At 44.1% G+C, this 70,640-nt stretch overlaps 3 protein-coding genes and 1 pseudogene across 4 annotated transcripts; 2 read left to right on the plus strand and 2 right to left on the minus strand.

Moving 5' to 3' along the window:
* Positions 1 to 2,932: 2,932 nt before the first annotated feature.
* Positions 2,933 to 4,504, minus strand: LOC307246790 (E3 ubiquitin-protein ligase TRIM21-like; annotated as a pseudogene). Its single transcript has one exon. The product of its transcript is annotated as an E3 ubiquitin-protein ligase TRIM21-like (transcript).
* Positions 4,505 to 30,389: 25,885 nt separating this feature from the next.
* On the plus strand, positions 30,390 to 32,609 carry LOC307246438 (amine sulfotransferase-like; the record flags this gene model as incomplete). Its single annotated transcript, XM_080022347.1, has 5 exons — positions 30,390 to 30,590; positions 30,681 to 30,807; positions 31,757 to 31,851; positions 31,967 to 32,141; positions 32,482 to 32,609. 5 exons carry the CDS (start codon positions 30,390 to 30,392, stop codon positions 32,607 to 32,609), a joined length of 726 nt encoding a protein of 241 aa, XP_079878473.1.
* Positions 32,610 to 35,446: 2,837 nt separating this feature from the next.
* LOC307246788 (E3 ubiquitin-protein ligase TRIM21-like) lies at positions 35,447 to 39,158 on the minus strand. Its single transcript, XM_080022808.1, has 2 exons — positions 39,087 to 39,158; positions 35,447 to 37,356 (listed from the first exon to the last, which is right to left on the minus strand). Exon 2 carries the CDS (start codon positions 37,352 to 37,354, stop codon positions 35,732 to 35,734), a length of 1,623 nt encoding a protein of 540 aa, XP_079878934.1. The 5' UTR covers positions 37,355 to 37,356; positions 39,087 to 39,158; the 3' UTR covers positions 35,447 to 35,731.
* Positions 37,860 to 56,849, plus strand: LOC307246439 (amine sulfotransferase-like; the record flags this gene model as incomplete). Its single annotated transcript, XM_080022348.1, has 9 exons — positions 37,860 to 37,882; positions 39,398 to 39,426; positions 40,018 to 40,270; positions 40,645 to 40,735; positions 54,604 to 54,792; positions 54,887 to 55,013; positions 56,039 to 56,133; positions 56,249 to 56,423; positions 56,722 to 56,849. The coding sequence occupies 9 exons, from the start codon at positions 37,860 to 37,862 to the stop codon at positions 56,847 to 56,849; spliced, it is 1,110 nt and encodes a 369-aa protein (XP_079878474.1).
* Between the last annotated feature and the right edge of the window lie 13,791 nt (positions 56,850 to 70,640).

A 70,640-nucleotide genomic window follows, 5' to 3' on the forward strand; every position in this document is an offset into this window, starting at 1 on the left:
TCCATCTTGTTTTCCAGGGACTGGTCATTGGCAAGAAGGATGCTTGGCAGAGGCGGACGGTAAGGTTGCGTCCCTATTCTGATGCGAATGCCACCTAGTATACTGTGGTGCTTCTTCCAGTGGCGCACCCATGGAACCATGACTGCATTATTGTTGTTATTTTCTTTGAGAGTGTTAAATCGTAATCCCGTAAAATCTCCACCAGCCACTCTGGATCAGCGGATAAAATGTTCCAAGGTTGTTCATTCGGGTAATTATTTTAATCCAGGAGTACATCAGGGTCGTAGGAGATCACTGCCGATGAGTGTTTGACGGACATGGCGATGTAAGACGAAAAACTATTAAAATGTGCGTAATCGACATGGAGCGTTCGTGCAAGCGACTACAAGGGGCAGTGCCAAGTGCTGCTTGTGCCCTTTGTCTAATTGTGTTTATCCTTTTTTAAATTGTTTCACATTTATCCTTATTTATAGGATGTGTTAGTCATTATGTTCACACAATGAATTTTGTTTTTGTCATTATGAAGTGATAACCATTGCTTAATATTCATAGCATTATGTATTTGAGAAATCTCTCCATGTTCATTTACTGTATAAGACAATAGCCCTTTTTGCATTATCTTTTTTGTATCTCATGTAGCTTTAAAAACACATTGTCTTTGTTTTTAATGATTCACTCAGAGCTCACATTGAAGAGACACTGTTCAAGATAATACTGCATTGTAAAGACCAGACCATCTAGCTACTGGGGTTGCACAAGCAAGCGTATCATCAGTGCCGGTCCCAAACCCGGATTAATAGAGGGTTACGTCAGGAAGGGCATCCGGCGTAAAAAACATGCCAAATCAAACATGCGGACAACAAATCTCTGATTTCCATTTCTAACCGTCGAGGCCTGGGTTAACAATGACTGCCACTGGTGCTGTTAGCCAACAACAGGGTGCCAGTGGACATTGTGCTACTATCGGGCAGAGAAGAAGAAGAGGGGGAAGGCGTGTCCGGAGACGGCAGGAGAGGAAATGGGTAGGAGAGTAGAGTTGAGAGTAAGAACTTTGAACGTTGGCACAATGAAGAGTAAAGAGAGAGAGCTGGCTGACCTGATGGAGAGAAGGAAGGTAGATGTACTATGTGTACAAGAGACCAAGTGAAAGTGGAGTAAGGCCAGGAGTATCAGAGCCGGGTACAAACTGTTCTACCGTAGAGTGGATGGCAGGAGAAATGGGGTAGGGATAGTCTTGAAGGAAGAATATGTCAAGAGTGTTTTGGAGGTGACAAGAGTGTTGGACAGAGTGATGAGCATAAAGCTGGAAATTGATGGGATGATAATGAATGTGGTCAGTGCATATGCTCTCCAAGTTGGGTTGTGAGTACTTTGAGGAGTTCATGAATAAAGAAAATGAGAGGAAGAGAAGAGTGGATGATGTGGGGATAGTGGATCAAGAAGTGCAGCAAATTAGCAAGGATGAGGTGAGAACCGCATTAAAGAAGATGAAGAGTGGAAAGGCAGTTGGCCCAGATGACAAACCTGTGGAAGCATGGAAATTATTAGGTGAGATGGCAGTGGCGTTCTTAACAAAAGTGTTTAACACAATCCTGGAAAGGGAGGGATGCTGGAGGAGTGGAGAAGAAGTGTTCTGGTACCCATCTTCAAGAATAAGGGAGACGTACAGGGCTTTAGTAACTACAGGGGAATAAAGTTGATCAGCCACAGCATGAAGCTCTGGGAGGTGGAGGCTAGGTTAAGAGGAGAGGTGGGGATCAGCGAGCAGCAGTATGATTTCATGCCAGGAAAGAGTACTACCGATGCAATGTTTGCTTTAAGAATGCTGATGGAAAAGAACAGGGAAGGCCAGAGGGAGTTGCACTGCGTCCTTGTGGATTTAGAGAAAGCGTATGATAGGGTGCCGAGAGAGGTAGTGTGGTACTGCATGAGGAAGTCGGGGGTGGCAGAGAATTACGTAATAGTGGTACAGGATTTGTATGAGGGCAGTCAGACAGTAGTAAGGTGTGCAGTAGGTGTGACAAAGGCATTCAAAGTGGATTGAATGCAAGGAGTGAAGGTGGAGAAGGCGGATCAGTTCAAGTGCTTAGGGTTGACCATCCAAAGCAGCGGAGAGTGCAGGAGAGAGGTGGAGAAGAGTGTACAGGCAGGGTGGAGTGGGTAGAGAAGAGTGCCCGGAGTGATCTGTGACGGAAGGGTTCCTGCAAGAGTGAAGGGGAAGGTCTACAGGACGGTAGTGACACCAGCCATGTTGTACGGTTTAGAGACGGTGGCTCTGACAAAAAGGCATGTGGCTAAACTGGAGGTGGCAGAGTTGAGTATGTTGAGATTTTTATTGGGAGTGACAAGGATTGACAGGATTAAAATTGAGTATATTTGGGGGACAGCTCAGGTTGGACAGTTTGGTGGAAAAGTGAGAGAGGCCAGATTGAGATGGTTTGGAAACGTGTGTAGGAGAGATGAGAGTTACATTGGGAGAAGGATGCTGAGGATGGAGCTGCCAGGCAAGAGGAAAAGAGGAAGGCCAAAAAGAAGGTTTATGGATGTGGTGAGGGAGGACATGCAGGCGGTTGGTGTAAGGGAGGAAGATGCGCAGAACAGAAAGTATTGGAGGCAGATGATCCGCTGTGGCGACCCCTTACGGGAGCAGCCAAAAGAAAGAGAAAGAACATTCTATTCACTAACTGCATTACGTTTTAGGAATGAGTTAGTTTAGTTAGTTCGCTAGGTAGGAATAAGGTTAGCTATTATGTTCAGTTTAGTAACTATTGTGCATAATCTCCGGGTGTGTTGCAACGACATTTCACTGCATATGTGTAGGAAAGTAAAAGTATTAAAACATGGAGGAGAAATGGAATATTAAATGTAATATAATATGAATAATTTTCTCCAGTGACTACAAATCATCTCCCAGAAAACTTAAACTAAAATGTTAATGTGTTTGATTGACAGGTGAGATGATCAGGGGGGTGGAGTTTTTACCACCATCATTTAGACATGGACTGAAATATGGGTAGAGTAGTTCCTAAAATGCACAACCAGTAAAAGAGTAGATATGAACCCTAGACTCCACATCATAGAAGGACACCAGACCCTCATCATAATCCACAAACACCCCCACCTTCTGGGGCTTGGCTCTCAGAGTGAGAGGGAGACTTGGACCAGAAAGAGCCTTGTACTCATTTCCATTTCTCATCCAAATGATCCAGCAGCCATTTTCAGGACTCACTTTGATGTCACCTTCCGGTTGATGGACTCTCTGGCCACTCCTAAATCCCATTCATTCTTCCCTTTAACTTAAACCTGAAAGTAAAATCTTCCAAAGGAGAAGCTCTGCTTGGTTAAGACATCAACACATTTAAAAAAAACTCTCAGGGTTGTCTGGGTCTTCCTTCTTATGCCTCCACAATAAACTTGTTTTCCATCTTCAGAGAGGATGAGGTTGGGATTTGCTATATCAGGATCCAGAGTCAGATCTATTTCATGTTGCTGGAGGCTCTTCAGTTCAGCTTCATGCAGCTTTTCATCTCCATGTTCAGTGTCTCCTCCAGTGGATCCAGGGCTCTCCTCAGGGTCCCTGCATACGACGGACGACTGAGCTCCACCTTTGTCCAGTCCCTGGTGGGTGGAGAAGCGTTCAGGGATTGGAAGCTCTGGAGGAGATGGAGGTGATCCTCAGTGGGTGAGAGCTGCTCCAGCTCTGATCTCCTCTTGGTAATTTTTTCCATTTCCTGTTCTAACTCTCAGATGGATTTCTGTTTCTCTTGGATCTTCTCACTGTGCTCAGCCTGACACTTTCGATGCTGAGCACCAAAGGCTTCCTCTCTGTTGGCGTCTTCTCTACTGAGCTTCACTGAGAGTTTTATGTCCTCCATCTTTCGTTGTCTCTCCTGGATCATCTGCTCAACTTCAGACTCTGTCTTCCCCAGCTGAGCCTTCTTCGCTCCATATTCCTCCTCCACAGGAACAACCAGATGGAACTTGGGGTCCGACTCTGTGCACAACTGACAAACACAGGTGTGCTCTGTCTTGCAGAACAGCTCCAGAGGTCGACGGTGCTTCTTACACACCCTGTGCTCCAGATTGTGCACAGTGTGGATCAGCTTATGTCTTCTCAGGCCTGGTACTGTGTGATGGGGCTCAAGGTGGGTGTCACAGTATGAGACTGCACACTCTAGGCAGGACTTCAGGGCCTTCTGCTTGGTCCCGGTGCAGACATCGCCGCAACTTCTCCAGATTCAACACACTCAACTCTCACTTGTTGAGACTTTTTGAACTGAGCAGCCATCTCGGACATGAAGGTATTGACCTGTAATTTAAGTCTAGTGGGAAAAAGCCATTTACACACAAAACATAGGTACTGGACATCACCAGCCCAGTGTGTTGTAATACAGGCTTTGCAGATGTTGCGTCCATATGGTATGGTTACTGGACTGGTGAACACATCCAGACAGATGGAACATGAGAAATTCTCTTCTGACAGGAGACTGCTGGGGTGGGCCATTCCTACAGAGAGAGAAAAAAATATTTAACTCTAAAAACATCAAAGTGTCTCATTGTGATGAAAACATTCATGTTCTTGTCACAAATGACTGAAAGTGTTTAAAAAGTCATTCCTTGTAGTTCAACACCATAATCTATTATAATATAGCTTCATAAATTTTTATTTCGGTTCCAAATGGGAGCAGATATATGGCAGCTTATTAAATGAGGATATTTTCTGTTGTATTCATATTACTTTTGTAGTCAGTCTATTTGATTATTTCCTGGGATAAAATGTTCCGGTAAGGCTGTTTAAGTATAATGGAACAGCATTATTATTTTTTTATTATTATTTATTTTTTACTCTTAAAGTAATCTTGATTTAACAATGAAAGAGGTAGATGTTGATATACAGTATACAACTTAGCAAGTAGTTTAACAAAGAGGAATAATTATTTTGTTTTGTACACTAGAGAGGTAATGGATTGTCTACATTCGCTTACTAAAAATTTAAACACTGAAATAATTGTGAAATATGTTAACCGTTTAAATGGCTTTTAAATTGCGCCTTCAAAATTTTAAGACAAAAGTTTAATCTTGAAAATGTAGTGTGGATCGATTAATGTTGTAGTTGTGAATTGATGAATTAACCGACCCGTCTATTCAGGGTTTTATTTCTACAGTTTTAAGCAGGAATCCATTGGCTGCAGTTTGACCAGTGTAGATGTGAATGTGTCTGATGGCGAAGACTTGATGGACTGACAACAGGATTGATCGAAGAGAATTGCTCTACAATTGAGTAAGGCCATAACATGTCCAGCATTCAAAGGTCCTTGTATATTATTGCTATTATTGCTATTTGTATTTAACTGATTTGCTAATTTGATTATTTATAGGCCAAACTGGAATTATTTTGAGATGAAATGCATGCAAGTATATAAATGGAAAGACCTTGATTGAATTTAGCTCTATACCCCACATTGAGCTCCATCATTAAAACGTATTAAAGCATCAGATATTATAGAGTGCCCTATAGAACCAGAATCATTTTCATTTGCTTGGATTTAAATCTAAGAAAAACAACATTCTAGTAAGAATTTTGGCAAATTTAAATTAAATAATTTTCCAAATCTTAGGAAAAGGTTTGAATAGTTACTAAGTGATATTAAGTAGAAATAGAATTAGGCTCAGATTATAGACAGAATGGATTGATAAATTGATGTGCAAATATGTTAAGATGGATGTTCCAGGTGGTCTGGAATATATGTGACAAATAAAAAAAAAAATCTTGAATCTTGGTCTCAATTTAAACACTGTCATTATATTGTTTAAGGCTTCTTTGAGCAAGCAAAAAGCAGGCAATTTGCTCTCACAACCAAGCATGATATTTAACAATCTGTGCTATACGTTCATTCACTACATTGTTATCACAGGCAGGCAGGTCACTAATGGCACACACACTCTCACTCCTGGTGTAAGAATGTTAACACATAAAAGTAATAACAATCTATCATAACCCAACTAACACATGTAACAAGGCTAACTAACACCAACAACAGCATAACAATTAACATTACATAAAAGAATCCCCTTCCCTGACAACCCGAAAAACACAAAAACAAAGCATGCTAGGAAATCTCTGCCCCCCTCTATTCCCCAACACGCTACAACATATATATTTTTAAATAAAGGTGTTAAGTTGATTGGAAATGCCATATTACCTCTCAAATTTTCTTTAATCTGACTGCAGAATGATGTGACTGATAGTTGAACACTCCCTGGCCAGAAGGTAAGACTAGCAGTTAAAAGCTTAGCACATAATATATATGATTTTTAGGAGTTGGTATGTAAGTTGACTGTGAGATAATGGATAGTTGATCAAATGTTATTGATTAACGCCAGTTAGGCTTCTATTAGATTGATGAGTGCTGAGATCTCAGGCTTATTGTTTGCAGTTATTAATTGTACCTTTAAGGGTATAAGTAAGAATTATTAAAAAAAAAATAGGAATATAGTATTGAACACTACATTTTCAAATGTTTTAGTCGGTGAATCACATTTCTTTTCCTTACCCTCTCTAGTTGCTTAACTTGTTGTTGTAGTTATGTGGAGCCTCCAGTAATATTGCTTGTGCCACATTACGGAAATTTATTTTGACTGATTTTTATTTTATTAATGGCAACACACTAATTTGAATATTGATGATTTATTGATCTGCTTCAGTCTTGGATACACAGGACTTCCTAAAATACCTAGAACAAGATGGTCACAGTCCCCCTCCCCCTCTTTTAACACCAGCTGAAAATAATATTCATGTCATGACATTTATTTTATTTTTATTTTTTCTCCTCGGGTCGCACCCTGGCATGCCCTTTCTTGGCTGTTGTGGTTCTTGTTGTTTTTGGATTGTGGAATGAGGCAATGCTTGCCCAGCCATTAGACGAGAGAACATTTTGTTGCTTTTCATCCAAGCTTTTGCACCAGTTCCATGTTGCGTTTGGTGGATAACTTTAACTGTGGATGAGGGGGATGGTTTTATGTTAGCTGTGTTGCTGCAATCTTATGGAGAGGGATTACATCTTGTTGCATACTATGCTCTGAAACTTGGTGCCTTTATCTTGCTACAAAGCAAACCGGCTCATTTCTCTCAGACAACACCTCTGCATCATCAACATGTGCAACTTTCACCTGGCAACTCCAACGTCTCTTCTTCCATCTTTTGGACATTCACATGATTGCTTGACAGCAATAGCCGTTGTGGCTTTGCCCCGCCCAGATCTTGCTACTGAAGTTCTTAAAAATTTCAACTACGATGTTTTAAACTCATGAGTACAACAAAAAAGGAGGGTTTTTTTGTTTGGTTTGACTGTCCGTCATCTGTTTTTTTTCTTTGTTTAAAACAGTGTTTGTCTATCTTTGTGCAACCCGTTGTGTTTGTGAGCCGTATCTCTTCTGCTAACTTTTCATTGTTTTAGTTGTTTGACAAATGGTAGGTACCATTTGATAGTTAGAGAATTAAGTAGTCATAATGATTGTGCTTAGAACAATGCAGGAACCTCATGATGGACTTATCAAGCTGAAGCTTTGTCTTGGTTAAAATATTGTTTAGTGATTGTCATGATTTTCTTAATGGTATCCCAGTAAAGGTAAGCTCAACTAAGTTTCATTCCTGCCATTAGTTATGACGGGAATGCAAGGACGATCACATGGTGCGACAGGACTGTCCTAGCATGAAGTGCTGACCGAGAGACCAGTGCAGTCAGGTCTGTCTTCTTTTGACAAAAACCACATACAATATGAATTACATCACGTAAACCAGTAGTTTTCAGATTGTCCAGTTAAGTATTTATTATTTTTAGATTTTCCTTTTAATGGATTGTGTGGATGGGATGACGTTTAGGCAACATTCGAGAAATAGGTTCTAGGAAAATTTTAAAATACCTTGCAGGATTTATACACTGTCGGTTATTTTGCAGCCTCATCGATATTCTATGGACATTATCTCCTACATATTAGACATTGTGATAATTTATTGTTGTTACACTAGGGTGCGCCTGAATCCATAGTCGGCTATTCAACATGTGTGTCTCTCACCCAAGTGTTCAAGTCTATGTGCCCAGGTCAAAGCAGCCCCATCCATCCCACTTGAAAGACCACTACACGACCTCCGACCAGGTGACTGGGTGGTGATTCACGACTTCAGGATAAAAAGCTGGAACTCTGCCAGATTCCTGGGACCGTTCCAGATCCTCCTCACCACCGCAGCAGCAATTAAGGTGGCAGAATGACCAACGTGGGTACATGCATCTCATTGCAAGAAAGTCTGCAACCTTTCAGAGGACCAGATAAACGACAACAACGGAGAATCATGGGACTTTAGATCATGATCCTAAAGGAATATGTGCTCGTAACCTCTGTCTCCGCGAAGAGGATATGCAACTACGGATGATGCCCAGTCAACAGGAAAAGATTGGTCACGTCTGTGTGATCATCCTTCTTATTATCATTGCCATCTTCCTGTTGATCATCCAACCCTGGAACAATGTTCCACAGCGAGACTTAAAAATAGCCGCTCCCCCACCCCACTCTCACTCACACCAGATCCAGAAAAAGAGCCCCAAGTGAGAAATGAACGTTCTGTCACTAACATAGTCCACATATGGTTAAATGCTGACTCCACTGGACATTCATTACAACAAAATATGTGGTGGAGATTTTTGAATCATTCAGTTAAAGAAGAGTATGGTGTGGATCATTCATGTTATGTATGTATGAAAAAACCTCACTCAGTGCAAGCACCATTCCTCCTCTCACCTATATCAACGTCATGGAAAGTATGTTAATGTTTAGCAAGGCCTACAAATTTTCCAACCTAAACTAATATGACTAAACTAATATTTATGATCCTATTGAGAGAGATACCCATTTACTTGGCTAAGAAATGCACTTGGATCATGGAGATCTACGTCCATAAAAATCTTGATACTGCAGTGATAATGTGTTTGATACTATCTTACTGTCTAACATGGACAATACCTACCCTTTGTAAAATGATCACTGATATGATGGTGGGACAATTTGTCTCCATACCGCTAGATCATTGGAAACCATCTCATGATGTTTACGGAGATGTTGAGACATTGACATGTTGAAATGTGAAGATGTTTGTCTAATTATGTTTATCCTTACTTATAGGATGTGTTAGTCATTATGTTCAGACAATGAATTTTGTTGTTGTCATTATTAAGTGATAACCATTGATGAATCTGAATAGCATTATGTATTAGTTGAATTTCTCTATGTTCATTTTATTTATTTCATAATGTGATTCATGATTTTTTGTTTTCTAGTTAGAATTGTAAAAAGGCTTCACACAGGACTTTTTCCTCTTTGCAACTGGATATTTTTCTCTTATTTCTTGTGTGTTGTCATAGTATAGTGTAGATAACACTTCATGGTCTTTTACTCTTCTCTAGTCAAATGTGAGAAGAGCAGTTTGGCCAGTTTGAGGTGAAGGTATCCTTGAATTCTGTCTGGGATATTTGGTTCTGAGTTTCTATAGTTCGATTTAGTATCAGATGTGTGTTTTCCCAGTAAATTCCAGTAAGATAGAATTGAAGGATATCTCTGCAGTATAATTGTATTGTATTCAATTTTTATTCCATTTTCTGATCCCTTTGCCTAAATTATACGACATTTTTGCATTATTGCATTTTTCTTGAGGTGTTGTTCCAGGAGGAACGAAATGAGGGAAAATGCGTAGATGCATAATGCAAAATGCATATGATCAACTATTTGAATGAGGACAATAGCCTTTTGTATGTTATGTGGTTTTCAAATATTGCCTCTGGATTTTTAAGGGGCCACCCAGAGTTTATGTAAAGAGACTGCTTTTTCTCTACGATGTCAATTGTAATATTGAAGAACCGGATCACTTTTCATCCTCATTCAACCTTGTATGGAGAAAAGGATAATCCCAAGGGGGGCTTGAAAGAGCATTGTAAGGGATAGTAGGATTGTACATGTGACTGGAGTTTGATTGTACCTGTGAAATCACTGTTTGAGGGTAACACCCAGGGATACAATTGAGGGGCACAGTCTTGTAAATGACATCTGAACAAAGGCACTCAACCCCTCTTTAGTATAAAGCTGTCTTGGTCAGTAGTAGGGGTCGACTGATCAGAACACTGGTTTGGAGCAGCTCTGAATTTTTCTCGTTATTCTGCAGAATGAATATCTTTAATTCTCTCAGTTTAGTTTTTTGTAGCTGGTAGATTAACCTCACCAACCACGCAGGAAAATTTCTCCCACAGTGTGTGTGTGTGTGTGTGTGTGTGTGTTTGTGTACAGTGCATACAGTGTATAAGCTGGTGATCTGTATGTAATATGTGGCATTTACCTGCCAGGTGTGATGTATGTAGTCTGTAGAGATATGTCCGATGATGTAAATATCACATTTCCTTCCACTTTTTTGTTAAATAGTTTTTACAGTATGAGAGCACCTCTACAAGCTGCCACAGCGAATCATCACGCACTTGCAGCAGGAAAAAAACAAAAAACAATGCATATCTCCTGGCAATTAGAAAGGCGCTAATCATCTAAAATCAGTGGGTTTACCCGACTTTAAATAACCCCGGGAGACCTTATTTTGGTGTAAAAACAGTATTCCTTTCACTTTTGGTGTTCTCCGACAGCAGCCGTAGTTTCTGTAACTTCCTTTTTATTAACCTGTTTCCTATTTCTATCACTGCTCCCCCTTTGTAGATAGGGAAGGTTAAAGGGACTTGGTGAGATCCTACTTGGGATCCCGCCGCCCCTGCACCCGTCGCGCCCGCTGACGACCCCTCCACGTCACCGTGAGCCATGCAACACTCACATTTCCCTACCAACCCTGAATGCACTTCCCCAGCCTCTCTCATCCACGTGTCAAACCCTCAACGCAGATCTACCATTGTTTTTTAGTTATGGAGACCATATCCTTGTTTTTCAATTTTTTTCAATCACTTCCCAGCTTGCGAAATGGTCAAAACCATGCATATTGTTGATGCTGACTCCTAGCAGGGATGTGGGGGCTAGTATCAGTCCATTAGGGGCCCTCCACAGGCCAATATCCGCATGCCTGGAAGCTCTGTTTTTCTACATATTGTGTTCATAAATGCCCGCTTTCAGCTGTATTCTTATGTCATCTAAATTTTGTGACGCTACAGGCATGATCAACGGCGCTTGAATTCCTGCTGCAAATTTCGAAGCTTGTTTCTCCACCTCATCAGCTGCGCTATTTCCAGTGATTTTTTGATCATTTCCTTTTTTATGTGCTTGATTATTGCCACTCGTTTTTGTAACAGTAATGCTGTCATTAACTCAAAAATTTAACTGTGATGTAAGATGGGTGTACCATCACTTTTCTTAAATCCTCTGTTTCCAATACTGCCCCAAACAACTGACAAACGCCATGCACATATGCAGAATCTAAATTGATATTCACTATTCCCTCGCCCTCTCTACATGCTGCTTTTAAGGCTTTTAATTCCGCAAGCTGCGCTGAGCATGGTTGTGGACAGGCCTCACTTTGAATTTGAATAAACTGCTGGTTTGCTTGGTGCCATACCACAGCCAAACCTGCATGGTTGCCAATGTGATTTTGAAGCGTGATCTGTCCACAAACAGCTCATCGTCAGCATCTACTATATATTTTGTGTGTGTGTTTGAGCACACGTGACATCATGTATTGGTCTGGTAGTTTACGTGCTTGTTTAGGTAATTGGTTGCAGCTGTGGGTAAATTTTCTGGTAAGCAGTTAATGTGAGTGTGTCCATTCTGGGACATACGCCATGGGGATATTTGCTTTTACTGTGTGTTTTCCCATGACTACTTTTTATTAGTTGTCATTGTGTAATAAGGGTCTGGCGTTACGGTTACAAGACTGTGTTCATTCTCTGCGGTGGACCTAGGGAGCGTATGTGTTGGCTGTGCTTAAAGCAGCGTTCCCCCTTTGGGTACGTTTGGACTACTAGTGTTGTGGTGAAAGTGGCTAGTAGCAGTCACCTCGGGGGCACTTCCTTGGTTTTTATGGGGTTGTCAGTTTGACTGGTCGCTTCTCAAGGCCACAGGGTTTCAGTGGATAAATACTCTGGCTAGGTATTGTTTAAAAAAATATGATACCAGTACCAATACCAGTACCCTTAAAGTTATACCGATACCAATAAGGTACTTCATTCAATACCTTTGTTTTTCTACTATACCCATCATGTGAATGGTAGCATTTACTTGCGTAAACTACCACCACTCCTGCCCATCCAAATGATTTTACATGTAAACATTTTGAAAGTGTTCAATTATTTTAATAATTTTTTAATTACTGTATTCAGGAGTCTCTCCCCACATGTACAGGAATGTGGACGATTCTGCAACGATGCAGTGACAGAACATAATTGGCAGATTGGAAATATAATTAGGCCTAGATGAAAAAATATGTATTCCCGGACCCGACCATTAAATTCTACTTAACAAATTTCATTGTGATTAAAATAACAGCCTCCACAAAAATATAATTATCTCCATCATGTTTGGGAAGCTCTGTGGACGTGGGTGATCAGGTGCTGGACCGGCCAATCAGAAGCCACGCTGCAGGATGTCCTGAGAGACGTCGACTGGGCCATGTTTTGCTCCGCCCCCCTTGATGTCAGAGAGTTTATGGACGTGTTGACAAACTTCATTGCTAAGCTCGTGGAAGATGTGGTTACAGTGCAATAATGTGGGTTGACAAATCCATACAGGACGCACAAAACGCGCACACCGCTGCTTACGCCGCTTGGCTCATATTGAGGACCATGGATGATTACAAAGCGGCGTCTAACCAAGTGAGGAGGGCTGTGAGAGTGGAGTCTCAGTTCCAGCTGTCTGACACCTGACACGTGGCAGGGATTACGGTCTACAGAGGCAGAGCTACCAACACGATCAATGCTGATGGTTTCACATTTGCCCCCTGGTTAGCACAACAGAACCGAGGTCCCCCGCTGGATGTGAGCGCCCCAAGACAGTTGAACACCAGGAATGCAGCTGATCCAGACGGCATACCCGGACATGTTCTGAAGACCTGTGCGGACCTGCTTGCCCCTGTGTTCACCATCATATTGAACCTCTCCCCGGGGCATGCCTTGGTGCTGATGGTTAAGTAAGCTTAGACTGGACGGCTGGACTGAGGTGACAAAGACCGTGGTTAGAGGATGAGTATTCATTAAGTACTGGTACAAAGTTTTAAGAACATGCACCAGGGGTCTGTTCTAGAATAGACCCCTGTGTCATGATCTCTGCCTTCTTCTACTTCCCCTCCCTCTCCTTACCTGTCCCATTAGTCCAACTCCATTCACCTGCGCACACAGCTGTTCCCGATCTGTAATCTAACCCCTATATATGCCTCTCTCACCAGTCACCCATTGCCAGTTTGTCTTTGATGCTTGCACCAGACTCTCCAGCGTTCTCCGGGCTGAGTACCTGCTACCGACTCTGCCTCGCTCCGACCACGTATCCTGCATACCACTCCGCCTGTGTTCTGTCTGCACTCCTTGTTATCGAACCTGCCTGTCCCCGACGATGTATCCTGCCTGCTCCCTGCCTGTCTTCCGTCTGCTCTACAAATAAAAGACATTACCAAATAACCCTGCCTGTCTTTGTGCTGCAATTGGGTCCTAACCACACCCGTTACACCCTGATCTCTGGGGCCGGCTGGTTATATAGCTTCTGTGGTATCCTCTATGGGCAGATGTTGTGTTTTTTGTTTTTTTACACCGTGGTGCGCCAACATGGCAAGGGTTTGAACGGCTGGCTGACCACACATATAAATAATAATTAATAATAATTATGATAATAATGCTAAGGATTGTTTCGGACGCAGGAGGTATAGCGTTCTTCTCCCTAGCTACTGGTTGGCTGACGAGCCTGTGCGCTGATCCCTTCTGCAAGACAGACAAACATTAACAAAGCTCCCTGCCTCAAGTCAGACCAATTCCGAGCTGCGCGGGCACTGATTAGGCTTATTCGAGGCAGCTGGGCGGCCACGGTAAAGGGAACCGTGCTGTCGTTCGCAGCCAGTGCTTGAACACGGCCCTTGGTCCACCACATACCCCGACCGCCCAACTTATGCCGGGGACCCGTCCAGCCGACAGCTGACTCGCAAGATTACCTGAAACAGCACCTGTGCCACACCTTTGGCTGTAATATTGCGCAGGGGCACTGCTTTGGGGTACCGGGTTGCATAATCTACTAGGACTAACACAAATTGATACCCGCAATCACTGCAGTCTAACGGCCCGATGAGGTCCCTATCGAGTATTTCAAACGGGACCTCCACTAGGGGGAAGGGCTTCTACAGCACTCTTGTCATGGCGGGAGGGTTGACTAACTGTTACTCAGGACAGCATCATTAACTCACATCTGCCCAAATGCCCGGCCAATAGAAGTGGGCTATTATCCGCTGTCGTGTTTTCTTGTGACCGAGGTGACCGGCCATCGGGTTATGGTAAGCCCCCTAAAAGAGGATTTCCCAGCGGTCTTCGGCACCAACAACTGGGTTATCTCCTCTCTTGTCTGAGTGTCACGGCTCACTCGATATAACCTGTGAGTGAGCATAGGGTCTGGGCGCATCAATATGCCATCGATTATAATTACCCCCTCAAAGGCCCCGCCTGGGGTGTAATCTTGCGTCTGCTCCAGCAGAAAATCGTAGATAGGGAAGGTTAAAGGGAACGGGGGAGATCCTACTTGCACTATGTGGTGTTGAGGGACAGGGAGAGAAAGAAGGCAGTGCCCGCTGCTGCGGGCTCTGCGAGGGCGGCTGCTGCTGCTGCTCCTCCTCCTCACTCCAAGCAACGGTGCCTGCGTTCCTCAAGTAAGAGACATTTCACAGTTAATGTACAGTTACTTTTATAAAAGTCACTTTTAATTGTCTTTCTTTCTTGTGTGTTCATACAGGTGCTCCATCCGTGTGCCTAGCTCTCATTCTGACCTCCTGCTGGTCAGTGCTGAGCAGAGAGAAATAGATAGAGAGACACAGACCTAACACAACAACAATAGATACAGATTCTGTTCAGGATATGATGACTTTTCACAATTTCTTGTTTACTGCTTGTTAGCTAGCCACCAAAGAATACCAAAGAGGATAAGGTACGTCTGGTGACCAGGTGGTCATTATATTCATCTGCATGGCTTAACCGCCTCCCCTTCAAATTCTATATGGGTCATTCCCATTCTAGCTACTCATGGGTTAGTTAGTGCTCACCGCCAGTGTCAAGAATGCAGTTCCACCTGTGATTGACTGTAGTTTGATTCACAATCGTCCCTAACCTGCACTAACTGCAAATCTGCTTTTGTCTCATTCCCTCATACTGTGCTTCAGCTAGAACTCCTCTGGGCTTGCCTCCTGCTCTTCTTACTTTTAGAACATTTCCCATGGGGCTAATGAGTAACCTGTAATTCAACTTCACACCTAAATTCACACGTTAAAATGGACATGACATAAAGATGCATTTAATCTCTCTCACCCCAACAGTTGCTGCCCCACCCAACATCCCCCTTGCCACCGGCTGATCACCAGGAAGAGCCTTCCACAAGTGTGCGTGTGTGTGTGTGTGTGTGTGTGTGTGTGTGTGTGTGTGTGTGTGTGTGTGTGTGTGTGTGTGTGTGTGTGTGTGTGTGTGTGTGTGTGTGTGTGTGTGTGTGGGTGTGTCCACCGGTGAGTGTACAGGATTTATCCCAATTGGTTCTAGTGTATATGATCAGCGTTATATTATAGCGCCTCCAAGCAGCGGATGCCCCAAAGCTACCCCAGAGTCCCGTGGCCGTACAGACACCCCACCGCCACAAGAAAGCCCAGAGCGACCCGCCCTCCACCCAAATAAGATCCCCCCCCAGCCCCCAGAGAAGCCGAAAGCCCACAGAGCAACCCCCATGCCCAGTCCCGAGAAGCATAACACAGTCCAAGAGAGCGCAAGGAGACCCCACACCCCTGAGGCGCACAAAAATAACCCATCCCCATGTGCAGGCACAAGATGCAGACGCAGAAGCCTGGGGCCTACCCAAGCCCCGCAGGAGGGCCAGGCCCACCCCACCCCACCACGGCCGACCAGAGACTCTTTCCAGCTGCGAGCCCTGAGTGCCCATCCACGTAGTGAAGAGTGCTCAGTGTAGGGCAACATGTGTCATGCCAGTGTATGTGTTTCAAGATAATATGAGTGGTATTAAAATTGGGACGGACGTGAGGCACGTCAGGGCAGGAGCGTGATGGGCAAGATCTCAGCCGCCCGCCACATCCCCACCCACATAGCTCGAAACCCGCCCATCCCGCAAATCCTAGACCTATTGTGTAAAGTATGTCCTGAGTATGACTTTTGGCACTGGGAGAGATCAACTTAGGGGTGCAGCAGGCCAGGCATTGGCCACACGGAACCCCCCCCCCCAGACCCGACCACGCCAACGCACGGCCACCTCCTGTACCAGAGGTACCCAACCCACAGCCACCAGTCACAGGTGCGGAATGGCCCGCCATCCGCCTCAATCATGCCGGGCAGCTCCAGGCCCCCGTGAGGCCCCTGGCCAGCTCCCAGCCACCGCGCATGCGGATCACACCACAGAGGGCGGCTGATGGCCCGCACAACCAAAGCCCGGCCCACCAGTGATGAGCACCCTGTGCACCTAGAGCGCCAGAAAGCAGGTAACTAGTAAAGCTCGGTGCGACGACAGGAGTCCCCCCTCCACTGAAGGTGACCACATGGGGAGCCCGCACCGAGCACACCCGGCCAGGCTCAGGTCCCTGCCTGGGTCACAGGACCAGACGGAACATCTAACCAGCCCCTGCACGACAAGTTGTTGAAAAAACTATGTTGGACTGGTGTGACTCTAGTAGTGTTTTAATATCTACAGAAAAAGCAGATAGGACTTTTCCACGGATAAAGACTTTGAAAATCCTTGGAATGCATGAGTGTTATTTGCAAAAAGGAATTCTTAGCCGAGGGCAGTTTATCAAGTTTAATGTGACGATAGACACAATAAAAAGGCTGATGACACCAAATCCGACAGCTAGCAGACATGGATAAAGGGAGAGAACAATCTATGCAACACCCTGCCATCCTTTTTCGAATGACACATGGCCTCCGGTGTAATTAGGACAGCCCATCACTTTGGTGACAGGTGATTGGGGGAAAAACGCAATGAATAGGGTTGGAACACCGCAGTTTAGCACAAAAATGAGGGCATATACCACTGACCCTCAAGTCTATTTGGACACTATTGGCCAACCCAGGGGTATACCCAATGAGTTCAAAGTACGAGGTGAGGATCTCAGGAGGTTTTGGGCAATTATTTTGCTGAATTGACGCCAGCCAAAATCACTGAATGGATCAATTATCGGTCCTACAATCTGCAAAGGTTCATCAACTATATTGATGATGCCTTGTCCTCAATGGGTGAACAGCTGAAAGCAACAAGTGCTATGACGTGGCAGAATTTAATCCAACTCTGAATTCAATCCACCCCCATGTGCAGGCACAAGACTCACTTAATTATTTGGTGGCAGAAAAAGGAGGGGTGTGCCATATGTTTGGTGATCAATGCTGTACGTTCATTCCCAACAACACTGCGCCTGAAGGGAGTTTCACTTTAGCTGTGGAGCTGACCTTGAATTAACGGCTTATGAATGTCCCATTATAACTCCATTACACTAATAATTTCACAAGCAGTATAACCAATACGGTAACTGTTGTCAACCCTGTGACAAAGGTGTCAACCCTGTTACTTGTATAATATTCTATGTTAATTTAAAAAATGAAAAGACAAATGTAAAATCAACAAATTGTATATGTTCAGTAAAATATTCCAGTAATCCACTCAAATAAATTGGGGTATTATTATTTTTTTGTTTCTATAACTTTTTCTTAAACAGAAGATGCTGCGAAAGTGTCAATTATAAATGAGCATATTGTGAGAGAAAAATGCTGATGATGAATTCTTTGAATGAGGTTTCCCATGTTTTATTTAGTACAATATCCTTTTTTGTATGTTACGTAGCTTTTAAAACACATTACCTTTGGTTTTAATGAGTCTCTCAGAGCTTACATGAAGAGACTGTTCTTTCCAGCAATGCCTACTGTAGTATAAAGACCAGATCACATTACATCTTCATTCAACATTGTGTGGAGATCAGGATAAGGCCCAGGAGGCTTGACAAAGCACTGTGGTTCATTTTATGGCACAGTAAGATTGTATCAGATTGTGACCAGAGTTTGAATGTTAAATCACTGTATGAGGGTAACACCCGGGGATATGATTGAGATGTCATAGTCCTGTTAATGACAAGCTGACCAATGGTACACAACCTCCCATCGGTATAGAGGCCTCTTCAACAGAAGCAGAGGGTGACTGATTAGATCACTGCTTTGAAGTAGCTCTATATTTTTCCCTTTATTCTGCAGAATAAATGTCTTTTACACTCTGTTTTCCTGTAGCGCACAGATTAACCTCACCGGCCAGGCAGGAAGAAGTCTCCAACAATATTCATCCATTGAAAAAAGTAAACTCTTCAATATTCTCTCTTACAATTACACTTGGCGTAACAACGGGGGTTTTATCTTTCATAGTATATCAGATTTGTTAAAATAATTAATAATAATTGTTATAATTCAAAACTTTATGAAACATTTATTTATATATAGGTTTGTTCGTTCGTGTAGGGCTACACAGGCAATTGGGACATTAGCCAAGAAGTGGTATCCTCATCCAGTTCAATGAGGACGCTGACTCCATGTGGTGATTTGAAGATTGGGCATTCATCAATGATGTGTTCAACAGTCTGTAGTTTTCCGCATTCACAGAGATTTGTGGCAGACACTCCAATCATATGCAGATAGGCTTGGGTCTTTGCAACTCCAGAGCTAAGTCTGTTGAGGTTGACTCAGGCATTCTGTGGTAGGTCACACCCAGGTGGATTGGTTGAAGGGGAGTTGACGAACTTCCTCAACGTGGAGGTTGACTCGGACCATTGCTTGTTCCAGCAGCCAAGGGTCCATCCAGGGTGTGGAGGGCTCATGGTGAGGAGTCTCCTAGCTTCGGTGGAGAAGTGTCTGCGTTTGAGTCTCTGGTGGCCATATTCAGCAGGAGGGGGGATCAGGCTTGTTGGCTCATCTGCACTGTTGCAGGCCAGCTTCAAGGTCAGGAAGTTACGACGGAGCTCTGGAGGTGGAATGCCAGACAGTATGGGGAGAAACTCGACAGGGGTTGATGGCAGGGCACCACGAATTAGCCTCATGGCGGTGTTAAGCACAACATCAGCACAGGCTGTACGGCTGCTGTGACTCCATGCAGGGGCGGCATACTCAGCCGTGGAGTATGCAAGGGCAAAGGTAGAGGTGCGCAGGGTGGTGAAGTTTGCACCCCATCCAGTGCCAGCCAGTCACTTCAGGAGGTTTACACGGGCAGCGGTCTTGGCAGCAACTTGTTGGATGTGTGGCTTGAAGGTGAGGCTACGGTCAAGTGTGACACCGAGATATATAGGGTTGGGGTCATGCCTGACGATGGTGCCGTCGAGTGTGATGTTCAGCATGGTATTCGCACATCGATTTGCAAGATGGAACACTGAGCAAACTGTCTTGGGCAGGCTTAGCTTGAGATGCCATTTGTGGAAGTACCTGCTCAGTAGCGAGAGATCTTTCTCATGGGCATTCTCAACCACACAAAAGGCTTTGTCACCAAATCCAAAGGCTGAGTCGTCGGCGTAGGTGTATAGCGAGCACTCTCCAACAGGCATGTCAGCGGTGTAGATGTTAAAAAGTGTAGGGGAAGAACAGAGCCAAATATAGGTAACAGGGTAGAGAAAACATACATATACTTGTTGATTATATGTGAATATACTACATACAGGAATATACCTCATTCTTTATTGTACTCAGCGAAGTTTGAAACAAAATGTTAATTGTTTGTAGCATAGGCTACAGTCATTTTCATTATGATTAATGAGATTGTGAATGCTGAATGGCATTCAGGGAGAATGTACAAAAGAGGGCTCTTTGCTGTGACATAATCCTCTGAGTACTGTAGTACTGTACTATATAATTCCTAAATACAACATGTAGGGGGCTATTCTAGACCACCTTGCTCAAACACAAACAAGAGACGTGTCAGTCAAGGAACTTCTCTCCCAAATGTGCACATTTTATATGTTCACTTGTACACAGACAGTTCCAATTAGCCAAGTGAATTTTCCCTTCGGGCTTAACTACTACTTAATAATTATGTGTCAGTCATTAAAAGCTCCTCTCCTGAAACATCTCTCTTCATTCCAGTTCTGTCTCTAGCTTTGAGTCTGTTGTTTTTGGCTTCACAGTTCCCCAACTGGTCAGCTATGAGCCTTTCCATGAATTGTCGGGAATTGCAAATCCTTGATAACTTTATCATTTACAAAGGTGCTGTTTTTGTGGTGATTGATGAATGTGAACAAACAACGGAGTACTTTGACAGCCTAGAACATTTTGAAATCAGAGATGATGACGTTTTTCTCGTATCTTTTCCGAAATCTGGTAAGTAAAATTGTACTGTTGATTTTTCACAAACTTTTTTGGCAAATTTGATACGATGATTTATATCCTATAACATATGCGTATTGGCAAATGATATCAATAACACGTGAAAATATGATAACTCTAAGTATTTTATTCACTATTAGATTATATAAGCTAACATTTTAAAAATGTTTGACAATAAAAACGAGAAATAAAACAAGAACTATAGTAAGTCATTGTGCTCTTTCCAGTTAACAAAGCCACAGAATTAAAAGGACAGACCCAAAGTAGAATTGTAACTGTTCAAACTGAAGATCTTCAAATGACCTTCAGTCAGATAGGAGAAAGACAGTATGGCAAAAAATATTTAAGTATATAACGTTTTATTCTTCAAGACAAAAGTGTGTGTGTGTGTGTGTGTGTGCGCTCGCACATTTTGAGCATCAAACACTACATCTGCTGCCTTTTTACGCACCAATTTGTGCCTTTCCTGCATCAAAACACGATGGAAATGTGTTTATTTATGTTAAGGAAGACACTAATTTCAGGCAACAGGTGACAATTCAAAATGTAATGAAATATAATGCAATAAGGCTCTCAGGCATCATGTAATGCTTTCAAATATTTATTTTCCTGTTCAGTGGATCCACTTTTCTCATTTATTAGTATCCCTGCTGAGTCCACACACGTAAAGGTATGTGTGGTAGTTCTGCCTACCACACGCCACCCAGTAGTGTTTCAGGGCCCTCCGGTACAGGGACACAGATGACAATGCGTTGTGGACGTCAGTTTATTGTCAAGAGGAGGCTCGGTGGAATAAGCCAGGAGAAGATGGAAATGTCATGACAGGGTTCCTGCAGTGTGTGTGGACTGGGTTTTTAACCTGCCAATAGCCCAACTAACGAGCATCAGGTGTGTCTGCTCCAACCATACAATCCACATACCACAGTTTGATTTACTCTTCTGTCCTCTTGATAAATTAATTCATTTTAATTTGTTTGTATGTCCCTGGCCTTTAATTGCTTATATTTGTTTCAGAAAGTCTGCTCATGTCCAAAATTTTCTGCACATTCACAACGTATCACACATATGTGTTTTTCGGGTTGATTTTTAGGAATCAAGTACATCGCAACTATGTAATTGGAGCTGAGCGAAAAAAACAGAATACAACACCTTATGGCCATAACCAATAAAAATATTGATCAAATCTATTACAGAATGAGACCTTGTTAAAGCCTGTAAATATTTCAGGAAAACATATTATAGTGGACCTGTTATGCTCCCTTTAACACAAGTTAATATAGGTCTCTGAGGTCCCCAAAACAAACTTTTAAAGTTTTTTTTGTTGAAAACACTGTGGCTCCTGGACACAGAGTTTTACGCGTACCCACGCATGTTTAAGCCAGATCTGAAAACATTAACACATTATTTTGGAGCATCCCCTTGTGCCTTTCGGAACTTAGTACCCAACCAACAGCTCAGTAATTCCCTCTTGCAGCCCATGCGGGGGGTGTGCATGGTGCGCACATTCCAGATTGGAGACGTACATCTCAGTGCGCCAGGCGCGCAACCTGGAGGAACGCTCGCTTGGTACTGGTGCGGAAAGCAGAAACGCCGACTGCAAGAGCCACAAATGTTTTACAATTTAAAAAATAAAAAAATAAATAAAAAGGGAAACACAATTTCATGAGGCCTCTTTGGCGGACGAGGCCCCAAGCAATATCCTACCTATGCCTACGGTAAAACTGCCTATGGGTGTGTGCCATTGCTTTGTGAACCTGATGTGACAGCGGGTGCGCTCCTTTTCCACAAGGGCACCTCCTGTCATGATCTCCGCCTTCTTCTACTTTCCCCTCCCTCTTTTTACCTGTCCCATTAGCCCAACTCTATTCACCTGCCCACACAGCTGTTCCAGATCTGCAATCTAACCATTATATATGCCTCTCTCACCAGTCACCCATTGCCAGATTGTCTTCAATGCTTGCACCAGACTCTACAGCGTTCTCCGGGCTGAGTCCCTGCTACCGACTCTGCCTCGCTCTGACCACGTATCCTGCCTGCCACTCCACCTGTCTTCTGTCTGCACTCCTCGTTATCGAACCGGCCTGTCCCCGACAATGAATCCTGCCTGCCCCCTGCCTGTCTTCCGTCCGCTCTACAAATAAAGGACATTACCAAATATCCCTGCCTGTCTTTGTGCTGCAATTGGGTCCTAACCACACCCATTACAGTACAATCTGGCCAACAATGGACCCGGCACACAACCCCGAGTTGCTGGCACGCCTGGGAAGGGTGGAGTCACAGCTCCAACACCAGGAGGCTGTCCGAGCCTCCACCTCGGCGGACATTGGGCTAGCAGCGGCTAGCAAGGAGCAAGGGCTCGCCACGCTAGCTGCCCAGGTCCAGCAGCTTGCCATCTCTCTCGGTAAGTTCCTCCCGCCGCCTGCTTCCCCGGACCCATCTGCACCGGTCCAGCCTGGGTACTCCCTGGAGCCCCGGGTGGGGGTTCCAGAACGCTACGCCGGAGACGCAGACGGCTGTAGTCCATTCATTACGAACTGTTCCATCCTCTTCGCTCTGCAGCCCCACACCTTCGCCTCCGAGGAAGCCAGGGTGGCGTTCACCATAAATCACCTGACGGGCCGCGCTCGGCTGTGGAGAACGGCGGAGTAGTAACGACGCACACCAGCCTGCTCCTCCTTCCACGCCTTTGCCGCCGAGCTCCGCAAGGTGTTCGGGGTGACATCACGAGGTCCCGATGCTGCTGGTGGTCTCCTGGGTCTCAGTCAAGGGTCCCGCTCCGTGGTCGATTACGCGATCGACTTCCGCACCCAGGCTCGACTGAGCAAGTGGAACCCGGCAGCCCAGATTGACGCGTTCCTGATGGGATTAGCAGAGGACGTGAAGGATGAGCTCGATGGCATCATTGAGCTTGCTTCCCGTATCGACCAACGCATCCAGTCCCGGCAGCGAGAGAGGCGTATGAGGCAAGGGGAGCGCCGCCCAGCAACCCGTCTTCCAGGTTCCTCTGGGCCGCCAGCTCTTCCGGCCCTTCAACCCATGAGTGAGGCCTCTCCCATGCGGGTTGGCTAGTCCAGCCTCACCCCAGAGGAGAAGGAGAGACGCCGGGTGGGGACCCTTTGCCTCTACTGCGGTCTAGCTGGACACTACATTTCCGGGTGTCCGGTAAAGAGGCCGGGCTCGCCAGTGAGGGAGGAGGTCCTGGTGAGCCACACCTCCAAATCCCCCTCCAACCTACGCCCCCTCTGCCAGGCTCGGCTGCTCCTGCCCCAAGGCTCACATTCCTCGCCATACTTATTGACTCTGGTTCCGATGTTAACATCATCGACGATAACCTAGCACGGCAGCTGGGTGTTGGTCGAGTTCTCCTGCCTTCTCCGGTACCTGCCACTGCCCTGGATGGCCGCCTCCTGGGGACAGTCACCCATCAGACAGTGCCCATCCGCATGCTCCTGTCCGGCAACCACCACGAGACGATACAGTTCGCATTCTGCACTCACCTCGTCACCCTCTCCTCCTGGGGTTCCCCAGGCTCCGGCGTCACAACCCACACCTCGACTGGACCACAGAGGCTATTCTGGGATGGAGTCCTGCATGCCATCAGGTCTGCCTGAAGCAAGCCGCCGCACCTCAGCCACCCACCAGCTCCAGCTCCGCACCCGACATGTTGGGGGTCTCCGCCGAGTACCTCGACTTCAGGGAAGTCTTCAGCAAGGCCAAGGCGACATCCCTTACCCCGCACAGGCCGTACGATATTGCCATCGAGCTCCAGCCTGGCTCCACCCCCCCCAGAGGCCGCCTGTACTCCCTGTCCGCCCCGGAGAGAGAGGCCATGGACACCTATATTAACGATGCCTGGCGGTGGGCATCATCCGTCCCTCCTCATCCCCGGCGGGGGCGGGCTTCTTCTTCGTGGAGAAGAAGGACAAGTCGCTTCGCCCCTGTATTGACTATCGCGGTCTTAACGACATTACGGTCAAGAACCACTATCCCCTGCCCCTCATCTCATCCGCCTTCGAACTCCTGGAGGGGGCCACGGCGTTCACCAAGCTCGATCTACGCAACACCTACCATCAGGTCGGGGTTAGAGTGGGGGACGAATGGAAGACGGCGTTCAACACTCCCTCCCAACTCACTACGAATATCTGGTGATGCCCTTTGGTCTCACCAACGCCCCCGTCATCTTCCAGGCCCTGGTCAATGACGTGCTCAGGGACATGCTCAACAAATTCGTCTTTGTGTACCTCGACGACATCCTGATCTTCTCCTGAGCCCAAGCTGAGCACGTCCACCACGTCCAGACGGTCCTGCAGCGCCTCCTGGAGAACTCACTCTTTTTGAAAGCAGAGAAGTGTGAGTTTCACGTCCCGTCCGTCTCCTTCCTGTGGTACGTCGTAGGGAGGGGGACCATCCAGATGGACTCCACTAAGGTCTCCGCCGTCACCACCTGGCCCGCCCCGGACCCCCCGCAAACAACTCCAGCGCTTCCTCGGTTTTGCCAACTTCTATCGGAGGTTCATCCGAAGCTACAGCACGGTGGCTGCCCCCCTCACAGCCCTAACTTCCTTCAAGGTGCCGTTTCGGTGGTCCGCCGCCGCCAATGACGCCTTCCTGGCCCTGAAGGCACGGTTCACTTCAGCCCCCATTCTGGTATTGCCTGACCCCAAACGGCAGTTCGCGGTTGAAGTGGACGTGGGAGTCGGAGCTGTTCTGTCCCAGAGAACCACCACCGACCAGAAGCTTCATCCCTGCGCCTTCTTCTCCAGGCGTTTAACCCCGGCCGAGAGGAAGTACGACATCGGGAATAGGGAACTTCTCGCTGTCAAATTGGCCCTGGAGGAGTGGCGACACTGGCTAGAGGGAACCCAGCTGCCGTTCCTGATGTGGACTGACCACAAGAACCTGGAGTATATCCAGTCCGCCAGGAGACTAAACTCCAGTCAGGCCTGTGGGCGCTCTTCCTCACAAGGTTCAATTTCTCCCTCTCCTATTGGCCGGGGTCACGCAATATCAAACCTGACGCCCTGTCCCGGCAGTTCCAGGAGGAGGAGGAAGAGACTGCTGACCCTGACACCATTCTACCGTCCTCCCGTCTAGTTGCCACACTCACCTGGGAGGTGGAAGAGAAGGTCAGAGCCGCCGCTCAGGACCAACCTGGACCCAGCGCATGTCCGCCCGACCGTCTGTTCGTCCTGCCTGACCTCCGGTCTGAGGTTCTCCAGTGGGCGTCGCTTCTGGTGGCCCTCCCTGGGTGAGGACGTCCGAGGGTTCGTCAATGCCTGCCCCACCTGTAACCAGCACAAACCCTCTCAGCACAAACCTTGCTCCTGCTGGTCTCCTACACCCACGGCCAGTTCCTCATCGCCCCTGGTCTCACATCTCCGTGGACTTCGTTTCCGGTCTGCCACCGTCTAGCAGCAACACTACCATCCTTACCGTGGTGGACCGGTTTAGCAAGATGGCTCACTTTGTGCCTCTACCGAAGCTCCCGTCAGCCAAGGGCACTGCCGAGCTATTATTGTACCATGTCGTCCGCCTCCATGGCATCCCGGTAGATGTTGTATCCAACCGGGGTCCCCAGTTCGCCTCTATCTTCTGGAGGGAGTTCTGTGCGCTCCTGGGGGCCACCGTCAGCCTCTCTTCAGGGTCCCAGCCCCAGTCCAACGGCCAAACGGAGCGGAAGAACCAGGAGATGGAGAGGGCCCTTCGCTGCATGACATCACAACACCTGTCGTCCTGGTCCGAGCAGCTTTTGTGGGTGGAATATGCCCACAACACCCTCACCAGTTTGGCCACAGGCCTCTACCCCTTCCAGTGCGCCTACGGCTTCCAACCGCCTCTGTTCCCAGCCCTTGAGAAGGAGGCTTCTGGCCGGTCCGTCCAGGCCTTCATTCGCCGCTGCCGCAGGACCTGGACCCGGGCCCGGGCCACCCTCCTCCAAGCGGCTGGCCACAACACCTCTGCCGCCAACAGTCGCCGCTCCCAGGCCCCGGAGTACCAGCCGGGCCAGAAGGTCTGGCTCTCCACCCGGGACCTCCCCCTTAAGGTGGAATCCAAAAAGCTGGCTCCTCGGTTCATCGGCCCGTTCATGATCGAGAAGGTCGTCAACCCGGTGGCAGTGCGGCTCAAGCTCCCCAGGTCCATGCGCTTCCATCCCACCTTCCATGTGTCCAAAGTTAAGCCGGTCTGGGAGAGTGCGCATTTTGGACCACACCCTCATCAGGAGGTTCCATCAGCGCCATCCTGACCAGCCTTCCAGACCGGGTCAACCCTCCCGACCGCAGACCCCACCACCTCTCTTGTCTGCGTCCTCCAGCAATGTTTCAGAGGCGGAGGATGTCAACCCTGGGGGTCCCTCCTCCGATGGCCCATTTAGCGGAGGACGTGGAGATGGACGGGGTCTCCGACAAGTACTTCAAGTGCGGGATGCCTTTGAGTAGAGGAAAAACAAGGTTAGTATGGAATCCCGTGTCCTCATCTGTGGAGGAGACAACCATCATTCGGCAAGAGCAATTTTTTGTACGGCAGCTTTGTTGGCTGCAAATAGGAGGATCAAAATGGGGGGGGTTATGACATCAAAACATTAAACAGATTTTCTGTATGTCTCATTAATCAGCTTCAATGCATCGTATTACACTTGCCAGTACATATTCATGCAAATAAAATAAAACGAAAGACAGTTTACAACAGAGAGAAAAACAAACGCAACCGGTTGTACAAAATAGACAAACACTGTTTCATACGAAAAACACATGACGGACGGACAGATTTTAAAAAAGGAAAAGACTCCTATTTGTTGCACTCATGAGTTTAAATAATCGTAGTTTAAAGTGACCCTTTAATTAAAGGGTCGCTTTAATCTGCAGTCGGTGGTTTTAAATTTCGAGGTAGACAGACAATGTTTTTTGCTTGTACAAGGGTCTGTTCAGAAATGTGTTCTCGAGCAGCTCTCTGAGTTAAAACAGTTTATTTTTCAGGGAGTCAGAGAACATATGGTCAGTTCAACCTCTCAGATTCATAGGTGCTCAAGATAAGGCAAACTTTATGGCAGGATGACAAGGCAAACATGGCAGGAATCCAAGGAACACCACAGCCGAATAGGTATGTGAAATAATTAACCCTGTGTGCTGAAATTAAGGTATGTGACTGAGGCTATATGAAGTTGTGTTATTCGTTATGTGTGTGCCTACTGTCTATGTTTATGTGATTACATGGATTTATATATATATTGTTACATAACTTTTCAAGAACTTCAGTAGCAAGATCTGGGCAGGGCTAAGCCACAGCGGGAATCGCTGCCAAGCAATCATGTGAATGTCCATAAGAGGGAAGAAGAGAAGTTGGAGTAAGAAAAGTGAAAGTTGCACATGTTGATGATGGAGAAGCGTTGCCGGAGAGAAAATTAGCCGATTTACTCTGTAGCAAGATAAAGGCTACAGAATGTAATCAACCCAATAACCCCGGCACCAAGGTTCCGAGCATAGTATGCAACAAGATGTAATTCATTTCCAAAAGATTGCAACAAAACACCTAACATAAACCCGTCTCCTTCATTCACAGTTAAAGTAATTTAGCAACCCAACATGGAGCAGGTGCAAAAGCGTGTTTGAAAGCAACAAAAACGTTCTCCCGTCTAATTGCTGGGCAAGTGTTGCCTCATTCCACGTTCCGAAAACAACAATAACCGAAAGGTTATTGCCCAGCCCAGAAAAGCCATCCCAGGGTGCGACCCTGAAAAGAAAAGAAAACATGAATAAATAAATGACTCAATAGTGTGATGACTCAATAGTGAATGTTCTTTTGTGCTGGCTGGAGATAAAATAGAGAAAGAAACTGTGACCATCACCAGCTAGCGACACGTCTGTCCGAGGGGGGTGATTTCTGAGTTTAAAGAAGCTTCTTCAACGATCCTCTAGATCGATACAATCTTTAAGCTTACTCAAAGCTACAATTCCTGTAGTTAAGTCACTGCAAGAATTAATCCATTCTTTATATAAAACATTCCACTTTTACAATACTAGACACCCATAGAAAGAGCGTACAAATCCCTTAGTTGGTACAGGTTGAGTGAGGAGGTTGTAACACATCTCTCTGCCTCTAACACCTTTGCTGAACCCCAACCTTATGATCCATAAACTTTATGGGATTATCTGGACTATCAAATAATTTTAATATTTATTTTGTGCCCCGAGTCATAACCCTAAATCAGACAGGTAAAGGGATGGCTATACGATCAATAGAATATTCAGTTGTGGTTTTAGTTGAGCCGTTCAAGTGGGTGATTGCTTTGTGTGGTAGTTGTAGCCAGTATCTAGACAGTTGAGTCTAGACCCTGTCTTGTGATTATTAATACATTGGAGGTGGTAATGTATATTCTGTTGGGGTGGTTAGAGTCTTGGATAGTCTTAGTGAGGTAGCTTCAGTGAGATCTAGATCTAGGGACTCTGACTTACTGTGTGTTTTGTGGAATCTTGCTTCCAAAGTCATGCGGTATATGTCTAGTAACTTGTGCTGCACTCTACTCCTGCTGGAACTGGACCCCAGAGATGAGGTGCCCATTTTGGCTCAGCTGAAGCCTCAGCGGCCCCCATGGTGTGTCCTCTGGTGCACGCAGCAGGCATACCTCTCTTAAAAAGGATAAAGATGCCCAAACGCCACCTCCTCTGGCACATTTTCTTGTAACAGACAGACATACAAGTAAAGGCTATGCAAGGTACAAAGATAATGTGGTATTTTATATATACATTTATACCAACATATTATGAGAGATAACAAACTTGAACTTGTAGCCAGCCTTTGCATATTACTCAGTCAAGTGTCACTTGAAGTGAACAATGACTGCTTCTAATTTACCCACACATGTTTGTATTATTGTTCATGAGTGGTAATGTTAGCATATGCAACATAGCAATGCATATGTGAAATGTGATGAACTATTACATTACTTTTATATTACATAAGTTATACATCCTTGTATCCAATTGGGGTAGGATAGGATAGATGTCATTGCCTCTACTCGAGGACTCAAGGATCTCATTTGCAAACTGCTTTAGGAGCCACTGCTTCTCCTTGAGGCGCATGCGTGACTCACAGATCTCGTTCACGAACCACTTCAGGTGTCATTGCCTCTGCTTGAGGCGCATGCATCACTGGCGACTCACTCTCAGCTGTTTTGGTTTGACCAAGCTCTGCCGCAAATGTCTTGTATGACTGGAAGGCAGGAGTTTGTTGCTCCCAAAGAGCAGCTGCCCAGGCCAGGGCCTGGCCTGGAAACCATAGTGATTACAAAAGACCTTTGCCCTCTCATGGCCAAACCGGTAAGGCTGGGAGTGGAACACCTGGAACACCAAATCACACTTGCACCAGCTCTGGCATGTCTCTGGATCGCCAGCCTATTTCTCTGGTGCAGGAAGACCAAGGTTCAAGGATATGTGGTGACATCAGAGGTGACCAGTCGGCATGGACAGCATTGGTGGGACAGGACCGCTGGAGGATGTTGTAGCTGTTGCAGTGGAAACCAGCGAGGCAGCAAGAAACTGGTGCACAATGGTGGTGAGGTTGGTCACCTGCTCATCCAGCGGGGTCAGGCTGAAGCTGAACTGAGGTTGAGGGGATGGCAATTTGCATGTGCGTGTTTAGAATAACAGGCATGTTTTGAATAACAATAACATCACAATTCCAGGTATTAGTTTCCTCACTTTTCACAAGGCTGTTAAAGACCTTGTTCCTGGCTCTCTCCTTTGTTGATGTGGGGACAGACTCTAGGGCCTTAACAAACACCTATCTTTTGTTTGTCTTTTCTTCTTGCTGATTGTGATCGAAATACACCGACCAGGGACAATGTGGTCCCAGCGGATCATCACTCTGATCTGCAAGGAGAACCTTCCCAAGATGGAGAATACCACCACCTTTAAACTGATGCCCTGGCTGGAGAACAAGCCCAAGGGCATGGACTATGGCCAAATCCCCTCACCACGCCTCTTCACCTCCCACCTCCCGCAGCACCTTGCACCCCGGGGACTGCTTCGGAAAAAGGCCAAAGTCCGTTCCCATACATGCATGCAGGAGCATATTTCGGACACGTGCTGTTCGGCAGATTGCAGTAATCCCAATGTTTTGTTAACTGTTCAGGTCATCTACATTACCAGGAATCCTAAAGATGTTATGGTCTCCTACTTCCACTTCACCCAGTTAGTAAAGAACATGGAGGATTTGAAGACCTGGGAAGTGATGATCGACAAGTTCTTCAGTGGAAGGAGTAAGTTTCTCGCGTTGTCACGTCTATGTATATAGAATAGAAACAAGATTCAGCTTTTATTGTCTTGATTGACAGAGAAATAAAAAGAAGCTGATCCATCATTAGGTCATTTACATAAGCTTTTTTTAAACTAAAATCTAGTGCAGGAATAAAAAAAAAAATACATTTGAAAAAAGATTTAATGGGAAGCACAATAATACAATATTTACAAATGATATCTTCGAATCATGAAAGAAAGAAATCTTAGTTTTAGGTGTTGTACCAACACATGCTTTTGGATGGTGGCCGGTGAAATGGATTCTCTGCATTTAAACCATTCTGGCATCCCTTCCTCCTGGGGGGCAGCCAGGAGCAGTGGGCACCATGCAACGACGCGCCCAGGGACCTGGTTCCATATGTCCATTGCTGGTCAGACGGTGATTTGTGCATGTTTTTGGTGGGGGTCCTTACTGTTGTTAGATGGAGGAAACCCCATGTGAGCATGGGGAGAACATGCAAACTCCACAGAGAAAGACCCCTAATTGGGAGATAACCTGCCGGAGAACAGTGCCAACAGCGCCCCAGGTGGGAATTGAAACCAGGACCTTCTTGCTGTGAGGCAGCAGTGCAGCGCACTGTGCCCAAGGACGTGCAGTGTTGAATTTGATGCAATTTGTGCACGCGACACATGTAATATTAATATCAACATCCAATGGCTCAGCTCTTTGCAGCAGTGGGGTGGGGCTTTAGGGCTCTGTGACTGAGTCAGAGTTTCTTTCCAGAGTGTGACTTCAACCGGCAGTTTCATTTTCCATTGTGGAAATTGTTAAACTGTGCTATTAAAATGCATTTTGAACGGGCATGCACTAGTATATACAGTATATAATGGCCAACTATTTGAGACAAAAGTATTACTTGTCAATGACAATTGATACTCGTTTTTACTCTGTCTATTTGTCTCTCTACCCAGTGATGGGGGGCTCCTGGTTTGACCATGTCAGAGATTGGTTCGCCAACCAAGATAAGTTTAACATTCACTTCCTGAATTACGAAGAGATGATCAAGGTAATTGTTGATAATACACACACTTGTTATTTGTTGTAAAAAGTGAATATTTGTTTAAGTTTTGATCACACTCCCACATCTCTACTAATGGCAGTGATTTCTTTCTTTGGTTCAGGACCTGAGATCGGTGGTGGTGCGTCTGTGTGAGTTTTTAGGGAAGGATCTGTCGGACGCCACCATTGACAACATCGTCAAGAGGTCAACATTCGGCAACATGAAAGATGACAAAGAAGCCAACTATGAGTTGCTGTCTAATAATTTTAGAAAAAAGGGAAATTTCCTGAGGAAAGGTAAATGCCACACCCACACACACACACACACACACACACACACACACACACACACACACACACACACACACAAACACAAACACACACACACACATACAGTATATCATCTTATACAGTTATCCTTGAGTATATTCTGTACACTTGATTCAATAAATATCTACAACTAGCCGTAACTAACCACTGACCTACAGTGTGTCATTGATGCCTAAGGAAGAATTAATCTGACTTGGTTGGCTTGATGGTGGGTCCAAACCATGGTTTAAAAGGACTCTTCCTTTAGTTCTCTGAAATGATACTCGTTAATGTCAAATCTTGTCTTCCAAATCTTGCCCCAACCAAGGAACCATTGGTGACTGGAAGAACTCTATCACCGTGGCGCAGAACGAGCACTTTGACAAGCTCTGTGAGGAGAAGATGAAAGACATTCCAATCAATTTTACTTGGGATATTGCTGAAAGCCACAACTGAAGCTCTCCTTCTGTCTGTCTGTCTGTCTGTCTGTCTGTCTCTCTGTCTCTGTTTCTCTCACGCTCTCACGCTCTCTCTCTTGCTCTCTCTAACTCCCTTGCAGATATACTTGTTAAAATAAGTGTATTTGGCTGTATCTGAAAACAAGTCTTTAAAGAAAGAATAGGTGATCAGAAAGAGAAATGCTTTGAAATGTATTTTCTTCAATTCATAAACTGAAAATAAATAAAGTTTTATCGCTCAATGGAAGTCCTCCCTTGCTCATTGTGCATTAAACCAAATTAATCAAATGAACAAAGAGTCGGAAAATCTAATGATTCGGTTCACTAGTGACTTGTCAAGAACCGAAAAAGAGTCAAAGTTTTCATCACTGCAACTATCTGTCACTTTCAGAGTTTCTAATGAAAACAGAGCTGCTATTCTAGCTGGAGCTCCCTCTCCCCACCCCCCTCGGGCTGTCGCCCTTGGCGGCCACCTATGTCGCCTATAGGAATAGCCGGCCCTGGACTCATGTATAAAGGTGTCTTCATAATATGTGTGTTTGCTCTCTTTCTATCTCTCTCTTGCCCTTAATCACAGTATAATGTCAAAATGTCAATTATCTGATGATAGAATGATATCTAATGACTTAATGATCTTCATCATTAGGTGAGGAAGAGAGTACAGGCAGGGTGGAGTGGGTGGAGAAGAGTGTCCGGAGTGATCCATGACAGAAGGGTTCCAGCAAGAGTGAAGGGGAAGGTCTACAGGACGGTAGTGAGAGCAGCCATGTTGCACGGTTCAGAGGCGGTGGCACCGACAAAAAGGCAGGCGGCTGAACTGGAGGCAGCAGAGTTGAGGACGTGGAGATTTTCACTGGGAGCGACAAGGATGGACAGGATTGAGACCGAGTGCATTAGAGGGACAGCTCAGGTTGGACAGTTTGGTGGAAAAGTGAGAGAGGCCAGATTGAGATGGTTTGGACATGTGTGCAGGAGAGATGAGAGTTACATTGGGAGAAGGATGCTGAGGATGGAGCTGCCAGGCGAGAGGAAAAGTGGAAGGCCAAAAAGAAGGTTTATGGATGTGCTGAGGGAGGACGTGCAGGCGGGCGGTGTAAGGGAGGAAGATGCGCAGAACAGAAGGTATTGGAGGCAGATGATCCTCTGTGACGACCCCTAAAGGGAGCAGCCCAAAGAAAAAGAAAGAACATTCTATTCACTAACTGCATTACGTTTTAGGAATGAGTTAGTTCAGTTAGTTTGCTAGGTAGGCATTAGGTTAGCTATTATGTTCAGTTTAGTAACTATTGTGCATAATCTCTGTGTGCGTTGCAAAGACATTTCACTGCATATACTGTATGTATGAAAGTGTGTATATGTATGTGACAAAAAAAACTTTTTAATCTTGAATCTTGATCATTAGTTTTTCCCATATGTTTATGTATTAAACAATATTCAACATTGGTCCTATTGTCACATTGAAATTTCCTCATTAAGGATTCGATTTTTCTACATTATCCACAACTGGGCTTAGAAATATCCAGTCTCTTGTCGAAAAATAGGCGGTCAAAACACCATCACTCACCACTGAATCACTCTAAAAGATGGCTCAATAATGGAGGAATGAAACCTAGAGAATGGATTGTATACTTGTATTGTTTAGTGAGCAAAGTTTTGTTAGAATAGTGAAATGCATTTGTCACCAGATTCTCCGACTGAAGACATCCTGAAAGGACTGCAGAACACAATTTGGGAGGAGAGCACTGAAAGGCAATTCCGGTACTAGTCTGTCCTTCTGAACATTCCTGGTTCCCAGGTTTATGAATCCCTGAAATGTATGTACAGTGTGGTGTAATGTAATGTGATGCAAAATATAAAGGAGTGTACCTGATTTTTCCCAGTTTCAAGGAATGCAGCATAGGCCCAAGGCCGGCCCTGTTGTGGTTTAAAGTATACACAGGTAAATAGAGTAAACCATCCTTTTACTTTGGCTAAAGTAGCACTTTTTATTACAACGTTGTAGTGGGAAACCTTCAGCGTTTGTTTGACTGTAAAGGACATGAAAACATCACTGATGCTATTTCACTATTCTCTGTAATTTCCCAAACATTTAAAACCTATAGTATCACCTTGGTAATACTACGAGGTCTTTCCATAGTAAATAATGCTAGAGTGCATTTCCACAACAAGTAAGCAATAAAACACTTTATTAAATCTAGGAAAAATAGGAAACTAGGAAAATAAATCATCAGTAATACAAACTGTATCGTCCCCTAGTGAGCAGAAAAGTGAACACATTGCCATCACATTCATTGAAAAAACACATTTAAAGTGTTTACCCTGTTGACCCAGATAAAAGCAAATAAACAAATCAGCCATCCCAAAATGTTTAATTTACACGACTCCTGTGACTGTTAAAATGGTTTAAAAATGACGCTGTGTTCACAGGTATTTCTATCACCCAGTCGTAGGTAAATAACCTTTGTACGCTGTAAATCCTTTTCTATCATTTGAACTGTGAGGCTGGCTCAAATATATTCAGGATTTATTATAATTATTTATGATGAGGAAGCACGACAGAAATAACATTTATCCAAAATTCATACATGTAATACATATTATTTGTATCTTCATTTGAAGTAATTCCCCTGGATCTGGTATGAACAATACAGAGCAGAGTGAGTTTTACACACTGTTGGACAATTGTCTTTAGACTCTAAAATCCTTTACCTTGAGGATGTGTTTCTGTCAATTGGAACAAAGTCTGTTTGTCTTTATTTCATTCAAATGTTGTTCATTCAAAAAGAACACATGTGAATTTGTTCTGACCAAGCTGCTTAAAAAAACAATAAAAAGTAATTTCATTTGTATATAATGTTGTAAATCTCTGGTGATATGTTAAAGACAATTAGAATAAAATATTCCCTTCAGCTGGAAAGGTGATCTGAGTTAGTTACCCAAACTAAGTTTAGGCTAATTTTACAACAAAAGTTTTTATGAGTCAATATTCCAAAGAAGTAAAAGTAAAGTAAAGTAACAGTCTTAAAGCATGGAGGATAAATGAAGTATTAAATGAAATACAATATGAATTATTTTCTAGATTGACTACAAATCATCTCCCAGAAAAGTGAAACTAAAATGTTAACGTGTTTGATTGACAGGTGAGATGATCAGGGGGGCAGAGTTTTTACCACCATCATTTAGGTGGGGACTGAAGAATGGGTAGAGTGGTTCCTTAAATGTACAACCAGTAAAAGAGTAGATATGAACCCTGGACTCCACATCATAGAAGGACACCAGACCCTCATCATAATCCACAAACACCCCCACCTTCTGGGGCTTGGTTCTCAGAGAGAAAAGGAGACTTGGAGCAGAAAGAGCCTTGTACTCATTTCCATTTCTCATCCAAATGATCCAGCAGCCATTTTTTGGACTCACTGTGATGTCACCCTTCCTGTTGATGGACTCTCTGGCCACTCCTAAACCCCATTCGATCTTCTCTTCGACCTGAACCTCAAAGTAAAATCTTCTAGAAGAGAAGCTCTGCTTTGTTAAGACATCAACACATTTAGAAAACCTCTCAGGGTTGTCTGGGACTTTGTTCCTTATGTTTCCACAATAAACTTGTTTTCCATCTTCAGAAAGGATGAGGTAAGGATTTGCTGTATCAGAATCCAGAGTCAGATCTACTTCATGCTGCTGGTGGCTCTTCAGTTCAGCTTCACGCAGCTTCTCCATCTCCATGTTCAGTGTCTCCTCCAGTGGATCCAGGGCTCTCCTCAGGGTCCCTGTATACAACGGACGACTGAGCTCCACCTTTGTCCAGTCCCTGATGGGTGGAGGAGGGTTCAGGGATTGGAAGCCCTTGAGGAGATGGAGGTAATCCTCAGTGAGTGAGAGCTGCTTCAGCTCTGAGCTCCTATTGGTTAGTTTGTCCATTTCCTCTTCTAACTCTCTTATGAGTCCTTCAGCCTCTTTCTTTATGGATTTCAATTTCTCTTGGATCTTCTCACTGTGCTCAGCCTGACACTTTTCGATGCTGAGCATCAGAGCAGTGGAAACCTGTGCACCAAAAGCTTCCTCTCTGTCGGCGTCTTCTCTACTGAGCTTCACTGAGAGTTTTATCTCCTCAATCTTTCGTTGTCTCTCCTGGATCATCTGCTCAACTTCAGACTCTGTCTTCCCCAGCTGAGCCTTCTTCGCTCCATATTCCTCCTCTACAGGAACAACAGGATGGAACTTGTGGTCCGACTCTATGCACAACTGACAAACACAGGTGTGTTCTGTCCTGCTGAACAGCTCCAGAGGTCGACCGTGCTTCTTACACACCCTGTCTTCCAGATTGTGCACAGGGTGGATCAGCTTGTGTCTTCTCAGGCCTGGTACTCTGTGATGGGGCTCAATGTGGTTGTCACAGTATGAGGCTGCACACTCTAGGCAGGACTTCAGGGCCTTCTGCTTGGTCCCGGTGCAGACATCACAGGGAACTTCTCCAGGTTCAACATAATTAACTCTCACTTGTTGAGACTTTTTGAACTGAGCAGCCATCTCCGATATGAAGGTATTGACCTGTAATTTAGGTTGAGTGTGGAAAAGCTGTTTACACACAGGACATAGGTACTGGACATCACCATCCCAGCATGTTGTTATACAGGCTTGGCAGAAGTTGTGTCCACATGGTAAGGTTACTGGACTGGTGAACACATCCAGACAGATGGAACATGAGAAATTGTCTTCTGACAGAAGACTGCTGGGAGAGGCCATTCCTACAGAGAGAGAAAACAATATTTAACTCTAAAAACATCAAAGTGTCTCAGTGTGAGAAAACATTCATGTTCTTGTCACAAATGACTTAAAGTGTTTTAAAAAGTCATTCCTTGTAGTTAAACACCACAGTCTAATAGAATATAGCTTTATTATATTTTATTTCAGTTCTAAATGGGAGCAGATATACGGCAGCTTATTAAATGAGGATATTTTCTGTTGTATTCATATTACTTTTGTAGTCAGTCTGCTTGATTATTTGTTGAGATAAATGTTCTTTTTCCCCTTAATGGAGAGAACAGTCTCCACTGCAGCACGATGAGGATTTGATCAACTTTCACTTCCAGAACGACTCCTGTCCTTCTTCTTCCCCTTTCCCACTGCACCAAAAAACCAGGTAACACTCGCCAACATCCAGCATTTGTCACCAGTGGGAAAGGTCATCCTGATGACTTGTATCTGACGCTAACATTCCCAGCTTTCAGGATGCCTTCCACCTGTTATGATGGGGGTGGTGTCGAGAAAAAGGTAAAGCCAAAAAACTCGTGTGACTAGTTTTTGTTTTCAACAATTTTTGCCTTTTCTCAGTCAACTGCAGTGAAAGTGAACTTGTTGTGACAGAAAACCATCAGATATAGGTAATTTACTCTAAACAGCTGAACCAAAGTGGACAACAGATCTCTCTTGTAGCCAAATCACACATTTCATTAAAAAAAAAAAAATGACATGAAAAAAAAGAGAAATGTGATGAATACGTCCAGGTTTTGTCCCTTTTCAGAACAATCGCGTATATAGCTTATCAAATCACTATTATTTGAATGATCACACATTTCTTCCAAAAGTCTACACTATTCAAAACAAAATTCACACAAATATAACATTATTCTTTGAAGGATATAACAGTAGTTGTTTGTGTTAATAAAGAGATAAAAAAGCAACAAATATAGGTCCTGTTTCCCCCATTTTCAATCTATTACTAGACAGTCATGACGTTTCCCTTTCACCATTACAATAGAACACTCTGCAGAGAAAAATCGCTAAAAAGTTTGATTTGACCCTTAACGCTCTCCGTAGTACCTCAGTGGTACGAGCACGGCATCTCGGGGACGAGCTTTTTGTGAACGCGCGCTTCCTTCGCACAGAGTGGGGACACAGAGTTCGACACGACACCGGTGTGCTCTGACACGCCGGTTAACTCCGTGTGGCGTTCATTTCAAATCCCATTTACAATCCAAAACCAGTAGCTATTGACCTTTTTTCCAGCATGAGGGACCGTGAAACGTCGTGAGTGTGGGGATCGCACCGTGGGGACCACAGCGGAGAACCCCCGCACTCCCCGCCGGGCTCCGAGTCACTCCAGCACCGCCTCAAGCCGGTCCCCGAACCGGAGGAGCGTCTCCGCCCCTCGCACCGGCAGCATGGATACACCACGCTGCTTCTCCTGTGGTGTCGGGTCGTTCATGAACGATCCGATTCTTTTGAACGGCGCAAAATACTTTTTTATTCCAAGTTTCACACTTTTATGTCGTTGTCTGTTTAAGTTTCTGTCTCCTCTACTGTTTCGTTCCCAGTCACACTGGAACCATGACACGCCTGTTTTCCAGCGTGTTACTGGCGTCGAACGTGACGCACCAGGAAAAAAATCCATCCAAAATATCTATTTTTCTGACGGAAATCTCTATTCAGAGACTCTTTGAATAATGATAGAGTAAATACTGTGTGGAGCACTCACCTTGTGCCCTTTCCAAGCTGTCTGTCTTTCTCACCCTGTATCGATGGGACACAAGTGTCCTCCCAGCACAGCTCAGGGTTCTTACTTTCACTTTCACTTCCTCTTATTTATTTACATTTTATTTATTATTTTTTTAAACCTGTGCTGTCAGCATGCTGGACATACAACACAGAGTATTTGTACCATTGCATCTGGACGCTGGTAAGGACACGTTACAGCTGGATTCCAGGTTCGCGAGGCATTTCCGCAGCCAGCAGATCTGCTCCGGGGGCCTTTTACTTGGCACCCCACCCCTCCTGTGTCATGTGCAGGTACCACTTGTGGGAGTCTCTGACCACAGGTAAGTGTTTAGGGAGGGAGACGGAGTCCTTTTTACCGTGGTGCGCCAACATGAGGAGTGAGTTTTTATTACGCATTTGAACCAAACAGCTCTCTGGCCACACATATAAATAATAATTTATAATAATAATGATAATAATGGGGGGATGGCACAGGAGGAATGACGTTCCGCTCCCTGACTCCTAGTTGGCTGACGAGGCTCATTGCGATCCCGTGCGCCGATCTCCTCTGAGAGACAAACATTAAGAAAGCCCCCCTCAAGTCTGACCAATCAGCGCTGATTAGACCAATCTGAGGCAGCTTGAGCAATACCGCGCACTGCGCATGCTTTTTTCCCTGGTAACGAATTTCCGGCCGCACCACTGGATACTTGTGACTGTCCCCATCCACACACCGAATCTCCACCCCTGATGCCTCCAATAAAGCCCTGGGTCGAACCAGGCATTGCTGGACCATCATCTGAAACAGCCAGAGTCCAGCAAAGACTGATGTCTACCACCCTGTACTCTTACTGGTACATGTAGGTCCCGCCCTGGCTGTGGGGAGGGGCCCGGTGGACCCGCAACCCAAACCACTCTGACCTCCATCAAAGGGCAGTCCCGCCGAACACAGTCGGGTCATCTGCAGTGCCAGCACCCCTGCCAGGCGTTTGTGCAGCTGTCTGTGGGCCCCACGGCGCGGCCCTACGAGGTTTTGGGGACAGAGAGGGGACAGCGCGGGAAGGGGAAACAGCATCCCGCGGCACCAAAGAGTGAGGCGAAGCCCCAGCTGGCCCCCTCCAGTTCATTGGGCAGGGCCAGGGTCCCTGCGACTCCCCTGGGGCGCCGGGACGGGCTGGGGTCGAGGTGAAGCCCACGTGTGTCCGCTCCTTTTCCAGGTCTGCGAGGCGTTTCTGCAGCCATCGGATCGGCTCCGGAGGGCATTTTACTCTGCGCCCTGCCCCTACCCGGTCTTTGTTCAGGTGCCACTTGTGGGAGTCTCTGCCCACAGGTAAGTGTTTAGGGAGGGAGACAGGGTTGTTTTTGCCTTGGTTTGAACAGAACGGTTCGCTGGCCACACATACAGTATAAATAATAATTAATGATAATAATGCTGAGGATGGTGTCGGGCGTAGGAGGAATGGTGTTCGGCTCGTGCACGGATCCCCTCTGCAAGACAGAGGGGAAATTAAGAAAGAAAATTAAGAAAGCTTCCTGACGGTGGCCACTCCGTGCACCAGGCCACGGCAGGTTCGCTCCGTCCATCTGGGGACGCATGCTGGGGACGACACATTCCGGCTGGCAGTGGAGGGAGTCCCGCTCATCCTCCAGGTCTGTGAGGGTTTCCAACAGTCAGCGAATCGGCTCCTGGTCACCTTTCTTCCGGCATCCTGACCCTCCTGTATCTTGACGACTGCACCACTTGGAGTCTCTACCCACATGTACGGGTTAGGGAGGGAGACAGTCGTTTGGGCATGAATAAAATCATGAAGGTAAAAGAAAGGCATGCTGCCAAAACAGGAAGATAAACTAAAAGGGATTGACAGAAATATATCCACATGGACATACTCCGGACCGCAGGCATTTCTGTCTCATGCGCCTCAGCTCCCAATTGAGAGACCGTAACAATATATCTAAATCTATGTAATCACATAAACATATATGCACACACATAATGAATAACACAACCTCAGTCACATATCTTTATTTTCAGCACACAGTGTTAATTCCCACAGACATCCCATCCTTGGAGTCCTGCTGCTGCTATCATTTTTTTCAGCCTCACCGCGATTCAGCTGCAAGAGCAGTAACCTCACACCTCATTGTCCTTCGCAGAGTTTGCCTTATCTTGAACACGTAAGAATCTGTCATGCCAAACTGACCATATATTTGTCCCACCACACAAAAGCCATCATCTTGTGCATTCCTAAAATCACCAGGAGCAGTCAAATATGTTGAAAAAACCTTTCTTGAAGGAAAATTCGATTTTTCCGGATTCGTGTTCCTTTGTTTTTAGTTTTTTTACCTCTCAAAATATTTTCAAAACTGAGTTTGATTTAAAAATGATAGAAAAATGTTAAACCGTGGAGTTAAATATTCCCGTTAGATTACATGGGGAAACGCAGTTCACTTACGAGACGCAGAACAGCACTGAACAACGCCACTCGATCCTTTCCTATAATGCAAAAGTCCAGGTAAAGATCATTCATCCATATTCCATGCGATATGAAGTCACAATGTGAAGCTGCTTTGATAGAATTCAACCTTTAATTTGAACTTCTCTTATACACACGGAGCCACTGTTGTGAAACGGCGAAGAAGAAAAACCCCTTGCGTCACACACCTACGTCACTTCCATAAACACACGGTTAAAGCGCAGCATGGGGGTGTTTCGGTGTCACTTGTGTATTAAAACTTTCTTCTCCGTATCGTTATGGATTACGTGAAGCGGGCGGCGGAAGCTCTGAATCATATCTCGGACCTTAAGCTGACCAGCGCGATAGATCAAAGTCAGTGTTAGCACCTTCAATTTCCGCGATGATAGTCAGCCTGCCGGGGCGGGCGGCTCAGGCTGGGTGTCGGTCTGTCGCCGTGGGGCTGGTATCCGGGCCCGCGGTACGTGCCTTGCGCCCATGGCCCGGGTTCTGTGCCGGCGGCTACGTCTTATGCCTGCACCCGGGGGTTGGTTGTATGTGTGCACCTCTGGGGTGCGGGGTCTCCTCCTGCTCCCTTGGACTGGGTCATGCTCCTCGTGACTGGGCGTGGGGGTTGCTCCATACTCGGGGCTTTCCTGCAGCCGTAGGGTGTCCACGAGGCTGCGGAGTTCGGTGGGGCTTTGGGGCCCCTTCCGCTGCTTGGAGCGCAGTGACATATTACCAACCTTCGGCACCAATGCCAATGGGGATAAGCCATGTACACTCACTGGTGGACATCTTATACACACACACACGTACACACACACACACCCACACACACACACAAACACACACACTTTCACACCTGCTTCAAGTGCACCCCACTATCCACCTAGTTGCATTCCTCTCCTTTCCTCCCTCATTTTCTGCCATAATTATGACAAGAAGAGGCCATGTGACTAGTTGCAGTTCCAGTTTTCCTGGACCTAATTCACTGTTTTTCAATAGATGTTGTCATCCAGTGTTTATGTTTTTGTGTAAATGTTGTTTGGTTCTATGTTTATTTGTCTCACCCGTGGTGATTCTCCCCCTCTTGGAGTGGTGATCAGTTGTTTATAGACCCAAACATGATGAATTGTTCTCCAAAGAGGGGGGTTGGTGGTGGTATTCCATCACCAAAAACTGTGCTCTTGTCATTCTACCGGTCATCCACAGGACAGTTATTGCAGCAGTTCTTGATGAATTAAGAATTAATGAAGAGTTGCATTGCAGGTTGAGAACTTAAACTCCACTTGCAGACTATTTCTGTCCTGAATGCAATGGAATACAAATACTCTCTGTTGTATGCCCAGCACGCTGACAGCACAGGTTAAAAAATAAATTAATATAAAATAAATAAATAAAAACACTTGTGGTGATTGGCTGAGGGCAAAACCATACAAATAGTTATGTTTTTCAAGATCTGGGTACAAATAGGATTGAATGCAGATATTGTTTGACTGGACTGGTTTGCCTTTTTGGTATTTGGTAATTTCAGTTGATAGCTTAAAGGTATTGAGTACTGTGATGTGTGGATGAGATGGTTTGAAGAGCCACACCTGACCTGGATCTAGGTGATTTGGTCAGGGTGGCTGCTAACCTGTTGCTCATTGGTTGGGCTAATGAGCAGCAGGTTAAAACCCCCATCCACACACACACTCAGGGGAGGAGCCCTGTCATGACATGTTACATCTGCTCCTGGCTTTTTCCACCAAGCCTCCTCTCTCAAATAAACTTATGTCTACAACCCATCGTTGTCTGTGTCTCTGTGCCGGAGGGCCCTGGAAACGCCACGTGACGCTACCACAACTGCAACAGTGGCACCTGAACAGGGGCTCCGGCACGAGGAAGGGACACAGAGGGGCTGTCCGAAGATGCCCTGGAGCCACCAGCGGGTCAACGGGTGGCCCCAGCAGCAGCCCTCTCCAGACTGGCAGCAGCAGCACCCAGGGGCCTGGCAGAGGAGCTGGGTCACCGCTGGGACCATCCAGCAGCCCAGCAGCCAGGCCACTGTCCAAGCAGCCCCCACAGAAGCAAAGTCCAGCCATGCCGTCACAAGCCAGTGCAGCAGTTGTTGTTATGATAATATGATCTAGCTATCTGCAGTTGGCTGAGGGGCCTGATGGGGTCAAAGATGGTGCGTTGCTGTCTTTTTTACTGCTGTTTTTTGTTGTTGCTGCTGGTGGATTTGATGTTGCTGCTGCTGTTGTTGTTTTGTGGCTGCTGCTGCTATTTCTGTTGTTTCTGTTGTGATATTACAGTGAGAGGATCATAAGAAGGATGTGTTTTTGGAGAGATAATCAAAAGGATCTCCCTCCCGAGGTCAGAATGAAAAACGTGACCCGTAATTTATGGTTGCTAATTAAAAGACCATGACTGGATTAATATGAGGTGGTGCCCACAATTGAAATTTCCATTTCCGGCGAGGGCTACCATTTCAGTTCCGGTGACATCTTTGCTGTGCGTTCCTTCATTGAGATGAGATGGTATACACTGTTGACTCAATCAGATGAGGACATTTCTGGTTCCGGTGAGAGCTACCGCTTCCAGTTCTGGTGACGTCTTCGCTTGTGCACTGTTGCTGTTGCTGCTACTATTGCTGCTGCTGTTTTCTGTTGCTGCTATTGTTTCTGCTGGTATTGTCGCTGCTGGTGTTGTTGTTGCTGCTGCTAACCTTATACCTAAATTTAACCATCCACGTGACTGGATTAAGATGAGATGGTGCACACAATTAAAATCTCAGTGTCTGGTGAGGGCTGCCACTTCCGGTTCTGGTGACGTCTTTGTTGTGCGCTGCTCCCCTGACAACTGTTGACTCAATACAGATGAGATTTCTTGTTCCGGTGAGAGCTAGCACTTCCGGTTCTGGTGACGTCTTTGCTGTGCTTTATTTAGTTGAGATGAGATGGTACACACTGTTGACTCAATACAGATGAGAAGATTTCTGGTTCCGGTGAGAGCTGCCACTTCCAGTCCTGGTGATGTCTTCACTTCTGTGCTGTTTCTGTTGCTGCTATTGTTACAGCTGCTGTTGCTGTTTTTGTTGCTGCTGTTGTCTGCTGCTGGTATTGTTACTGCTGGTGTTGTTGTTGTTGCTGCTAACCTTCTACCTATACTTAACCCTTGCTTACCTTATACCTCGACTTAACAATCTCTAACCTGAGTGACCTTTCCGGTTCCAGTGATAGCTACCACTTCCGGTTCCAGTGACGTCTTTGCGTGTGCGTTGCTGCTGTTGTTGCTGCTGGTGTCGATGTTGCTGCTGCCGTTGTTGTTGTTTCTGTGGATATTGTTGCTGCTGTTGTTGTTTTCTGTTGCTGTTGCTGTCATTGCCACTGTTGTTGGAGGCACTTTTATTGTTGTATTTGTTGTCTTTGTTGTTGCTTTTGTTGTTGCTGTTGTTTCAGGGGCATACTTTTGTAATGACTGGCTGACAACTACATTCTCTCTTTCTTTTTTGTATTTCTTTGTAAAGCGCATTGTGTTTCCCTGGTATGAAATGCACTCAATAAATAAAGTGTGACTTGACTTGACTTGTGCCTAGCTCTCATCTCAGTGACCGCCTGCTGGTCACTGCTGAGCAGAGACACATAGATACAGAGACACAGACCATACACAACAACAATAGATACAGATTCTGTTCAGGATATGATGACTTTTCACAATTTCTTGTTTACTACTTGTTAGCTAGCCACCAAAGAATACCAAAGAGGATAAGGTACGTCTGGTGACCAGGCGGTCATTATCTTCATCTGCATCGCTTAACTGCCCCCCCTTCAAATTCTATGTGGGTCATTACCATTCTGGGTACTCGTTAGTTAGTGCTCACCTCCAGTGTCAAGAATGCAGTTCCCCCTGTGATTGATTGTAGTTTGATTAGCAATCGTCCCTAACCTGCACTAACTGCAAATTAGCTTTTGCCTCATTCCCTCATACTGTGCTTCAGGTAGAACTCCTCTGGGCTCGCCTCCTGCTCTTCTCATTTTTAAAACATTTCCCATGGGACTAATGAGTAACCTGTAATTCAACTTCACACTTAAATTCACACGTTAATATTGACATGACATAAAGACGCATTTAATTTCTCTCACCCCAAAAGCTGCTGCCCCACCCAACATCCCCCTTGCCACGGACTGATGACGACCAGGAAGAGCCTTCCACAAGTGTGTGTGTGTGTGTGTGTGTGTGTGTGTGTGTGTGTGTGTGTGTGTGTGGTGTGTGTGGTGTGTGTGGTGTGTGTACAGGATTTATCCCAATTGGTTCTGGTGTATAAGGTCAGTATTATATCATAGCGCCTCCAAGCAGCGGAAAATGCCCCAAAGTCACCCCTGAGTCCCGCGGCCGACACCCCACCGCCACAAGAAAGCCCAGAGCAACCCGCCCTCCAGCTACATAAGATCCCCCCAGCCCCTCAGGTGCAGGAGCGTGATGGGCAAGATCTCAGCCGCCCGCCACATCCCCACCCACATAGGTCGAACCCCACCCATCCCACAAACCTTGGGACTATTGTGTTGTGTATGTGCTGAGTATGAGTTTTGGCACTGAGAGAGATCAACTTAGGGGTGCAGCAGGCCGGGCATTGGCCACGACCCAGACCCGACCACACCACAGCACGCCAACCTCCTGTACCAGAGGCACCCAACCCACAGCCACCAGCCACAGGCGCAGAATGGTCCGTCATCCGCGTCCGTCATGCCAGGCAGCTTCAGGCCCCCGTCCGGCTCACCAGCGATGAGCACCCCGTGCACCTAGAGTGCCAGAGAACAGGTACCAAGGCAGCTCGGTGCAACGACAGGAGTCCCCCCCCACTGAAGGTGACCACATGGGGAGCACCTGGGTCACAGGACATGGCGGAATGTCTAACCAGCCCCGGCATGACAAGTTGTTGAAAAAATTATGTTACATTACATTACATTTAATTTAGCAGATGTTGGACGGGTGTGACTCTAGTTGTGTCTTAATATTGTTGGGATCCTATCGGCGGATCCCTCCCAGCATGGTTGATGTGTGGAGCTTCTTCACATAAGACGGAGACAGATGTGAGGCAAAATAGATTCCTTTATTGGTGATACTGCCGATATAAGTGCAGGCTCAGTTTGCGAAGTCTGAGCCTGGGCTCCAGGAGCTGAGCTCAGCCAAGTCCGAGCCAAGCCCGAGAGCCAAGTCTGAGCCCAGCCAGTGGAAGCCCCGATCCTTCTTCCCTGGATCCTTATATAGTCTAATGTACGCAAGTGGTCAAAAAAGGAAATATGGATCACAAAGAACAATGTATGTGCAGAAAAACATGAACAACATGTACGCAAGCGGAAAAGTACTGGAACAACATCTGCGCGACTGGTCACAAAGAAGTGTTTTTAACCAGAGGAGCCATATTATTTTAACAAGCGCCATATTATTTCTAAGAATATCTACAGAAAAAGCAGATAGGACTATGGGTAAAGACTTTGAATATCCTTGAAATGCATGAGTGTTATTCGCAAAAAGGAAATGTTAGCCTAGGGCAGATTATCAAGTGTAATGTGACGATACACACAATAAACAGGCAGATGACACCAAATAGCAGACATGGATATATGAGAGAACAATCTATGCAACACCCTGCCATCCTTTTTCGGATGGCACATGGGCTCCGGTGCAATTAGAACAGCCCATCACTTTGGTGACAGGTGATTGGGGAAAAAAACAAAGAATAGGGATGGAACACCGCAGTATAGCACAAAAAAGAGGGCATATACCACTGACCCTCAAGTCTATTTGGACACTATTGGGGTATACCCAATGAGTTCAAAGTACGAAGTGAGGATCTCAGGAGGTTTGGGCAATTATTTTGATGAATTTACGCAAGCCAAAATCAGTGAATGGATCAATTGTGTGTCCTACAATCTGCAAAGGTTCATCAACTATAATGATAATGCCTTGTCCTCAATGGGTGAACAGGTGAAAGTAACAAGTGCTATGACATGGCAGAATTTAATCCAACTCTGAATTCAACCCACCCCCATGTGCAGGCACAAGACGCACTTAATTATTTGGTGGCAGAAAAAGGAGGGGTGTGCCACATGTTTGGTGATCAATGCTGTACGTTCATTCCCAACAACACTGCGCCTGAAGGGAGTTTCACTTTGGCTGTGGAGCTGAGCTTGAATTAAAGGTTTATGAATGTCCCATTATAACTCCATTACACTAATAATTTAACCAAGCACTATATCCAATACGGCAACTGTTGTCAATCCTGTGACAAAGGTGTCAACCCTGTTACTTGAATAATATCCTAAGTTAAATTTAAAAATTAAAAGACAAATGTAAAATCAACAAATTGTATATGTTAGGTAAAAGATTCCAGTAATCCACTCAAAATAAATTAGGGTATTATTATTATTTTGTTTCTATAACTTTTTCTTAAAACAGAAGATGCTGTGAAAGTGTCAATTATAAATGAGCATATTGTGAGAGAAAAATGCTGATGATGAATTCTTTGAATGAGGTTTCCCATGTTTTATTTAGTACAATAGCCTTTTTTGTATCTTATGTAGCTTTTAAAACACATTGCCCTTGGGTTTCATGAGTCTCTCAGAGCTTACATGAAGAGACTGTTCTTTCCAACAATGCCTACTGTAGTATAAAGACCAGATCACATTACATCTTCATTCAACATTGTGTGGAGATAAGGAAAAGGCCCAGGAGGTTTGACAGAGTACTGTGGTTCATTTTATGGCACAGTAAGATTGTATCTGTGACCAGAGTTTGACTGTTAAATCACTGTATGAGGGTAATCCCCGGGGATATGATAGAGATGCCATAGTCCTGTAAATGACAAGCTGACCAATGGTACACAACCTCCCATCGATATAAAGGCCTCTTCAACAGAAGCAGAGGGTGACTGATCCGATCACTGCTTTGAAGTAGCTCTATATTTTTCTCTTTATTCTGCAGAATAAATATCTTTGATACTCTGTTTGTTTTCCTGTAGCGGACAGATTAACCTAATTGGCCCCGCAGGAAGAAGTCTCCAACAATATTCATCCATTGAAAAAAGTAAACTCTTACAACCACACTTGGCGAAACAAGGACGGGGGGGGGTTATCTTTCATAGTTTATGAGATTTGTTAAAATAATTAATAATAATTGTTATAATTTAAAATATTTTGAAACATTTATTTATATATAGGTAACATGGTTAACAAGACATACATATACATGTTGATTATATGTGAATATACTATATACAAGAATATACCTCATTCTTTATTGTACTCAGTGAAGTTTAAAACAAAATCTAGCTTGTTAATTGTTTGTAGCATAGGCTACAGTCATTTTGATTATGATTAATGAGATTGTGAATGCTGAATGGCATTCAGGGAGAATGTACAAAAGAGGCCTCTGTGCTGTGATATAATCCTCTGAGTACTGTAGTACTGTACTGTATTATTCATAAATACAACATGTAGTGAGCTATTCTGGACAACCTTGCTCAAACACGAGACTTGTCGGTCAAGGAACTTATTCCCGAATGTGCACATATTTGTATGTTCACTTGTACACAGACAGTTCTGTTTAGCCAAGTGAATTTTCCCTTCGGGCTTAACTACTACTTTATAATTATGTGTCAGTCATTTAAACCTCCTCTCCTGAAACATCTCTCTTCATTCCAGTTCTGTCTCCAGCTTTGAGTCTGTTGTATTTGGCTTCACAGTTCCCAAACGGTCAGCTATGAGCCTTTCCATGAATTGTCAGGAATTGCAAATCCTTGATAACTTCATCATTTACAAAGGTACTGTTTTAATGGTGATGGATGAATGTGAACAAACAACGGCGTACTTTGACAGCCTAGAACATTTTGAAATCAGAGATGATGACGTTTTTCTCGTATCTTTTCCGAAATCTGGTAAGTAAAATTTTACTTTTGATTTACACAAACTTTTTTGGCAAATTTGATACAATGATTTATATATAACATCTGCATATTGGCAAATCAATAACACCTGAAAAATATTATACGCTCCCTAAGTATTTTATTTATTATTAGATTATATAACCTAACATTTTTTTAAACGTTTCACAAAAAAAACGATAAATAAAACACGTACTATAGTTTTTGTGCTCTTTCCAGTTAACAAAGCCACAGATTTAAAAGGACAGACCCAAATTAGAATTGTAACTCTTCGAACTGAAGAACTTCAAATGACCTTCAGTCTGTTAGGAGGAAGACAATATGCCCAAAAAAATATAAATATATAATCTTTCATTCTTTCAAGACAAAAGTCTATGTGTGTGTGTGTGTGTGCGTGTGTGTGTGTGTGTGTGTGTGTGTGTGTGTGCGCGCACACATTTTGAGTGTCAAAGACTACATCTGCTGCCTTTTTACGCACCAATTTGTGCCTTTCCTGCATCAATTCATGATGAAAATGTCCTTATTTATGTTAAGGAAGATACAAATTTTAGGCAGCAGGTGACAATTCAAAATGTAATGAACTAAAATGCAGTAAGGTTCTCAGGCATCCTGTATTGCTTTTAAATATGTATTTTCCTGTTCAGAGGATCCACTTTTCTCATTTATTAGTATCCCTACTGAGTTCACACACGTATAGGTAATCGTGGTATTTCTGCCTACCACACACCACCCAAGTGGCGTTTCGGGGCCCTCCGGCACAGGGACACAGATGACAATGCGTTGTGGACATCAGTTTATTGTAGAGAGGAGGCTCGGTGGAATAAGCCAGGAGCAGATGGAACCTGTCATGACAGGGCTCCTGGAGTGTGTGTAGATTGGGTTTTTAACCCGCCGCTCATAACCCAACCAACGAGCATCAGGTGTGGCTGCTCCAACCATCCCATCCAAAGATCACAGTTTGATTTACTCTTCTGTCCTCTTGATAAATTAATTCATTTGAATTAGTTTCTATGTCCCTGGACTTTAGTTGCTCATATGTGTTTCAGAAAGTCTGCTCATGTCCAAAACTTCCTGCACATTCAAAACATATCATGTCATAGATAAACTTTACTCTAACACTTTAACAAAATAAGAGAGATATCAAGGAAGCCGGAGTTTGAAAGATAAATACTTTTATTATCACTTGTGAACAAGTAACATTAAAGCCTGAGTTGGTTTGCAACGAACTCCGGAACTTCTCCCCAGGCTGGCTTATATGGTCCATTCTTCACATCTATCATCCATACGTCATCATACCATAGCAAAGTTTCACTCCATATATGGAAATCTGCCCACTGTAGCCTTGTTCACCACCTGGACCTGAGACTCTATTACAACATATGGAAATCTGTCCACTAGATCCTTGTTCCCCCTTCTAGCCCTGAGCGTGTGTCTCCACATATGGACCATGTTAACTCTACACATTCCATAGAGCTACTGTACTCATTCACCCCTTAACATCTATAATGGTAGCATATTGTACCCGCACTGGGGGAGAGTGGTATCTTCTTTACTCAATATTTCCCCACACTTATTTGATTCATATAGCGTGGAGGCAAGATAATACTTATATATTACCGTTGAATGTTATAGTAAATTTCTCCCATAATCACACATACAGTGTATGTGTTTTTTTAGGAATCAAGTACATCAAGTACAGAATACAACACCTTATGGCCAAAACCAATAAAAACATTGATCAAATCTATTACAGAATGAGACCTTGTTAAAGCCTGTAAATAATTCTCGAAAACATATTGGGGTGGACTTATTATGCTCCTTTTAACACAAGTTAATATAGGTCTCTGAGGTCCCCAAAACATGTTTTTAACGTTTTTTTTGTTGAAAACACTGTGGCTCCTGGACACAGAGTATAACGCGTACCCACGCATGTTTAAGCCCAGATCTGAAAACATTAACACAATATTTTGGAGCATCCCCCTGTGCGTTTCGGGACTTCGCTCAGTATTTCCCTCTTGCAGCCCATGCCATGGGTGTGCATGGTGTGCACATTCCGGAATGGAGACCTACATCTCAGTGCGCCAGGCGTGCAACCTGGCGGAACGCTCACTCGGTTCTGGTGTGGAAAGCAGCAACGCCGACTGGAAGAGCGACAAATGTTTTACAATTTAAAAATCAAAAAAAAGGAAACACAATTTCATGAGTCCACTTTGGCAGACAAGGCCCCAAGCAATATCCTACCTATTCTTATGGTAAATTCGCCTATGGGTGTGTGCCTTCGCTTTGTGAACCTGACGTGACAGTGGGTGCGCTCCTTTTGCACAAGGGCACCTCCCATTGAGGGAGGAACATAGACTATCTATTACATGGAGGGGGAAACATTTGCCGGCAGTAGGAGACAACATGACATAAAACTGTAAAACTTGGCAAACAAAAAGAACAGTTCATCACCCAGCGAGACTGGGTTCCCTCCGTTCCCATAAAAGAGCCTTCAAAAGAATCAAAACCTCACACTATATATCCAGTTACCAGACACCCACCATCCAAACCGCACACAACCTCTCCAGTTACCAGACAACTGTTAGAGAAATTATCCCTGCGTGGTCAGGGAGGTTAATCTGCCTGCCACAGCAAAACAAACTGAGAGTAATAAAGATATTTATTCTGCAGATAAGATAGAATAGATAGACAGATAGAATAATATTTTCACAATGTCTAATATGTAGGAGATAAAATCCATAGAATATCAATTAGGCTACAAAATAATCACCAGTGTGTAACCATGAAGGGTTTTAAAATTTTCCAAAAATGCATTTCTCGAATGTTGATTGAATATAATCCCATCTACACAATCAATTAAGTAAAATCGAAAAGTAATAAATACTAAACTGGACAATCTGACCACTACTGTTTATGTGCTGTAATTCATATGTGGCTTTGTCAAATGAAGACAGACATAACTGCATTGGTCTCCCAGTCAGAACTTCATGCTTGGACGGTCCACATGGCCACACCATGTGATCCTCCTTGCATTCCCATCATTTCTAATGGCAAGAATGAAACTCAGTCGGGCTTACCTTGACTGGGATTCCATTAAGAAAAACATGTCAGTCATCACCAAAGAATTTTTCAACCATGACAAAGCGTCAGCTTGATAAGTCCATCATGAGGTTCCTGCATTGTTCTAAGCATAATCATTATGTTTACTTTATTCAGTGACTATCCCTCCTTATTTGACAAATGGTACTTACCTATGCCAAACAGGCAAAACAATGAAAAACTAGCGGGAGAGATACGGCTCAGTACATACAGTACCAAGTGACTCTGGCACTACAGTAACTCAGTGCGGGATGCCTTTGAGTAGGGGAAAAACAAGGTTAGTGAGGAATCCTGTGTCCTCATCTGTGGAGGAGACAACCATCATTTGGCAAGAGCAATATTAGGTACGGCAGCTTTGTCGGCTGCGTTGGCTCCAACATTTCCATTATAGAGATGGGGTCAAGTACATAAATATAAGCAACGCAAATCGGAAGATCAAAATGGGGGGGGGGGTTATGACATCAAAACATTTAACAGATTTTCTGTATGTCTCATAAACAGCTTCAATGCACCGTATCACACTTGCCAGTAGATATTCATGCAAATAAAATATAACAAAAGACAGTGTACAACATAGTGAAACACAAACACAACCGGTTGTACAAAATAGACAAACACTGTTTCATACAAAAAACAGATGACGGACAGACAAACAAATGAAAACACTCCTTTTTTTTGGACTCATTAATTTAAGTAATCGTAATTTAACTGTTATAGAAATTAAAGGGTTGCATTAATCTGCAGTAGGTGGTTTAAAAATTAAGAGGTGGACAGACACTTGTTTTTTCTTGTACAAGGATCGGATCGGAGATGTGCTCTCGAGCAGCTCTCTGGGTAAAATCAGTTTATTTTTCAGGGAGTCAGAGAATATATGGTCAGTTTGACCTCACAGATGCGTAGTTGCTCAAGACAACTTTATGGCAGGAAGATAGGGCAAACTTTATGGCAGTAATCCAAGGGCGAACACAACCGAAGAGGTATATAAAATAATTAACCCTGTGTGCTGAAATAACGGTATGTGACTGAGGCTATATGAAGTTGTGTTCTTCATTATGTGTGTGCATATAAGCTTATGTGATTACATAGATTTAGATATATTGTTACATTCCACCCGTTTAATCACATAAAGAGATAGTAATAAAACACCATTGTAAAAGTAAATACTATACCATGAAATGTAAAATGTCAAAATAGAATGCTGAAAAGGAAACATGCACAGGTAACAAATATATACATAAAGCACATCACAACAGAAACAAAACCAACAACCAACCTCAAAACACAAAACCAATACTAAAAAACAGCCCACAGCCAGTTCTCCATTTCCAGCTCGGCCAAGGTGAGGGCGTATCCAAGGAGGGAAGCAAAGAGGGAGATTCAGATTGATCCAAAAAATTCCATTTGCTGCACCCTAGCAGCCTTCAAAATCATAGCACGGATGATCAGAGCAAGCTGGTCATATATTCTGAATTGCAGGTACATGTGCATCGCGAGAGGGGCCCCTATTGAGACCTTATATTTATCTTTGCCGAGTCCAGATGTTCAAAGCTCCTAACAAGCTCTGTTACCAACAGCACACATTGAGCACCGGGGTTTTCCGGGGTGGCCGGTCGCTGGCGGGTCGGTGTGGCTGTGCTCTTGTCATTTGTCAGTTCTTGATGATTTAAGAATTAAGACAGAGCTGCATTGCAGATTGAGAACTTGAACTCCACTTGCAGACTAACTCTATCCTGGATGCAATGGCATACAAATACTCTGTGTTGTATGCCCAGCATGCTGACAGCACAGGTAAAAAAAAAATATATATATATATATATATATATAATAACAGGCATGTTTTGAATTACAATAATATGACATTTCAAGGTATTAGTTCCCTCCATTTTTACAAGGCTGTTAAAGACCTTGTTCCTGGCTTTCTCCTTTGTAGATGTGGGGACAGACTCTAGGGCCTTAACAAACACATGTCTTTTGTTTGTCTCTTCTTCTTGCTGCTTGTGATCGAAATACACTGACCAGGGACAGTGTGGTCCCAGCGGATCATCACCCTGATCTGCCAGGAGAACCTTCCCAAGATGGAGAATACCACCACCTTAGATCAGATGCCCTGGCTGGAGAACAAGTTCAAGGGCGTGGACTATGGCCAAATCCCCTCACCACGCCTCTTCACCTCCCACCTCCCGCAGCACCTTGCACCCCAGGGACTGCTTCGGAAGAAGGCCAAAGTGCGTTCCCATACACGCATGCATGCAGGAGCATAATTCCGACACGTGCTAGTAGGCACAATACAGTAATCCCAATGTTTCCTTAACTGTTCAGGTCATCTACATTACCAGGAATCCTAAGGATGTTATGGTCTCCTACTTCCACTTCTCCCAATTAGTAAAGAACCTGGAGGATTTGAAGACCTGGGAAGTGATGATCGACAAGTTCTTCAGTGGAAGGAGTAAGTTTCTCACATTGTCACGTCTATGGATATAGAATAGAAACAAGATTCAGCTTTGATTGTCTTGATTGACAGATGAATAAAAAGAAGCTGATCCATCATTAAGTCATTTACAATAATCTTTTTAAACTAAAATCTAGTGCAGCAATAAAAGACTGAATACATTTGAAAAAAAATAATTGGGAGGCACAATAATACAATATTTACAAATGATATCTTCTAATCATGAAAAAAGTAATCTCTTTCTGTCTGAAGAAGAATTTGTTTGTCACACCAACACATGCTTTTGGATGGTGGCCGGTGAAATGGGTTCTCTGCATTTAACCCATTCTGGCATCCTTACTCCTTGGGGGCAGCATGCATGGACCCGCCCAGGGACCTGGTTCCATATGTCCATTGCTGGCCAGACAATGAATGCATGTTTTTGGTGGGGGTCTTTACTGTTGTTAGATGGAGGAAACCCCATGTGAGCATGGGGAGAACATGCAAACTCCACACAGAAAAGCCCCTAATTGGGAGATAGCCCGCCGGAGCACAGTACCAACAGTACCCCAGGTGGGAATTGAAACCAGGACCTTCTTGCTGTGAGGCAGCAGTGCAATGCACTGTGCCACCCTGAATGTATGTCACTCTGTTTTCTCAACAACCGTTTGTCTGATCTACTTCACATCTGGAGGGTGTATTGTTAAGGACCCAAGGACGTGTGCAGTGTTGAATTTGGTGCAATTTGGACACGCGACACATGTAATATTAATAAACAACATCCGATGGCTCAGCTCTGTGCAGCAGTGGGGAGGGGCTTTAGAGCTCTGTGACTGGGGCAGAGTTTCTTTCCACGGTGTGACTTTAACCAGCTGTTTCATCTTCCATTGTGAAAAGTGTTAAACTCTGCTATTAAAATGCATTTTGAACGGGCATGCACTAGAATATACAGAATATAATGGCCAGTTATTTCGGATAAAAGTATTACTGGTCTATAACAATTGATACTCGTATTTACTCTGTCTATTTGTTTCTCTACCCAGTGATGGGGGGCTCCTGGTTTGACCATGTCAGAGATTGGTTCGCCAATCAAGATAAGTTTAACATTCACTTCCTGAGTTACGAAGAGATGATCAAGGTAATTGTTGATAATACACACACTTGTTATTTGTTGTTAAAAGTCAATATTTGTTGAAGTTTTGATCATACTCCCACATCTCTACTAATGGCAGTGATTTATTTCTGTGGTTCAGGACCTGAGATCGGTGGTGGTGCGTCTGTGTGAGTTTTTAGGGAAGGATCTGTCGGACGCCACCATTGACAACATCGTCCAGAGGTCAACATTCGGCAACATGAAAGATGACAAAGAAGCCAACTATGAGTTCATGTCTAATCATTTTAGAAAAAAGGGAGGTTTATTGAGGAAAGGTAAATGCTACTTAAAAACACACACACACAGACACACACATACAGACACACATACCGTATATCATCTTATACAGTTATCCTTTAGAATATTCTGTACACTTGATTCAATAAATATCTACAACTAGCCGTAACTAACCACTGACCTACAGTGTGTCAGTGATGCCTGAGGAAGAATTAATCTGACTTAGTTGGCTTGATGGTGGGTCCAAACCAAGGTTTAAAAGGACTCTTCTGTTATTTCTCTGAAATGATACTCGTTAATGTCAAATCTTGTCTTCCAAATCTTGCCCCAACCAAGGAACCATTGGTGACTGGAAGAACTCGATCACCGTGGCGCAGAACGAGCACTTTGACAAGCTCTGTGAGGAGAAGATGAAAGACATTCCAATCAATTTTACTTGGGATATTGCGGAAAGCCACAACTGAAGCTCTCCTTCTGTCTGTCTGTCTCTCTCTCTCGCTCTCACTCTCTCTCTCGCTCTCTCTATCTCCCCTGCAGAAATACTTGTAATAAAAAGTGTATTTGGCTGTATCTGAAAACAAGTCTTTTAAGAAAGAATAGGTGATCAGAAAGAGAAATGCTTTGAAATGTATTTTCTTCAATTCATAAACTGAAAATAAATAAAGTTTTATCGCTCAATGGAAGTCCTCCCTTGCTCATTGTGCATTAAACAAAAATTAATAAAATGAACAAATAGTCGGAAAATCGAACGACTCGGTTCACTAGTGACTTGTCAAGAATCGAAAAAAGAGTCAAAGTTTTCATCACTCCAACTATTTGTCACTTTCAGAGTTTCTAATGAAAACGGAGCTGCTATTCTGGCTGGAATAATTAATTTGCATTTGCATAGAATTATTACAGCCTTGCAATTTATTGCAACACAAAGGCTTATTCCAACATCTATTTTTAAGCAGAATAATAAGAAATGTATTTAGTATGCCTTACTGGGGCATTTGAATGTTATTTTTTTCAAAAAGCCAAACTCACAAATTAGGATTTTTAACTCGAACTGACAACAAAGTGAAATAAAATATGATATATTATAATAATATAGCTCAGCACAGTTCAGAGCAGCTTGTAAATTTATTCTGCTCTCAATCATGCAGAATTTTCAATTCTGCATGATTTGACTCCTGCAGGGCCGGCTCTAGCCATATTGCTGCTCTAGCTAAACTACCGACCGGGGGGGCAAAGAAAGTGTCCCCATTATGCACAGTGCTTGTTTCGTTCCATAAGGAAAGGGTGAAATAAAATAACCAACATCTATGATAAAAACACACTGTTTTGGTGTGCCGATAGCAGGCACCCCCATCGCTGGACATTATTTGTACCGTCGGAGTGCGGACATACCAATTGATGGCGTGGCTTGGGCGGTGGAGAGGGAGACAGGTGTGCAAATTGCGCCCCAATCGCTCCCTCTCCCCACCCCCCTCAGGATGTCGCCCTAGGCAGGCACCTATGTCGCCTATAGGAATAGCCGGCTCGGGACTCATGTATAAAGGTGTCTTCATAATAGGTGTGTTTGCTCTCTTTCTATCTCTCTCTTGCCCTTAATCACAGTATAATGTCAAAATGATCTTCTTCATAAGGTGAGGAAGTGTTTGGTGTCCTGTTGCTCCATCTGTAGCTCCACTGTGTCCCTGGTTGTCCCTTTAGCCTCTAGCCTTTAGCCTTCACCCTCCGCAGTTTGTGTGACGCTGCTTTGTAGGTGTCCATGTTGCTGGATACAAGACCGTTGTTGTTAGCGGCTGTGCAAGCATTCAAGGGCTGCGAGGGATTTTTCGACCCATGGTTTCTGGTTCGGAAATATCCTAACTTTCACTGTGGGAATGATGCTGTCCGCTAACCTAGCTATGAAGCTCATAGCTACTTCCAAAAACTCACTGACGTCACTGGAACTTGATTGGAATATGTCCCAGTCGACGTCGATCAGAGCATGCTGAAACAGGAAACAATGATGGTGGCGTGGTCCGATTTCTCGAAAGCAGGGAGCAAGACAGTCTTGTATTTGTTCTTGTATGGTGTGTAGCAGTATGGGAGAAATTTACTAGTACATTTAAAAGAAATATGTTCATTATATTCTACCATTAAATAAGAAAGAGCATTCGTTATCTTGCCCATATGCTATATGAATGAAGTAAGTGTGTGTGAGACAGGGGTCAGCAAAGACATGAATAAGTGCTTTGTTGACTGTGGGCCATGTGACATGGGAAGGTGTGTGAATGCAAACATCCCCTCATAAAATGTGGCCTGGACTAGTGTCGGGAGGTTTGTTGTTGTAACTGATGTCAAAGAATGCAGACAAATGGCTTCTTTGCACTATTGACCGTATAGGAGGAAGGAAGGGATCCTAATTGAGTAAACAGATGTACTTTCTCTACCAACAGAAAGAGGTTAAAAGGAGGAGTCCATGAGCGGCTCGGGAGTTCTTTGCCAAACCAACTCAGATTCTGTTGTCACTTCTTGCAAGTGATAATAAAGTCTTATATCTTCAGACCTTGACTCTCTCGAACTTCTCTTCTTCAGTTTAATTGTTAGATGCAGTTTTTTCCACTACATATTTGGCGTTGTCGGCAGGATTGAAGAACAGGGACCCGCCGGCTGCTGGGCTGTGGGTCGGGGACCGGCAAGGGTCACACAAAAACGGGTGGCCACCCAATTTGAAAAGGTAAGCATTGTTCTTACCTATTAGTTTAGTAAATTTGTGTGATCATTGTCTGCCCGATTCTCATGCCCGGTGGTAGGTTTTGTGTCTCTCCAAAAAGAACCAAAAGCATATATGTAAAGAAGGAGGAGAGAGAAAGAGAGTGGCTTGGAATGAAGTTGACGCATGCATGCACACACAACGCTCTGTGATTTATACACATTGTAGCAGAGTGTGGAAACGGTCCTGTATAGATCTCTTTTATTTCTGGTAAGCAGGTTAGTGACGTCCTGTATAAGATCTATTTTTGGTAAGCAGGGTAGAGACGGCCTGTATAGATCTCTTTTATTTCTGGTAAGCAGGTTAGTGACGTCCTGTATAAGATCTATTTTTGGTAAGCAGGGTAGAGACGTCCTGTATAGATCTCTTTTATTTCTGGTAAGCAGGTTAGTGACGTCCTGTATAAGATCTATTTTTGGTAAGCAGGGTAGAGACGGCCTGTATAGATCTCTTTTATTTCTGGTAAGCAGGTTAGTGACGTCCTGTATAAGATCTATTTTTGGTAAGCAGGGTAGAGACGGCCTGTATAGATCTCTTTTATTTCTGGTAAGCAGGTTAGTGACGTCCTGTATAAGATCTATTTTTGGTAAGCAGGGTAGAGACGGCCTGTATAGATCTCTTTTATTTCTGGTAAGCAGGTTAGTGACGTCCTGTATAAGATCTATTTTTGGTAAGCAGGGTAGAGACGGCCTGTATAGATCTCTTTTATTTCTGGTAAGCAGGTTAGTGACGTCCTGTATAAGATCTATTTTTGGTAAGCAGGGTAGAGACGGCCTGTATAGATCTCTTTTATTTCTGGTAAGCAGGTTAGTGACGTCCTGTATAAGATCTATTTTTGGTAAGCAGGGTAGAGACGGCCTGTATAGATCTCTTTTATTTCTGGTAAGCAGGTTAGTGACGTCCTGTATAAGATCTATTTTTGGTAAGCAGGGTAGAGACGGCCTGTATAGATCTATCTTTAATTTTGTCTGCGGGTAATCATATAGAAAGTCCATTAAAAGCATAGGGACAGTGCTCAGAGGCTTATCACTCATGTGATTATCTATTATAAGTTTGTTTTTCCTGTATAAGATCTATTTTTGGTAAGCAGGGTAGAGACGGCCTGTATAGATCTCTTTAATTTTGTCTGCGGGTAATCATATAGAAAGTCCATTAAAAGCATAGGGACAGTGCTCAGAGGCTTATCACTCATGTGATTATCTATTTTAAGTTTGTTTTGAAGTTTAAAAATCTGGGGTTCTCCCTCTGACGAGAGGGCCCAGTTGGTCGAAAGAGTTATTTTGTGTTGTTTTGTGTTTGTTAGGAGCTTTGTTATGTGTTGGTAAATCTGGGATACCGCCTTTCAAGAGAGAAAGGGTCTGCATAGTCAGAGAATTGTGTTTGTCTTCGTCTATTGTAGTTAATTAGCTTAGAGAAGGAGTTCTAGAAGTAATAGATAGAGATATAGGTGAAGATAAGGTATTGTAATTAACAACTAATATAAAATACATTTCTAATAATAGGGCCGAGCAGAGTGGCTTGGGAAGCCTGTAGAGAGCAGGGGTTAGAAAGGAGGAGAGGAGACAAGAGAAAAGGTGGGGGTCGAGGAGCTCCGGGGGAGCCGCAAGTCAGAAAAGAAAAAAAAGGGGAGTGGAGCAGCTTTACATTCACTTGGAGAAGACAGAGAAAAAGGTGTGAACGTAAACTGTAGTGAATAATAATAAAGTAAAACTAGATAATTAATAGTTACATACATTAGTATCATGGCACCTACAGCCGTGGAAATACTGACTAAAAAAAACCCTTTAAATAAAGAGGAGATAATAAAAATCTCAGCCAAAGGGGGTAAGAGGACTGCCAAATTGGGAACAAAGTGGCCAGAGGGAGGAACATTTGATGCAACGGTGTGTGAAGAAATGGAGGTGATGATGAAGAATCACAAAATAAATAAAACCGGGAAAAAAGAGATTGAGAAAAGAGAAAGAGAGAGGATAATATTAGCAATGTTTCAAAAAGAAGGTACAAAGTGGAGGCAGAGAGAAAGAACAGCTAGGGAAATGTTGAGTGGAGTTGAGGAAGTTGAAAAGGTTCAGCCACCTCCATATAACACAGGACAGTACCCAATGATAACAGGTACAGTAGAGGTTAAAGGGGAGGTTAAGCTGGACAAAGAGAGGGATAAGGCTTGTAGAACACAGAGAGGGAGAGGACCACCCTTACAGATGGACTGTTATAAAGGCCTTAGAAGGACAGCAAACGAGTGGAGTAGTGATAGCGGAAGTGATAGTGATGGAGACGAGGTGGTTAATAGAGGAAGGAGGTTAAAAGATAGCCAGATGGAGATGACAGCGGAGCGCAGCCATGAGGGAGAGAGCTTGAGTGGGACACCAGGGAAAGAAAAGGAGGGGGCCGAGCCCAGCAGCAGTATAGCAGCGCAAGTTCCCCTAGTGTTCGACTTGCAAGAGGAACTTAGGAGATCACAAAGGAAGAAAAGAGCAGCTAAGACTTATTCAGGAATATATCCTATCCTGGTAAAAGGACAACAAGCCCAATATATCCCATGGGGGTCCCAAGATTTAGAAGGATTGGTAAAAAAGTTACCTAATATTAACAAAGGGGCTGCAAAGTGGATAGGGATGTTTGAGGAAAACACCATAGGGAATATAATGGCGGTGGGTGATCTGAAAGCTTTGTTGGCCAGAGTGTTGGGGATAGAGAAGATGAAGAGCATACTAACAAACGGGGGTTTGAGCCAACTGTTGGACGAGGCCTCTGATGGAACCACATTTGACGCTTATAGACAAAGAACTTGGACAGCACTCAGATGCGAGTACCCAGTCTGTATTGACCACAAGATCCTGAGAGGTCACACAATAGGCGACACAGAGAACCCTGCAACATTCCTGCAGAACCAAGTTAGGAGGTGGCAATTGGAGACGGAGAAAGATCCAGAAAATGATGGATTGATCTCGATGCTGTTCAGAAATGCCATAATAGAAGCATTGCCTGGCCCGGTCAAAAGCAAGCTAGGAGATGTGGTGGGACTGACCTCATCAATGCCCCATAAAGAGTTCAGCGATCATCTGGTCCACGCAGTGGAGAGATATCGACAAAACGAACAGAAGATTCAAGAACAAAGCAAAGAGGTGCAGAGAAAGCTGACTCAGCTTCAGCTAGAAGAACTCACGAAGAAAGAAAAGAAAAAGCAGGCAGTTGTTGTGAAACCAGATGTTGCAACAATGCAAAACGTCCAACAGGCCCCGCCACAGATCCAACCTCTTCAACAGACACTACCCCCCCCGGCACGACAGCCTCAGAGCCAAGGGTCACTCACCCCACCTGTGGTTAATGTTTATACGCAGAATAGTGGGAATCCGAGGGGTGGAAACACACAGAACCAGTATAGGGGACAGCGAGAATATCCAAGGTATGCTCAGCAGCAGGGGCAGTCTAGTTACACCATGGGACGGGGGCCCCCGAGACAGTACAGAGGCCCTATAGTATGTTGGGGATGTAACCAGGAAGGACATACAAGAAACGAGTGTTTAACCAACCCTTCCTCACCAAGACAACAGCAGGGACAGCAGTGGCAAGGTCAGCAAGGTCAAGGAAGAGGTCAGTGGAGACAGACAGGACCGTTTATGGGTCAAGGGTACTAGGGGTGCCCAGAGAATCCTCAGGGGGAGGGTCAGCATGTAGCAATTACGAAACATGCTGAAGCGGAACCAACACTGCAGGTTCTGATAAATGATAGAGGCACACCAATGATGGTTGATACTGGAGCTACTTACACATGTCTAAGTAAAAAAGATGCCTCTCATCTCCCCATGGCAGGAAAATTTGCCAAAACTGTAGGATTTTCGGGACAAACGCAGTTAACACCCATGACAGCTCCAGTGACATTAAAGCTACACGAACGTGTAGCTACGATACCCATCTTGGTTTCAGACACCACACCGGTCAATTTATTAGGAAGAGATGCACTATGTAAATTAGGAATACAAATATTATGCACACCACAAGGCATACTAATTGAATCAACAGGGATAGCACCTCAAATGGTGGTATTAAAACCAGACACTGCAAATATTTACTGGATAGGTGATATCCACGAGCAAGTCAGCAAAACAGTGGACAAATGGGGAAAATACATTAGAGCTCAAATTCCCCAAGCAAGAGAGTCAAGGATAGGATATCATTGCACCCTGATATATGATCCACAGCAGGACCCGCAATTGGAAAAAGAATGGCAAAAGAAAGCCGCAGGAAAAAAAGTGGCAATTGAATCGCAACACATAGTAATTGGACCACAAGGTGCTGCTATGACGGCACAAGATGCGGATCAGTCGACAGCAATCAAAGATTGGTTCACAGACACTGACAGAGCACCACACATTACCCTACTGATAAACAAGGGTTTCGAAGCTAAACACCTGGGGCCAATGATGTCCTATGAAAAACAACTCGAATGGGAGGAAACGGATAATAAATTAATTCTCCAGTCATGTTGTAAAAAATATTTGAAGATATTGTGCTATACACACATAACAGGCGTTTTACAGGAAGTGGAAGTGATTCAAAAACAACAGGAACCACTAACAGCAGGACAACTACTCAGGGACAGACAGATGGAGTTGAGGACAGAAATGGAGGAGACAATACCTGGACAGGTATGGTCACAATCTGACACCGATGTAGGTTTAGTGCATTCAGCTAACGCGGTAAAAATCCAAACCAAACCAAACGTTCAACTACCATGGCGAAAACAATATTATATGAAACCCGAGGCAGAGGCAGGCATAGCTCCCACCATAGAAGGACTAATAAAGGCAGGTGTTATAATACAGACAAAAAGTAACTGTAACACTCCTTTGCTTCCTGTGCTAAAAGCAGATAAACAAAAATGGCGGTTGGTGCATGATTTGCGAGCTGTCAATGATGTTGTTGAGGACATGCAGGCTGAAGTTCCAAATCCACACACGATGCTGACCAACGTTCCTCCTGATGCCAAGTATTTCACAGTGATTGATTTATGTGGTGCATTTTTCAGTGTACCTCTTGCAGAAGAAAGCAGACATTTGTTCGCATTTACGTATAAAGGTAAACAATACACTTATACAAGAATGCCACAGGGGTTTAAACATTCTCCACATTTGTTTAATCAGGTGTTGAAAAGTGATTTGAACGAACTGGTACTACATGGTACACTGATACAGTATGTGGACGATCTCCTGATCTGTTCTCCTACATTGGAACAGTGTCATGAGGACTCCATGGCTGTATTAACACGATTGGCAATAGGGGGGCACAAGGTGTCCAGGAAAAAATTACAATACTGCCAGACAGATGTTGAATACTTGGGGAGGCTGATAGCACACCACACTAAGGCCATAGCACCCAATCAGCTCGAGGGGATTAGCAAAGCACCTAAACCAGACACGGTACGACAAATGATGACATTTTTGGGGATGACAGGGTTTAGTTCAGATTGGATAGAGGACTATGCCCTTAAAACTGCACCATTAAGAGCAATAATGAAGAACGTAGGAACAACTAACCTTCAAGCTAAACTTATGTGGGATGCAGATGCATTGGCAGCGTTTGAAAGCATCAAACGAGAACTTCAGGGAGCAAGTGTATTGGCAACTCCAGACTATACAAAACCATTCCTATTGTATGTAGCAAATAGGAGTCAGGGGTACGCATCAGCAATACTAATGCAAGAATCCTGCAGTGGGAGGCGAAATCAACCCATAGCATATTATAGCTCAAAATTGGATACAGTAGCACAAGGCTACCCACCCTGTTATCAGGGATTAGCTGCGGTACAGTATGCTTATGACAAAGCTTCATCCATCACGATGGGATATCCGGTAACTATTTTTACACATCATAAAGTTACTGAACTGATTGAACAGGGGAAATTTGTGTTGACAAACGCGAGGTTGTTGGAATATTTGACCTTGCTTACGTTCCCCGATGTTACCATCAGAAGGTGTTCAACGGTGAACCCAGCAGAAAAAATTCCGCATGATTTTGAAGGGACGTCACACGACTGTGTGACTGATTCTCTGACGTTTACCAAGTTAAGGCCTGATTTGTTGTCAACACCACTAATTGGGGCTGAGGAGGAGTTGTTTGTAGATGGTTCGTGCTACAGAGATCATTTGGGTAACCATGCAGGATTTGCAGTAGTACGACAAAACCCGGATAGAACTTTTGCTGTCATTCAAAGTTCTTATTGTAAACAACCATGTTCAGCACAGGTGGCTGAATTGAAAGCTCTTACAGCTGCCTGCCGGGAAGGGGCAGGTAAAATTGTGAACATATATACTGATTCTGCATATGCACATGGTGTGTGTCATCTGTTCGGAGCAGTATGGAAAATGAGGGGTTTTAAGAAGACTGATGGGTCCCCTATAATGCATTGTGATCAGATTGTGGAACTGATGTTGGCATTGTTGCTACCTAAACAAGTGGCGATAATCAAATGTCAGGCACACAAGAAAGGAAATGACTATATCACAAAAGGTAACAGTGCTGCAGATGAGGCGGCCAAGAGAGCCTCTAACAGTTGTGTTCTGATTCAGGCAGTGTTGACTATGCCTGTGGCGTCACCTACTGAAGATGATGTTGTCCGCATGCAAGAGAAGGCTGGTGTCTATGAGCAAAACATGTGGCTGAAGAGGGGTGCGGTGCGCACTCCGACTGGGTTATGGAGAACTCATGATGGGATGTTAGTGGCACCGACCGCGTTGTTAGGATTGCTTATCACTAATGCGCATGGTTTTGACCATTGCGCAAGGGGGGAAGTAGTAAGGAGAATCAGAAAACAAGGTTTTTGGTCACCATACTTGCAAACAATGGTTGAAAATCAGCTCAATGAATGTGAAGTATGTGCGAAAAATAATGTAAGAAAAACAATCACCACCCCATTGGGACACATTCCAACACCAGAGGGACCATTCAGACATCTAGTCTTAGACTATGTGGACATGATCAAAAAAGTAAATGGGAAAAGATACATGCTTGTAGTCATTGACAGATTTAGCAGATGGGTGGAGGCAGTCCCATCAAAAGATCAGGGTGCGGTTACAGTAATCAAATTTTTGACCAGAGAGGTCATGCCAAGGTTTGGAATTCCAACAGAAATAAGCTCAGACAACGGCTCTGCGTTTATCCAAAAAACTGTTAAACAAGTAATACAGCAATTACATGTCAAACAAAGATTGGGTTGTGTGTATCACCCTCAATCACAAGGAATGGTGGAAAGAGTGAATGGAACAATCAAGACAAAAATTAACAAAATTTGTGCAAGTGCTAAATTGAACTGGGTAGATGCACTCCCATTAGCACTAATGAGTTATCGCATGCAAACTAACAGAATGACACATTTAACTCCGCACGAAATGCTCACGGGTCGACCCATGCCTGCACCTAACCTCAGAGGACCCCATAAGGGTCCTCCACTGGAACAATTGCAATTAGAAATTAGAGAATATATCAAGCAACTAACTGGCATACATAAGCATATATTCCAACAGGAGAAGAACCGAGTACCAGAACCAGAAGACGACCCACCAAGGGGGATGGAACCAGGCGACCAGGTGTACCTAAGGGTGTTCCGGAGAAAGTGGAACGAGCCCAGGAGAGAAGGACCATACAAAGTCACCAATGTAACCCCAACTGCCATCCAGGTGGAAGGGAGTTCCACCTGGTACCACCTCAACCACTGCACGAAAGCTGCGCAACCCAGGACGAGGGAAGAGAGTGGGGAGGAGTCGGATGCAGACGCACCCGATACTGACCCACCACCCCAAGACCAGACCTAGCCCAGCCAGGATGATGATGATGTTGAAGCTGATGAAGCTGTTCCTGATCCTCTACGGCTTTGGGCAGACCCCAGTGGCCCAAGGACGGATTCAGAGGAAGGATGAAATCACACTAACAGAGCAGACCTGGAACAACCAGGAATCAGATGGTAACAACAGAGAAAACATGACAGTGTTGCAGGAAAGGCTAGCCCGAGGTATTCAGGAAAAGTAAATAGTGTAAGGAAAAAGAGGTCAGAGAGAGAAGCCTTACATATTGAAACACCCCCACAAGAAGTAAAATTTGACAATGAACAAATTATCTTAAGTGTTATGGCAGATGGAGAACGTCAATGTGCGGTAATGATGCTCAAGGAGTTCAAACCAATTATCTGGGGACAAGAACAATGCAAAATAAGTATTTCAAAGACTCATGCATACTGGTGTTTTACAGTCGAACCTACAAATCAATGGAACTATGAGATAAACCACTACAGATTAGAAATTACGAAACTGCAGATTCCAAATATACGTGAAGATACAAAAATATTTTCCTTATTAAGACAAAATGCCTCTTGTATAATACAAGAGAATAATGATATGACCAAGGCAAATAAAATATTAACTATGGATTCGGACATAATTAATAATAATACTAATATAACAAGCGTCACCGTAAAGGGTAGTGTGATAACAACAGATGATGCCGTATCCATTTTTCAGACGGAAGGGACAATCACCACAATAGCTCCAAGAGAAAATGTCTTAAGCACAGAGGCGACAGCAATAGAGGATGTCCATCCTGAAAAAAGATCAAATAAAACAACAAGAGCCATAAAACAGGATATATCTGTTAAACAAGATACATCTGATCACTTCAAACGGAAAATTAAAGTAATAACTGTAGACAGGTTGTATGATCAAGCAATAGGAAATAGCTGGTACAAATGGGTTAGGTTTACTGGGGAACAGATAGATGCAGATAATTGTTATTTATGTAGTAAAAATCGTCAAAGTGCATCATACGTAGTGAACTATGAACATGATTGGGAAGAATGCAGAACCAACGAAAAACAGATTCAAGGAACAGAGGAGGAAGTGATGGAAGGACTAGCCAAACTAAATAAATTACGAGTAACAACGAGTATATCCTGGGACGAGAATCAATATCATTACGAGTTGTGTCCGCTACGATGTTTAATGTTTCTAGGAACAGAAAGGTTTTCCCAATATTTGATACACAAAAATTGGCCTGTGGGAATTACAATGAACAAATGTATAGAAATGGATGTAACTCTGACCCACGAAGTAGGCAAGGCAACACTTCCGGTAGGAACAGATTTTTACGTAGAGGAAGGATTAGACTGTTATCAAAACGACAAAAAGCTAGATAAGGCCATAGATGTGGGCTATATGGAAGAAGCTAAATGTAAGACAATCTGGAATGTTGCCATGTATGAGACCGACAAAAGCCCACCACCGATGATAAAAAGTGATAAACATCCAACAGACCCTGCCCGAATAGCAGCAGAATCATTTATGGCAAACATGTGGTATGAAGGTGTACTACTAGAGCAGGATAAAGTAATAGCAGACCATTTTTGGATCTGTGGGACCAAAATTATTCGTGTCATGCTACCTGTGCAATGGTATGGAAGGTGTGCAAGAGTACGAGTCGTAACGGAAATTGTGTTACTTCCGGCATTAGACAGGGATGTCGAAAATTTAAAGACCAATAGATTAGATAGGAAAAAAAGAGAATACAAACCGGATGAGGGAATTAAAATTGATGAAATAGGACAACCCAGAGGTATACCAAGCATATACAAGGCCAGGAACGAAGTAGCTGCAGGATTTGAAGCCATTATGCCAATGATAGGATTAGTAAAAAACACAGAATGGATTAACTACATTTATTACAATCAACAACGATTTATCAACTATACGGATGATGCTCTATCCGCCCTAGGTCAACAGTTGGAAGCCACAAGCGCTGTGGCTTGGCAAAACAGGCAAGCATTAGATTGGCTCTTAGCGGAAAAGGGAGGAGTGTGTGAACTCATAGGCGAAATGTGTTGTACCTTTATCCCAAATAATACTTCACCGAACGGAACATTCACACTTGCCATGAATAAACTTAAAAAGCTAAGACAGGAGGTTAAAGACAATGCGGGACATGGGAATGATTGGATGTCATGGCTAGAACTGCGTATGGGAAAATGGGGAACAATATTGGCTCAAATAGGATTAGTTCTTTTGATTGTATTCACAATGATGGGACTGATTTTTTGTTGTTGTATTCCAATACTAAGGTCCATGATAGAATCTAGGCTAAACAAGCAAATGTTCCTTATGTCCAAAGGCATAGGTGAGGAGAAAGGATTAGAATGGGAATATGTTGGGAATAAAAGCCAGAGTGAATATGGGGATGATGACGACATGGAAGGGGAGAAATTCAAGGTTTGACCTGGCCTTGAGGAGGCTCACATGTGATTGTGCTAGTAACCTCTCCATGTGGGTCACACCCTTGTTAAGCAGGATGAACACTGAACTCATCAAATAACCGGACATGAAGAGGCTGATGAAAGCTGAAGCAACGACTACAATAATGCCCAAAACCCCCCACAAACATACAGCACACCAATACATGAAGATCACCTGATCATCCACGAAAATGCATGTTGAAAGAATTTAAGTTTTATTTCTTATTCTGTGTTACATACTTCCTGTAAGGATGACTTTCAATGCATGCTGAAAGTTTGTTTAATTTTGTGTTATGCATTTGTTGAAGTACTTATATGATGTTTATCTAGGTTATGGGTTGTGGAGAGATAATGATTTAGATGTTTTTCACGATTTATAGAGGAAACAACACATGCAAGACTCTACTTAAATAACAGGCTGCCGCTTACATGACATTTATAACTGAACTCACTATGCTAAGTGATTTACTAAGTTAACTTGTACTCATGTTAAGATGTTTTGCAATAATATGCAATTTGATATAGGTATGCTAAAGGTTTTTATGTTAACTTTTAATTTTTGTATTGCATGTTTTTATATTCGATTATATATTTAATTATGGGTACCAACTCAGAGGATTGAAACACTTATAGGGTATCGCACATTTGGTAACCTTTTTTAACTTGCTTAAGTAGAAGGTTCAGGTTGAAAACCCTGAAACAGGTTGAAATTCCTGTGATGATAAGAAAGCAAGACGTTTTTTCCAGGTAATCAAATGTGAATACTGTTCGTTTATCTAGCAGTCCGGCAAGTAGTCATTTGTAAATTTGGGTTATTAAAGATAATGGTAATTGACATTGGGACTTAATAAGTCCCAAAGGGGGGATATATGGGAGAAATTTACTAGTACATTTAAAAGAAATATGTTCATTATATTCTACCATTAAATAAGAAAGAGCATTCGTTATCTTGCCCATATGCTATATGAATGAAGTAAGTGTGTGTGAGACAGGGGTCAGCAAAGACATGAATAAGTGCTTTGTTGACTGTGGGCCATGTGACATGGGAAGGTGTGTGAATGCAAACATCCCCTCATAAAATGTGGCCTGGACTAGTGTCGGGAGGTTTGTTGTTGTAACTGATGTCAAAGAATGCAGACAAATGGCTTCTTTGCACTATTGACCGTATAGGAGGAAGGAAGGGATCCTAATTGAGTAAACAGATGTACTTTCTCTACCAACAGAAAGAGGTTAAAAGGA

The sequence above is a fragment of the Zeus faber genome, assembly GCF_960531495.2.
Source record: "Zeus faber genome assembly, chromosome: 21".
Taxonomy (NCBI): domain Eukaryota; kingdom Metazoa; phylum Chordata; class Actinopteri; order Zeiformes; family Zeidae; genus Zeus; species Zeus faber.

Excerpts from the sequence above, each read along its gene's own strand:
- LOC307246788 (XM_080022808.1), bottom strand. The coding sequence starts at position 37,354 with ATGGCCTCTCCCAGCAGTCTTCTGTCAGAAGACAATTTCTCATGTTCC.